General features: G+C 42.0%; 2 protein-coding genes across 2 annotated transcripts; both read left to right on the forward strand.

Annotated features, from left to right (window-relative positions):
• Positions 1–17,481: 17,481 nt before the first annotated feature.
• On the forward strand, positions 17,482–26,348 carry LOC139474307 (carbohydrate-responsive element-binding protein-like). The gene is made up of 6 exons (XM_071257263.1): positions 17,482–17,891; positions 21,373–21,585; positions 22,480–22,573; positions 23,720–23,943; positions 24,772–24,901; positions 25,961–26,348. Exons 1-6 carry the CDS (start codon positions 17,595–17,597, stop codon positions 26,080–26,082), a joined length of 1,080 nt encoding a protein of 359 aa, XP_071113364.1. The 5' UTR covers positions 17,482–17,594; the 3' UTR covers positions 26,083–26,348.
• A 4,054-nt stretch (positions 26,349–30,402) lies between these two features.
• LOC139474789 (DDB1- and CUL4-associated factor 6-like) lies at positions 30,403–60,722 on the forward strand. The gene is made up of 17 exons (XM_071257915.1): positions 30,403–30,596; positions 31,728–31,789; positions 34,695–34,787; positions 35,376–35,453; positions 36,165–36,269; positions 37,047–37,160; positions 38,365–38,500; positions 38,979–39,136; positions 40,482–40,526; positions 43,250–43,403; positions 44,030–45,682; positions 46,127–46,271; positions 46,874–47,021; positions 55,488–55,644; positions 55,800–55,888; positions 56,866–56,974; positions 59,658–60,722. Exons 1-17 carry the CDS (start codon positions 30,527–30,529, stop codon positions 59,714–59,716), a joined length of 3,375 nt encoding a protein of 1,124 aa, XP_071114016.1. The 5' UTR covers positions 30,403–30,526; the 3' UTR covers positions 59,717–60,722.
• Positions 60,723–67,051: the final 6,329 nt, after the last annotated feature.

The raw sequence follows: 67,051 nt of genomic DNA on the forward strand, positions 1-67,051 counted from the left end.
TATCGTTAAATAATATATCGTACTTTTAAAATACTAGGAAGAGTTGCTGGCGATTGGAAACTCCAAATATCTTGCAATGTATTAGAGTGTCGTATTCCCGGGTATCAAATCAATCTCATGTACGACATTAAATATCCTTGCTTTTTTTAAAGACCGATTATCAATGATAAAATGAAGGTAAATGCATACACTATTACTTGTGTGGCGTCATTATCTATGTTTGTAACTGTGAATATAGACTGACGGACAAAAGAAAGTATTCCGAGGAACTGTTGTTAAATTTGATTATGTCAATTTAAACATCGCTCATTCCTGCAACAGTTTATAAAAAGTAATCTGTGGCTGAGTAATGTTGTGTTAAAATATATTGGTTCAATGAAGACTGAGGTTAGAATTTGCAACCACGCCCCCGCCATGTTTGAAACGTTAATTTGTGCACACACAAAAAAACGCAAAAATATTAATTTTCAAAGATAATACGTGTAAGATACCCATCAGGAGTTGTGTATTATGCGCATTTTTTAAATTGCTGAAACCTTTAAATCAAATTATATTTTTAAATAAATTAACCATGTAGAAGTATCCTTTGAGTGCTGACGAGGCGGGAGTACAGTTCATGTTTTGGATATAATATCGGTAAGTTTTCAATTGAAAATCAAACATGTGATAAAATCTACTGAAGCCTATAGTATCCTTTGCCCCTCAGTTCATAAGGAGGAACTGTTAATAATGTAGTAAAACTGTACAGAGTAACCCTGACCATGTTCTTGTTCATGAATGAAACTATTTCAAACTCCTCACGTTTTCTATCAATATTTAATCACATTGACTTTCAACATTATTTTGAATTTTTATAATTACAATTGATAACAGGATCGTAAATTTAAGATGTACATACAATGTTGTGTTATTGTGTTGGTTATTTTCAATTCCATTACATATGTGGGGCACGTTTGGCGGGAACGTGTTGAAAAAAATCATTTGTTTCATAAAATACTGTAAACGTCCTTCGGCCTCAGGTTTACATTAAAAAAGAATTGTTCGCTGGAAATGCGGGATGCCCCGAAAAAATGTGCTTGTGAAAAAATATATTCGGCTCATGTCTGGGAAAACAATGTAGACACAATTTATGGATAACATCCATATTTTTACTGTTATAGCGAAGTGTCTGTATAAGGATCTACACCGAAACGTCGTTTTTACAGTAAAAATAAAGAAGCTGTACATAAATTGTGTCTACTTTTTCATCCGTCAACTACTAAGAAATGCCTATAAAACAATTCATGTTTGGGAATAGTAACCAAAATATATTCTAACTTATAGATATCCAAGTCCCACCTGTTCATGATACTGTGTAATTATTATACTTACGAAAGTCTACGTCTAACAACAAATTATTTAATAAAATGCCACATGTCGTGAATCGTATGCTGAATTAGCCATTTGCTTGGATAGAAACGGTATTTGCGAAATATTTCATATAATATGTACCACTGTTTCCAAGTATCTCCATTTAAGACTCAATAGAAGGTGTTCAAAGGGCCATTTACACAAAGATCAATATCACTAAGAGACATCACGCCGACTACAAATATGGAATCGGTACCGGACGAACAAGTCGATAGCATCAGTAATGATCGCACGGGACATGGCAACAAATCAGGTCTCCGTGACCTCTGGTGGCTCTGACGTCATACATGACGAAAAGGTACTATTGTGCACCTCAGTCCAAATGGAGGCGTCTAGAATTAAAACACGAGTCACTCATACCTACACTGCATGTATATCTGTAACCACACCCAACCCAGAAGGCGGTGGAGTGTCCGCTCATACAATACACATGGGACGACTCATTACTTTACCGGGGCACGGGTGGCCCAGTCGTCTAAGGCGCCGCGATTCGCTGTGCAGAGTTGCGTCCCTTGGGCACGCCAGAAACCTATGATTGTGGGTTCGAATCCCGGTTCACCCCGATTATGTTTCTAGGTTTGTCAGCACCATACCCGTGCTCGTGGGTTTCACCGAAGTGGTAAACGTCTAAGATCTGCATCACTTCGGGCTTTCCTCCCACATTAAGCTGACACGCCGTGATATAACTGGAATACTGTTAAAAGCGGCGTTAAACCCAACTCACTCACTCACTCACTCATTACTTTACCATAGTATATATGGCAGTCTTGATATATTAAAATCTAATGCGTTGATGTTAATATAACTTTTCAAAAAGCACAGTTTATAAAATAAAAACATTTTTAAACATGTTAATATATTGAAGAAACCGATATGAGATATGAACTGTCGGGCATAAGAAAGTAGACACTTGAAAATTGGATTTGACCAAAAACGTTACTGGTCCGAAACAGTCGCCGAAACACTGCAAACTTAAGTTTCAAAACACAACTATGATACACCTATCAAATACATCACCATCGAATAACCATTTCTTGTTGGTTTCATTTTGAGCCACCATTTTTGGCCCAGCCGTTCATATGGTTCTCGATATGCCTGTGATAGATTCTGTCCTTAAACCAAACATTCTTAGTGATGTTAACAAATCTTGAACGTGTCTGATGATAACTGACTGTGGAAGAATTAAGCTTGCTCATTTAAAACATAAAATAAATCATATCATACTTAAAATCACATGAGTACTCAAAACCCTCGTCTCCTGTACATTTAACGAGCGCTTCTAACAGAATGACCATTTTCCGCCAAAACACAGTTAGTGAGTGAATTGCTTGCCGCTCAAACAGCCATTGATTGGGTTATATGTTCGTGTTGTTGAATTATATATTTGCACGTTATGTCGCCTTAAATTTTATATACTTTATAATCTAATGGTATGCTCGTACAGACTCAGTTAGTTTTGACATCAAATATACCTTCACGATTCAAACAAAACAGCATCATGCTTAGATTTGGCCGTTTCATGGCAATAGCTTCAAGGTTGAGGTTATGTCTGTCATACAATAATTTTCTGAATTATTAGTTATGCTGATCACTGATTGTTGGGGTTAAAGTATAATATTCATTCCAATTTCAATAACTTATTCCACTGTGTATTTCATGGTTTGTTTTGTTGAGAAACATCATATTTCACTCGGCATGGAATATCCTATTTATAATATACCTTTTCAGTAGTTGTCTACCGGAAAAGTGAATTATTTCATTACAAATATAAAATCTTGAAACGTAAATTTTCCATACCTAACACACAGGACAAAGTAACCAAAAATATTTAGGGTCACGAAGATTCTGTATCTTATATATAGATATGATTATATACAAAATCAACTTTAACAAATATATATTATTGAAAACTACCGCTGTTGGAAGCGAAAGAATACACGCTAGTCAAGTAACAAACATGGCGCTTTGCGAAACGAACATTTGCAAGAAAATAACAAACGACAAGAAGCGACATTAACTCCATTACCATCTGTCGTTATGTTTCCTTGACAATGTGGAACTAACGTAAAAAGGACGTCAACAGTTTGTGATCGGGACAGACACTTGGAGGGGAGATAACTCTTGTATGACAATAGCTCCGTCAAAGTGTTCTGTCCACAACAGTGAAGTATCAACTGTTTTGTTCACTGCAATGAAAAAATCACTTTTCTCAACTTCGGAAAACTCAACCTTTTACGCTGAAGTATAAAATAAAATTAATTATTGCCCATAGGGTTAGAAATAACCCAGTTCATAAACATCCTATATGCACCAGGACAAATATCACTTCTAGCGCACCAGTGTATTGTTTCCGTCATCAGGACAGCATTGTTGATGTCACACTGAAATCGATTTTGTTTGTTTGTTGTTTAACGCCGCACTCAGCCATATTCCAGCTATATGACGGCGGTCGGTAAATAATTGAGGCTAGACGAGACAATCCAGTGATTGACATCATGAGCATCGATCCACGTAATTGGGATACGATGACCTGCATCAAGTCAGCGAGCCTGACCGCCCGATCCCGTTAGTCCAATCTTACGACAAGCATAGTCGCCTGCTGCGGCAAGCATAGGTTGTTAAAGATCTATTCTACCCCGTATCTTCACGGGTCGCCTAGAAACGACGTCAAAGCTGAATATCGTTGCGGTCATTGGACAAATTGTGGTTTTCTGGGACAGCGGTGGTTAACACTGCATTTTTCTAAAGGGGTGGTCAAAGGGATTAAGCAACAATGGGCCGTGTAAATGTAGACACTTAAATATACATTAAGAAGCATTTTACTGCTTCCAAGTGAACACGTGACTTCGGTATATGGATGTTGTCGCGTAATGGTAACGTCTTGCTCAATTACATATTTTCAATTTATTAATTATTAATTCATTTGTCCTGGAAATCTGAAACACTGTTTCATCCATACAGCTTGGACAATATTTCAATTATATCACGGTGTGTCAAATAATGTGGTCATAAGTGTTAAACACTGTGCTGAAACACAAGCTCGGAGGATTTTTAGTGCTGACAAAACAAGAAAAAATATTTCGGACGAATCTGGGATTCGAACCCACGAACAGCGGATCCGGGCATGGGTGATGAATGCAGCTCTACATAGCGAAATAGATCACTTGGCTGTTCTTGTTAATATATCCCATGATAATGGAAGCCCAGAAATCATCTTTGTTATGATACGCCTACGCCCTCAAGGGAGATAACTCTGTCTGACTTGTCTGGTCAAAAGAGATCCGTTAAACGCACTAGCTTATATATGAAAACAGAAAGTCACATTCGTGATCCGTTGTTATAACATACAAATGAAGATAGGGATATTACTTTTACATAAACTCAATTTCATTTAAAAAAAATATACTTTTTTGTCTAATTTACCACTTTCTATGGCAATTATTTATGGCAATATATTATATTTCTACCAAACACCTAGAGATTCTGGAAAAGAATAGGTCCATACTTGTGTCGCCATGTTGACTCCAAGCAGAATTGGTCCGCAGTACCCCAAACCTCTCGTAAGAGACGATAAAAATGGGTATTATGTGGTATACATTCGTAACGTGTGTATTTTGGGTAACTTTCAGAGAACGGGAAATAGCATACCTGCCTTTAAGATTAAATGATTATGGCCGAAGTTCCCGAAAGGGGAAACACGCAACACCCAAATCGATCATGAATTTATCTTAACTCATATGCTTGACAAAATAAAACAATTAATCTCAACCCGAAAAATACGAGACTAAGACATGTCTTACCTTCGAAATATCCACAGCATGAATACCCAGAGGCAGAATTGCTATAAATTAATCAGATGAGGTTGTTCCCTTAACGCTTTAGCAACAAAGCACGTTGGCTTGCCTGCAACAGTCAAGGTGAAGTTGTAAGTGCAGCAACAGGTCTACCAACAGTGTATCATGGCATGTTCTTGGCATTTCACGAGAAAAGGCGAGTTTTTAAAAGAATTATGGAAATGCCAGGTTCCATCAGTGACCTAGGAGAAATCACGTGACTCTCATCGCACGCTCTGGTCTTGGTATATAACACGACATTCACCTGACATTTAGAGGTGAACGTAGTTATGAGCGGAGCTTTTCACAGTTCAGTCAGTGTGCGTTTGGTGGGAGGTTTCTCAAAGTATGGGGGCACTTTGAAGGTTGTAATAATTTGGGGAAACTTTTGAAGAAATTAGTAGCTGCTTTTGTCCAGTACCCAATGTCTGTGGTAATAGACGATTAAAATTGGGGTGGGTGGTATCAAGGGACACCTCACTGTGCCCTCACCAATTCTTCTGGGTAGAAAAGTAGCCTGTAGGGCTGGGACGAGTCCAGATTTACTATCCGGGTACCCACCACCCTATTACCCGACCCTACCCGGGTACCGGCTGTAGATATTTTAGAGATAGGTACAGACTGTCCGATTTGGAAAAGATTGACCTTAGCCCCAGCAAAATGTATTTAGATACACGTGTAACACGATCTAGTCATACATACACTGAAGTTTACTGCATGAAGTTTTAGCTTTATTCAAATATATAAAAGTCAGAAGGAATGGGTGCATTGTCGGAAAGAAATGGGAACATTAGTTATAGTGTAACCATAGAGTTTTAGATAATTTTTGTCATTAAACAATATATCACGTGACTAACCACGGGTCCGGGTAGTCCTGTGGGTACCCGAGTACCCGAGTACCCGAGTTACCTGTCCCAGCCATAGCAGTCAGCCATGGTAAATGGGGAGACAATAGGGTGATTAACTATAGTTTGTTGCAGAATATCAGGCATACGTGTATTCTTGTATATAATACACAATAAGATACATCACAAGAAACATATTAAGATATCTATTTAATCAAAATCATTTATATGAACATGGTTATTGATTTATTTAACATATTTAATAGTTAATGTCTACATACATCTTCAAACTTACAGAATACATATTCTGGAACATACATTCTGGAAGTCAAGTACACTGCATATGAAATGGTTTGTAATGATATACATTAACAGCCATCTCCAAACACGTTTACAGGCCAACAATGTGAGTGAGTGAGTTGGGTTTAACGCCGCTTTTAACAGTATTCCAGTTGCATCACGGCGTGTCAGCTTAATGTGGGAGGAAGGCCCGAAATAATGCCGGTCTTAGACGTTTACCACTTCGGTGAAACCCACGAGCACGGGAATAGAGTTGACAAATCTAGAAACATAATCGGGGCGAACCGGGATTCGAACCCCCAATCATTGGTTTCTGGTGTGCCCAAGGGACGCAACTCTGCACAGCGAATCGCGGCGCCTTAGACGACTGGGCCATCGGTGCCCCCCAGGCCAAAAAGGAGGGGTACAGCATTGTCATACTCAGTTGGAGTTGTTCATCTGGTCATACAGAACATGTAACCATAATTAACCGATTGAAACTGGTCGCTGATATACAATAAAGAAGGAACACCGTGTATGTTTTTGGTTTGGTTTGTTGTTTACGCCGCACTCAGCAATATTCCAGCTGTATGACGGCGGACTGTAAATAATCGAGTCTGGATCAGACAATCCACGCAATTGGGATCGATGACATGCATCAACCAAGTCAGCGAGCCTGACCACCCGATCCCGTTTAGTCGCCTTTTACGACAAGCATAGTCGCCTTTTACGGCACGCATTGGTTGCTGAAGACCAATTCAGCCAATTCTACCCCGGATCTTCACGGGTCAGATCGTGTATGTGAATTGTGCCGCTCTCCTACAGTTGAAGACGAATGTCATTATCTGTTTAGATGTTAGGCTCTGTCAAAACAGACTTGTATACTTACCAATTGCTTGCGAGAATAAATGGTCTAGTTTGTTTACATTTAAGAGGTTATTGTCAAGTGAAAACGCTAGAGATCTAAGAACCTATCGAGGTTTATCGATGAAATATTTAAAGCAGAACGTAAGCACAACAAAAGATATAATATATCCATGAATGACACACTGTCATCATGTCACATATTAACACTTTATCATATGATGGGTAGGTTTCTCGGCAGGATAAAGCCAACGAATAAAAACGATATCCGTTGGGGTCATATGCGGATAGAGATGCAAATATCAAAGGTCAAGTAGGGACTACTTCAGAATTAACCATCGGGAATCTGGATAAACTACAGGGATAATTGCTATCATTATCAAAAGAACAGTCTCATATACTGATAATCAGTGTCTAACTGTGACGTAGCTAAGGCATTTTATAAGCTTTGGCAACTTTGGAGATATAAATTTCGAAACAATTTTGCGAGGGCACGAGGCCTACCCAAGCGGGATCAGTAGCCATAACTGTGCTTGTAGACCTCTGCGGCTTAAAACCTTCTCCACAAATTAAAATAGTTGGATTTAGCCGAAATATATTTGAATTGTTACCTTGTTTCGTTTTGTCGCTGTGTGTACATCTGACTACACTTCTTAACGTTATGACAGGACAGACTGACTGTCAACAACGTCTGACCGTGGCGTCTCATAGACTAGGGTTAGAGTAGCTTCCCTTTGACAAAGGGCAGTTACTCTTGCGGACAGACCGATGGATTGCCGCGAAAGGCAATTAAAAACAATTGTTGTTATGCGTTTATGTTGCTTCGCCACTGTATAAGAAATAGATTTCAGTTGGAACTATATTGACTACTGTCACTGTCCGACTGACACATCACTTACCCAGTGACGTAATAAATATTAATACGCGCATTACAGGAAAATGGTAGTGTTTGTGAGAGAGGGAAAGCGATTTTGAAGTACAGAATTAAAGAATGACATTATATGATAAAGAGGTTATCACGCTTGTGTGTTTGGGGATGGTAAATATCCTGTATTAGGGATAAACACTATGTATTTAGCTCGCCAAGGCTCGCTAAATACAATGTTTATTCCTAATGCAGGATATTTACCATCCCCAAACACGCTCGCGTGATAACCTCTATTTATGTGTATGCCTTCTTTTTAACTCTGTTGTACCCCTGCTGCTGGTTTGAAGAGGATACACCATTACTGTTATTGTTATTGGTAACAATGTGAAACTTAAGCCTTAGGCACCTGGTTTACATGGCTTGATTTGGATATTTACAAGACGCTAGAGTGTTGCTGGAACCTTGCTGGTTGCGGCGTATAACAACACTCATGCGTACTGCTATTATTTTAACCAGACAAGAAGACAAGAAGGCCTGTCTAATATTTAGGACAGGCCTGAGTATGTTTTATGTATATATTAATTACTTATCACGATATTTTTTCAAAGACAGTTTCACCCAGGCCAGCTTTCCCTGGAAGTTGGGGGCACGGGTGGCCCAGTCGTCTAAGGCGCCGCGATTCGCTGTGCAGAGTTGCGTCCCTTGGGCACGCCAGAAACCTATGATTGTGGGTTCGAATCCCGGTTCACCCCGATTATGTTTCTAGGTTTGTCAGCACCATACCCGTGCTCGTGGGTTTCACCGAAGTGGTAAACGTCTAAGACCTGCATCACTTCGGGTTTTGTTCCCACATTAAGCTGACACGCAGTGATATAACTGGAATACTGTTAAAAGCGGCGTTAAACCCAACTCACTCACTCACTCACTCACTCCCTGGAAGTTAAAATGACCCCTCCCGAACAACGTATAGATTCGTAACGTCTTGAGCACATTTTAGTTAACGGGAAATAGCATCCCTGCATTTAAGATTATACTATTGTGGCCAAATGTTCGCGAAAGCGGTTAAACACAACACTCAAATCAATCATGAATTTGTCGAAAAACACGAAACCAAGACAAGTCTTACCTTCGAAATATCCACACCGTGAATATCCTGAGACAAATTTGCTTTAAAATAAACAGAGTGAGGTTGTTACTATACAGCCTCAGCCACAAAGTATGTTGCCGTGCATGCATATAACAGTTGAGGTGAGGTTGTAAGTGCATCAACGTGTCTACCAACAGTGTATCATGACACATGTTCTTGGCATTTCACGAGAAAAATGCGAGTCTTAATGTGAGTCATGGAAACGACCAGTGACCTTGGAGAAATCACGTGACTCATTGTACTCTTGGTGTTTTTATAACACGACATTCACTTGACGTTTAGTGGTAAATGTACTTTATGAGAGGAACTTTTAACAGTTCAGTCAGTGTGCGTTTGGTGGGAGTTTTCTCCAAGTATGGGGGCGCCTTGGAAGATTGTAATAATTTGGGGACAATTTTGAAAGACATTACTAGCTGATTTTGTCCACATGCTAGGACACTACACGTTGTTACATACCGTTCATACGCGTTATGGGGGCGGTCGGGTAGTCTAGTGGTTAAAGCGCTCGCTCGTCACACCGAAGACCCGGGTTCGATTCCCGACATGGGTACAATGTGTGAAGCCCATTTCTGGTCTCCACCGCCGTAATATTGCTGGAATATTGCTAATAGCCCGATGCCTTTCATTAACTGTCTGACGAAGGCGGGCAGCTGAAAAGAACGTATGTTTAAAAGATAATGTCCTGAAAAATAGCGTTACCATAATTATAGTGAATGCATTTGCAGATCCGGGGCAGAATAGGTCTTCAGCAACACATGCTTGGTGTAAAAGGCGACTTTGTTTGTTATAAGAGGCAAATAACGGGATCGGTGGTCAGGCTCGCTGACTTGGTTGAAGCATGTCATTGTATCCTAATTGCGTAGATCAATGATCATGTTGTTATCACTGGGTTGTCTGGTCCAGACTCGACTATTATTCGAGTGCGGCGTTAACAACGAACATAAAAAACGTAACGTTCAGATTGGACAATATAAGCAATGACTGTTATACCAATTTACCTGATTGACGTTGATACTTATCTATTTAAAATGAAGCTGAGGCTTAGCATGCATGACAGATGGCATGTCGCTCGGGGTGTCAATCAACCATCCTTAATTACACATGACAAACACCGTCACAAAGGGCGGACACGACAAGATGTCTAATGGTACCTTTATTGTGTGACGTCAGTGCGCCAACTGTGCTAGACTATAAGGTTTTACGTTAATGATTTAACCTCTAACTTTGAAAATATTTATGTTTATTAAATCTGTATTAATTTTACATTTTGTAAACGTTTACCCGTAAAAGTAGCTGTATGACAATATTGACACCTGGTTAACATAAGCATGCTCATATGATACTATTAAACGAGAGAATTCATGAAGAGCATTTATGTTGATTGATTTACATTAACGAAATGTATTTTTTGTTTGGGATATACTCGGAAGCTGTCGGGAGTTTGTGTATTGCATGGTGTATTTTATCGTCCCTCCGTGTACGTATCGCGACGTTTCTCTGGGTACGTATCGCGACGTCTCTCTGGGTTCGTATAGCGACGTCTCTCTGGGTACGTATCGCGACGTTTCTCTGGGTACTTATCGCGACGTCTCTCTGGGTTCGTATCGCGACGTCTCTCAGGGTACGTATCGCGACGTCTCTCAGGGTACGTATCGCGACGTCTCTCAGGATACGTATCGTGACGTCTCAGGGTACGTTTTTGCGACGTCTCTCAGGGTACGTATCGCGACGTCTCTAGAGGTACGTATCGCGACGTCTTTCGTATGGTGCATGGCCGAGATGTTTTCAGTCACATTTCAAATTAGACCTATGGAGGGAATGTTGAAACTATTTACTTAAACGTTATTTAACTGTACAGACAAAGGCGATTTTAAAAAAAAATGCACGGATTTCTACGTAAAAAGCAATTGATTTATATATGACACTATTTATGAGTTTTATTTGACCATCACGCCGTCAGCGCGTGGCGCGTCATGGCAATTTGCTCAAAATAAATCAGGTTAAAATCTAATATTATGGTGGCCGAGAGGGGACATCGCTTTCTCGCCTTCAGTTACGGCCGCGATAGCGATAACGCGAGACGAGAAAGCGTTAACGGTAAAACAATATGTCCCCTCTTGAACATACGGATATAGGGTGGGTGGGGGTGGTATCGCATTCTCGTCTCGTGTTATCGCTTTCTCGTTTCGTGTTATCGCTTTCTCGTCTCGTGTTATAGTCATATCGCTTTCTCGCTGCCGTAATTGTGACGTATGGATTTAGTATATCTTACCACCTGTATCGTCACCACACGGGTAATAACTCAATGTCATTCGGGATACGTATCTCGACGTCGCTTGGGGTACGTATCACGACTATCTCTCCGGGTACGTATCGCAACGTCTCTCAGGTTACGTATCACGACTTTCTCTCGATGTACGTATCGTGACGTCTCTTAGGTTACATATCACGACTATCTCTCGGGGTACGTATCGCGACGTCTCTTAGGGTACGTATCACGACTATCTCTCGGGGTACGTATCGCGACGTCTCTTAGGGTACGTATCGCAACCTCTCTCGGGGTACGTATCGCAACCTCTCTCGGGTACGTATCTCGACGTCTCTCAGGGGACGTATCACGACTATCTCTCGGGGTATGTATCGCGACGTCTCTCGTTGTACGTATCACGCCTATCTCTCGTTGTACGTATCGCGACGTCTCTCGGGGTACGTATCGCGACATCTCTCGGGTTACGTATCGCGACGTCTCTTAGGGTACGTATCGCGACTATCTCTCGGGGTACGTATCGCGACGTCTCGTAGGGTACTTATCGCGACTATCTCTCGGGGTACGTATCGCGACGTCTCTTGGGTACGTATCGCAACGTCTCTTAGGGTACGTATCGCGACTATCTCTCGGGGTACGTATCGCGACGTCTCTTGGGTACGTATCGCGACTATCTCTCGGGGTACGTATCGCGACGTCTCTTGGGGTACGTATCGCGACTATCTCTCGGGGTACGTATCGCGACTATCTCTCGGGGTACGTATCTCGACGTCTCTCAGGGTACGTATCACGCCTATCTCTCGTTGTACGTATCGCGACGTCTCTCGGGGTACGTATCGCGACATCTCCCGGGTTATGTATCGCGACGTCTCTTAGGGTACGTATCGCGACTATCTCTCGGGGTACGTATCGCGACGTCTCGTAGGGTACTTATCGCGACTATCTCTCGGGGTACGTATCACGACGTCTCTTGGGTACGTATCGCAACGTCTCTTAGGGTACGTATCGCGACTATCTCTCGGGGTACGTATCGCGACGTCTCTTGGGTACGTATCGCGACTATCTCTCGGGGTACGTATCGCGACGTCTCTTGGGGTACGTATCGCGACTATCTCTCGGGGTACGTATCGCGACTATCTCTCGGGGTACGTATCTCGACGTCTCTCAGGGTACGTATCACGTCTATCTCTCAGGGTACGTATCGCGACATCTCTCGGGGTGCGACTCGCGACATCTCTCGGGGTACGTATCGCGACGTCTCTTAGGGTACGTATCTCGACTATCTCTCGGGGTACGTGTCTCGAGGCCCCATGGAGGTTAATGGGGGCGACACATTTTCTTTTTGTGTTACAGATTCGTCAGATTGGAGCTAACGTCAGAAATCAGAAAACACAATTGACTCAAATATATTCTTATTTGCACGACCGCTGCTTGCATAACTTGATAGATTTTGATTTGATTTTTTTAAAACTAAAAATATCACATTTAACCTTTACATATATTTGATTAAATGCATCGTATATAGTATCTGTTCTCTGCGAAACGTCTTCTAACGATAACAACCCGTCTCAAATGATAATATGCATGATAATTAAAGTAACTTTTTTTAAAGTATTAGCGTTTATTTTTTCACACTATACCGACAAACCCAAACAACTACATGCGAAATAATGTAAACAAATACACAACAACACCAATCCTTAGCATCCTTATTGCGACCGAGCCAAGCTATCTGGTTACCAAACCCCGTAAACCATGAAATCAAAACTGGGGTAGCCGCAATGTGGTGAGATTCCAATGCAGTAGGCCTTCAGCAGGTACAATGTACACATGTATGCACATGCCTAGCTACACATTCACAAAGTGATGTCAATAACGCTAGGATATGATATCGTCTTCACACACCTACTTGGTAAGTTTGAAATATATTTCACTCCGAATGTATTTCTTTAGAAGGTTTCAAAAGAATTAATCACGTAGGTATGCTGATGCTCTGATTATATTGTCATCTGAGATTTATAAATACATCTAGCATCTTTGAAAAGAGCACCCCGATTTTATGATCTATCTAAAGTTTGGAAAGATCTTTAATTATCAATAGTGTAAGTACTGATTGTTGTAGAAACGTTTTGCCTTTACAGTGAACGGTGATAACGAAATCAAAGGGACCACTAATTTTAGTTCGTTATAACAGTAGTTCGTTATAAGCATATATACAGCATATATACAACAATGGCTTGGACTAAAAAAATAAGTTCGTTATATCGATCAGTTCGTTATAAGCGTGTTCGTTACAAGCGTAGCTTACTGTATTACCTTCCAGGAAATTATCAAAATTATAAGTTTTACGTAACGCTCACTATACATGATGAAAATCATATATGGACGTGTAATTCTAAAAAAGAAGAATCCTCCCCCACCCTGCACCCCCACCTCTCCCTTCTTTTAAAGACTTCCTACGTGGTCTAGTGGTTGAGCGTCCGCCCGGAGAGGGGAAGGTCCGGGGTTCGATCCCCGGCCGCGTCCTACCAAAAGACGTTAGAAGATGGTACTTGTTGTTACCCTGTCTGACGCTCGGCATTAAAACAAGGGCTGGTTGGCTCGGAGTCAGTATACTGTGTCTGAGTGGGGTATTCATGTTAAACTGCGCCATGGTATCTCAGTGAGTTAGCACTATAAATCGGCATTAGTACGGACTAGTACAAGCAGCCACACAAACACATACACATACATGCACGTCGCTATATAAGTGCAATAATCTTGGTCGCGACGTTAAACCCAATTTCACCTCACCTCGACCTTCTTTTGAAAACCAAATGTAGAATGTCGTTGATAGTAAAGGTATCTGAGATAGGATTTTTATATATTGGATCCCTTCCTTTCTGAAATAATATGCTGGATCAGCCCTTGTAAGTTCAGCACGACCCGCTTGTGATAGCACACGAGTGAAGCTACACAATACCATGCTACCTCATGCATGGACCTTATCAGTATCGCGCTTCCTGTGGAGATATCGTATTGTGTATGCCAACACACGCCAATACCGCTCAGAATATAGGACGACCGGAGGTGAGGTGAAATTGGGTTTAACGTCGCGTCCAAGATTATTGCACTTACATAGCGACGTGTGTGTGCGTGTGCGTGTGCGTGTACTTGTCCGGACTGATGCCGATCTATAGTGCTAGCCAACTGAGATACCATGCCGCAGTTTAACATGATTACCCTACTCAGACACAGTATACTGACTCCTAGCCGACCAGTTCTTGTTTTAGCCCCTTATTGCCGAGCGCCAGACAGGGCAACAACAAGTACCACCTTTTAACGTCTTTTGGTATGACGCGGCCGGGGATCGAACCCCGGACCTTCCGCTCTCCAGGCGGACGCTCTACCTCTAGACCACGGAGGCGGTCAAGACGACCGGAAGGACTTGATCAGCCCAAAACAGATTGTAATTCTCTGTGGCCCATGTGAAATTATTAAGCAGGACGATATTCTGATAAATTAATTTCAGAGAAATGTATGTTTTGAAGAATTGACTCAAAACAACTGTCTGTCTCTAAATGAAGGGTTGGAAGGCAAAACAACATACGTCAGACTTTGGTTGTTTTTGCATAATTGCACAAAATGAAGTTATTTTGAATTCTCTATTCTTTGTTGTCAGTCTGGCCCATATTGTGTTGATACATTGGCTAAAAATAGCCTCTTCAAAAATGTAAAACTGTGCAAAATTGAGTTAAGTCAGATTAAGGTTGTTTTGGCGAGAAGAGTTTTGACTGGTTGGTCACCAACATTAAACTCCACAATAAGAAGGCTTAAAGGGAAACGCATAATAGCTGCACGTATATTTGTACAGGTAGAAGGTAGATATATGCATACTATATAAATATAGTATATGCTATGTATGGGCCAAGGCTCACCTGACGTGGATTAAGTCATAGATATAAACAACTGTAATTAATCAGTGACAAAGTTGCACAGCTCGTTCAGGGTGGCATGCAATCAATGTACAATACATTTGGTATTAACAATGGGGACTAACATCTTATAAATAATTGCAGTTGAGTGACTCAAGACATACATGTCATGGCTACAGGATAATTAGCCTTTGGAATTAGATGTTAATTGGTTTATCGGTTGTCCCTATCGGTGTCTTGTCAGCACATGGTTTCCTGAAGTGTGTGTTTGTATGTTTTTTAACGCCGCACTCAGGAATATTCCAGCTATGTGACGGCGGTCTCTAATAATCAAGCCTAGACCCGACAATCCATTGATTGACACCATGAACATCGATCTACGCAATTTGGATGATGAGTAATGCAACCACGAAGTGGCATAAATCTGATCGACCAGATAGAATAAAAGGCGTGTTAGAATAATGGTTGTAGCATTACCTGTTTATACACATCGACTGAATCACCCCCTGCCTGCTTACGTGACCTGTTTATACACATCGACTGAACCACTCCCTGCCGTCTTACATGACCTGTATATACACATCGACTGAACCACTCCCTATCGTCTTACATGACCTGTATATACACATCGACTGAACCACTCCCTATCGTCTTACATGACCTGTATATACACATCGACGGAACCACTCCCTGCCGTCATACATGACCTGTATATACACATCGACTGAACCACTCCCTGCCATCTCACAGGACGTATATATATATATATATTGGTGGCAATTGACATGATCCACATGTCTGCTGTTCCAAATACCCCAATATTGACGTGATCCACATGCCTGCTATCCCCAGTACCCCATATTGACGTGATCAACATGTCTGCTATCCCCAGTACCCCATATTGACGTGATACACATGTCTGTTGTCCCCAGTACCCCATATTGACGTGATACACATGTCTGCTGTCCCCAGTACCCCATATTGACATGATACACATGCCTGCTGTCCCCAGTACCCCCTATTGATGTGATACACATGTCTGCTGTCCCCAGTACCCCATATTGACGTGATACACATGTCTCCTGTCCCCAGTACCCCATATGGACGTGATACACATGTCTGCTGTCCCCAGTACCCAAAATTGACATGATACACATGTCTGCTGTCCCCAGTACCCTATATTGACGTGATACACATGTCTCCTGTCCCCAGTACCCCATATTGACATGATACACGTCTGCTGTCCCCAGTACCCCATATTGACGTGATACACATGCCTGCTGTACCTAGTACCCCATTGACGTGATACACGTCCCCTGTCCCCAGTACCCTATATTGACATGATACACTTGTCTGCTGTCCCCAGTACCCTATGCTCTGTTGACGTGATTCACATGTCTTCTGTTCCCTGTACCCGTGTGTGTGTGTGTGTGTGTGTGTGTTGATCAGCATGTTTTAAATGTGTTGTTCAATTAATTTTCCCCCAACATAAACCGGCGCTCCATCTAAAAAATATATTAATTAAATAAAACTTAAGAACTGTGTTCTTTCATCATTGTTAGATAGTCTGCAAGATGAGAGCACATGGTCTTTTTCCTACAATGACAGTCATTTGTATTATTTGGTTTTCAGTAAAACGGGGACTTGGTTTTACCGTTTCAGACATCCCTTGGTATATTATGTTTCAAAGTATCATCAAACTGTCATCGAATTCATGATTTTGCTTTAAAACAAATTACATGCCAACACGTCGTTTAACCACGGACTTGTGGTTATATAGGTCCGTGGTTTAACCTGGGACCGGTCTCCACGTGTGCTCGTGTTCGTGTGTTGCAGGACCAAAATAGACGCACAAAGGCCTTCATTGGAGAAGCGTCATGTTTAGTTATTTTTACATGGTAAACCAATCTATCATTTCAATCACACATGGAGGAGTGTAGTTTCACATGCCACCATATATAACTGTGACAATAAACTCAGTAAGTCGACCGCGGCAACCATGGGTGATTTCGCGACTTTCCATTAGTGACGAGCGCCTGCACACGTGATGTCTCAAACGTGGCTGCATGTGTGAATCAGGCTGTGAAAGAGCAGTAATAAAACCACGTCGGGATCGTCCTTCCTCTTCTTAGCCAGACTTTATCTCGAAGAGAACAGACGTTATAGCTATGGCTTTCAAAGGCGAAATCAAGATCATAGTCAAAGTGACCTCAGCTAAATTTTTGTTGCCAGCAAGATTGACTCGGGCACATAGGCCTATCGAGACTACGTTTTCTAAAACATGCCGTTCGGATGTCATCGGCGCCGGAGTCGAACGATTGAGACAGGAAGCGATAGAGGGCAAAATAAGGCCCTGTAAGCGAAGTCGAAATATCAGAGTACTGCCAAAAAGGGTTGGCAGTCATAAGCGGGACCCTAGGAAAATATGGTTGCAAAGACATCGTGGTGAATTATCAAACGAGAAGGTAAGGGGACAATTGCTTCTCCGTGTTCCGATGGGATATCACGTGATATGCTCACAAGTCATGTGACCTAGCATCAGTGATAGCATTCGTGTTGTGGTGTGGTGTGGCAAATTACGTTTTCTGTATTGAATGAATGCATCGCTTTATGTCAAGCCCACGCAGTTGCATGTTTCACAAGAATATAACATAAACTAATTTTGTGCACACGTGTGAACACGTAAGAATTACAAATAGACAGATAGTATGTTGACTAAATGTTTTAAATATTGTATTTTGTCAGAGGAAAGTATTTCGTGGGTGAAGCTAAGAGATATCACGCGGAATATATTACTCGAACATATTCAATGGTCGTTAGTAATATTCAAACGTGTATAATCGCGACCAATTCCGTTGTTTAAAAATAATAAAACATAAAAGAAATATTTTCCTATGGTCAGCGTGTGACGTCACATAACACCCGGTGGTTGAGATGACGCTGCCACGTGAAAAATGACGTCACTCTCTGATCTTTTGTTGGTGAATAAATAAATATATTGAACTCTGATATACGTCCTTATGATGTAAATGAACGTTGTCCCAGTACAATATAAGATGGTTTGGCTCTGTTCCTTTTTATATTGCACATACAGACACCGACACACGTGCTAATGAACACTGCATGGAAGCGATATAATATGCATGTTGATATTTTTATGAGTTGATATTTTACGTCACGTCAGCATTTTTCAGCTATAGTGCATGAGTGAGTTTCCGTCACCGTTGTTTGTATTGCAGATATACAGTGAGTGAGTGAGTTTGGTTTTACGCCGCTTTTAGCAATATTCCAGCAATATCACGGCGGGGGACACCAGAAATGGGCTTCACACATTGTACCCATGTCGGGAATCGAACCCGGATCTTCGGCGTGACGAGCGAACGCTTTAACCACTAGGCTACCCGACCGCCCCGCAGATATACAGTAGAGTGGCCAGTTAGCCTTGTAGAATAGCATGAACTAAATAGCTTTCACCGTTTAGGGAATTGAACCTTTGCTTTCTATGTAATCAGGTTATCAATGAAGCTACCCGATCGCTTCCTGAGAGGGTAGAAATACATGGAAACGGAGGGTATACATTGATAATTAAGCCTAGATAACATTACGACATACGCTCCCTGGTTGGTTGGTTGGTTTGTTGTTAACGCCGCACTCAGCAATATTCCAGCTATGTGACGGCGGTCTGTAAATAATCGAGTTTGGACCAGACAATCCAGTGACTGACGTCATGAGCATCGATCCACGCAATTGGGATCGATGACATGTATCAACCAAGTCAGCGAGCCTGACCATCCGATCCCGTTAGTCGCCTCTTATACGACAAGCATAGTCACCATGGTCACTTTTTACGGCAAGCATGAGTTGCTGTTTTACCCCCGATCTTCACGGGCCTGGAGCATGCTGTGTATATACATGCACGAGTAATGTTAGCGGGAAACATAATATGGAATATATCCGGGTTTGAGAGGAAAGGAGGGGACACTGGAATAGGAAGAATACAGTTATAGCGAACGAGAGAATTGGGGAAGAGACGAAAATATTAATGTGTTGTGTTTTCATACATTTTTTATATACTTCTAAAGCATGATACAGATGTTAGGAATTATTACAAGAAATTTGGTGATTAGTGTTGAAATACTAATGGCCAAGTCATAAGATATTATCAACAAACATAAAAAATATCAAGCCACTATTTTTATAAAATATTATGTTTATAATCCGAATCTAAAAGTATATCATGGAAACAAAGTTGTCAATAGCAATTAACCGTGACGTTCATTTTGCGATCATGTGACAGTGACAGAGGTACTAAAATTAGATAAGTATTATTTATGCTTCCAGACTTTCATTATAGCGTTTTGAATCATTTTTTTTTTATTTGAATATATTATTTTGAATTAAAAAAATTTAATTAAAAGCGGTTTGTTGAAAAATATTTTAAGCAAATTTGCACTCGCGAATATGTTAAGAAAATAAATGTATTTTATTACAAATTACTTTCATTTGGTGAAATCTGGCCGGCTAGTTTTAATAAAAACCTTGATTTTTCGGATTTTCGAAGGCAAAATGACAAAATATATAATTCAAAACTGTTTTCAAGATTGGTTAGAGGTATAAAAGTTCTAATTCCTCTTGTAAAAAATACAGTCTTTATATTTACTCATTTATTTATTTTTACTTTTGGTAATCCGTAAAAGATGAATAAGGTTTCTTAGGATAAAATTCTTCTCAGTGAAGCATATCGACAGTTTTCGAAAAAAGTGGTGCATTGTGGGATATGATATAAGGCGCCCACACAAGTGAACGCAACTCCCTCTACCATTACAAGCAAAGCATTGGAGCAGAATGTCGAGTGATCAGTACAACACTGATTTTCTGTTGCTTTCGCTGGAGGACGAATACCTCAGTTTTGGTGACGAGTTTATAGGAAAGTTACAGGTATTTCTTTTTGAATTCATCACCTATTAATTTCCGAAATATTTTTTATGAATAATATTTTTGTGATGATTTATTTTCTTTTGTTTTCTTAAACTGTGGCATTATTATCAATGTAGATGATTATGTTATGATGATTTGCTATTTGCAAATTAGTGTTAATCATGGTTGGATTTTATACGAAATTTATTATCGAATGGCGTTCTTATTATGTTATCCGTGAACCGCGGCATGTTGTATTGATTTCGTGCCCTTTGAGCTAACCAATGATTGAAAGGGAAACACAACTGCCAGCCAATCGGATTGCACACTGGTGGGGGCGTGGGATGTGTAGTGAAGCGACATAAAACACGTGGTAGATTCCCCGTTGCATCTAGTGAAGCACACTTTCCAGTGTGATATAAACAACTGCGAGACGTTATCTCTTTGTAGAGTGACGGATGCAATGAGACTCGTTTGTAACTACCTACAACTTCCTAGACAGGTTTTTAAACCTTTCAATGTACATATACATATACCTGTTCTTCTAAAACTTATTTAGACAAGGGTTGTATAAGAATGTTTATGTTACGGTTTTTTATGAGTTGTTTTAAAACTTGTTAGTATCCTTTATATTATCGTTCACTGATCTAAGAATCACGAACATAAAGCTTATTAAATTGTTTGATAGGCATTCCTTAGAAGTTGACGGATGACAAAGTAGACGACTTGCTTGACAACGATATAAGGATCTATACCGAAATGTCGCCTTTACAGTAATTAAAGTAGTTGGTATCCATAAATTGTGTCTACTTTGTCATAAACCTTATTGATCTTTAGTTTCAAAAGATGAATTTGCATTTAATTTTCAATCTGTTCTAAATCAAAATTCATACCGAGACTTCTTTTTTTAAAACAAATATTAAAGGACTTTTCTTTCATCCAGTAAATCCGGCGATACATTTTTCACAGACAAATTCTAAAATTGATGATACTTGAATTTAATCAAAAATTATTTTTTTCATATTACAGTTACAACCAGAATCAACCACCGCACAATCGTTGTTCTCCGTCCCACAGTTACCGGATTGTCCCGCCGTTTCCTGCCCCTCTCCGACGTCGCCTGCCCCCTCCCTCTCCCCCGTGTCACCGAATCCCCGGGGTGGGAGACCAGTCAATCCGCTCCCTCGCCACAAGAGATCCTCTCACATTAACGCCGAGCATCGAAGGAGAAATAAAATACAGGTACATTCAGTGATAGGATTTGCAGGATTTTCCCACTGTAAAATGTATGGTCAACATTTTTTTCAGTTTACTATGTTCATGGGTATCATTTATACGACTTGCAAATGTACATTAACCTGTGTTTTGTTTACTTGTTATTTTGTGCAAAACAATTTATTTTTGTTTAACAGAACTTGTTCAACATGTTACATAATTACCCCCGCCACGAAGTAGCGTCCGTCCGTCCCTCCTGTTCTCAAAGGGGACAATGTTTTTCAAAAAAACATTTAAGTCGGAGAAATGAAATTTTGCATCCACCCTGGTGTTACTGGCCATGACTTTACATGAGTTCGAAAAATGATGTCGTAATTCAATTTTTATTGTTATGGCCCTTGCTCCGTGATTTTCAACTTAGTGCTTACCACGTGAAATGGGGACAAGTTTCTCAGAAACTACTGAAGTTAAATGAATGAAACTTTGCATGCTTATCTAAGAGATACTTGTCAAGACAGTTGGAACATTGGTCCCGTCAGTTAATTGTCTACAGAGTCGATCCATGTTATTTGTCACAAAGGTAACACGTTTTCTCAGAAACAACTGAAGTTAACTTATCAAAGAGTAAGATATACTTATCTAGACTGAGTTATTTTTTTCCTTTTTTTGTGCATTAATTCCACTTTATGGGGCTCTTATTTATAGTTTATGTTCACTACTATATGAACAAACAAAATAACATGCGTGATGGCGGGGGATAGTGATAAGGCTGTTTTCTTGTTGAGACTAAACCGCTTTGTTGTTCAGTCATTGTGAAGGCTCACTTGCTGGGCAACATTACAGTGAGTTCAGAGTTACCTGCCCTTGTTTACAAAATGTTTGGTTCAAATGAAAGATTGCATTATCTTATTTATATTTCAGACGGGATTTGAAACCCTAAAAGAACTCGTGCCAGCTCTCGCAGAGGAAAAAAACATTTCAACCAAAGAAAGTAAATCCGCAAAATTACACAAAGGTATTAATTCAAAACTCTATTTATGCAGATGAGTGCACAGGTTCGTGTGATTGATAGGCTCCCTGAAACAAACTCGCAAAAAACTCGTCTGCGAGTTTGTTTGTTATTGATTATTCAAGTGTATTCATGTACATTCATGTGACGAACGCCAACGTTCTCCCTCTAGGCAACCCCAGCTTGACAAGGGCCAACCGATCTCCATGAACTCTCTTTGAGAGCATACAATCAAAGCTACTATATGTTCATGGAGTGCTAGGTTCAGAGTTACATAACCATCTCATTCTACCGGGTATCCATTCTCTGCTGCTCAACAGAGGTGTACTTCGAACAAAGCCACTTGCCTAAACATACACAAAAGGTCATCCATCTACACATCTTCCCGAGGCAAGGGAGTTAACTGACTTTAAAAGTCAAGTTTCCACCCTTGACGAACAAGCCTGGAAATTTATTCGTAATGCCGACAGTGGCGAGTGATATCCCTTCTTTGTACCCCCTTTTGACCAATCAGGATTCAGCCTTTCATGTGAAGTGCATTTGCTTCAAGCAAAATGTGGACGCCCAGACAATCTGACAGATAAACAAGATCTGTAAAGTAATAAAACAGGCCTTTCCTCGCGAAGTGCATCAAAACACCTTGATTAAAAACAGAAAAGGTTTGGAAAATAGCTGTTGGCGCCGATTTAACGGTACACCAGCTTTGCAAATCCTGCAATTGACCGAAATCTGCACGGCAGTTAACGAACTGGATTTCGATTTCGTTACACGATTTTGAATGGACTATGTATAGACTCATTAGTCCAGCCAAAATATAACTCCACAACTCCAGCCAAGTTCGGCAGGGGGGAAAACTGGACTTTAATGTCAGTTAACTCCCTTGTCTCGGAAAGATGCCATCTACACTCTGCGACCAAAGTTGCTTTATGATAATACCACTGAAAAGAAGTTAAAAAACGGCCGATTTTTCCCCAATGATTATAAGTCATGGCAAGACAGAATAACTGAAGTCATATGACAAAAAAATCGGATCTTCTTTTACTTCTTTTGAGTAGAATATGTGATCTGTGCGCTGTACCACGTGTGACCTGCCACCATATTGATCACCATACTATAGGAGTTACAGTAATTAATCATTATCTTTCGTTACAGCTGCGGAACATGTTCGTGGGCTGAAGTTTGATCTGAAGAGTCAGCAAGACGAACTGCAAGCACTCAGACAGGAAGTAGCAGACTTGAACGCACAAATCATGACGTTTCATCAACAACTTCCGGCCACTGGCATTGCCGTTGTGGAGAAGCCAGCCTGCCACCTGGAGACGATGTACAGAGACTATCTCAAGTCAAGAACACAAGAAAACTGGAAGTTCTGGATCGTATCCTTTCACTGAAACGTATAGCCCAAACGCAACTTTTCGCCATGGGTAAATAGGTGAATAGGAAAGAGTTATGTACTAATTTCAACCACAATATTTCAAAATGAGGTGAAATGGGGTTTAACTTCGCGTCAAGATTATCCACTTTCATATATAGCGATACACATTCGTGTGGCTGTTTGTAATAGTACCGACTAATGGGAGTTTTATAGCGCTAGCCAACCATGATACCTGCAGCGGTTTTAGCATTGATACCCCACTCAGACACAGTATCTGACTCCGAGGATCCTGAGGTCACTTTTTTTTTAATTTTATGTTTCACGATTTATTCCAGCTTTTCCACACAAGGTAAAAATAAATAGCTCTGTCAATCATTTAATTATTTATATGACCGTCATTCTGTCATGGAGTTAAAACTGCAGCTGGCTTCTTGAATCACTGTCGTGATGGAATAAATTTTAATTTTCATGTGAGAGTCTACATTACTAGCGGGGGACTTAATCAAAATAAATATATTTATGTTTCATGTATTTCTTTTCCTGTTGCTTTACATTAGGAGCAGCGGTCCCGTGAAACGAAAAATAAAAAATGTGTGACTAAACTGAAGTTAGCAAGCGAATTGTGTTCACATTGCGGTTATATACTGCAAATCAAGTCTGCAGCTTGTGCGCACCAGCCCCGGGGTACCAGTTTAGCTAAATGTCTCAAAGCTTCTTATTATTTTTGTCATCTCTTCCCACAAGCAAGGGAAATTGGGTTGTAGTTCACCCGAATTCTCTACATGGGTATTTTATCAAATGGAAGCAGTTTGTTCCTTGACTCCGCCAGTTCAGTGTGATACTGCGTCCACTGTTCGAATCCTACAGCCGCGTAGTGACCAGCGTCACAACCACCTCCTTCCTCCAAACCGTGCGGGACTGGGCGCACGAACACCTAACTCTCGTCAATCTCAGGCCATGTGAGTACCTGCTTAACAGTTTCTTGTCTTCTATTTCTGCCGAAAGCCCTAATTACGGCTGCATCCTCGATAACCCCTAGTCTCCATTTAATTATGATAACTCCTTGGACCCAATTGCTTCGCAATGCTTAGACGTTACTTTACCATCCAAAACTGGCTCCCACAGGAGATATCGCTTGGGTGAGATCAAGCGATATCTGCACTGTAGATATCGCTGCAATGAAATTGCATCACAATGCTTTGCAGACCATTGTGACGTCATTGTTACATGACGTCACAATCAAATGACATCACTAATGGCTCTGCTACTGAAGCTGTTAGCAGTACTTTTTACACTTAAGACACTGCTTATTACTGTCTACAAACTGAAAAAGTTGGAAGAATGATGTTGGATGATAAATAAAATCTCACCCTTGTGTCTTTTGATATCAAATCTATCAACACTTGTTGATAAAAGTGGAAAAAATCCTCGGCAAGCCTCGGAGTTTTCCCACTTTTATCAACTCGTGTTGATATATTTGATATCAAAAGACACTCGGGTGAGATTCTCTATGTCACCGTTTCTTGCATCAGTGACTTCTCAAAGAATTTGTGTCCTGTAATTTGATTGATACAACAAACTAGATAATCACTATTTCACTTTTTTAATTCACTTTCTCACTCACGCTGCAGTATAAAAAGATTGTGTACTTAACTCTTCAAATATTTGCCACTCGTGTTTGTTGTTTAACGCCGCTCTCAGCAATATTCTAGCTATATGACGGCGGTCTGTAAATAATCGAGTCTGGGCGAAACAATTCAGTGATTGACATCATGAACATCGATCTACGCAAATGGGATACGATGACATGCATCAACCAAGTGAGCGAGCCTGAGCACCCGATCCCGTTTGTTGCCTCTTACGACAAGCATAGTCGCCTCTTACGACACGCATGGGTACCTGAGCACCTATTCTAAAGAGGATCTTCACGGGGTTTTGCCTCTCGTAAAGAGCTTTGACATTAATTGTTTTAGTTGTCTTTTTCTGACTGAATTCTATAAAAATGCGTCTCATTTCAGGTGTTTTATCAGCACTGCGGCATATAAGCCTCAACTCAAGCATTCTCACAGAACCCGAAAAACTCCCCGAAGAAGCACCGAGGAGAGTTATCGAAATGCTATGCGACAAATCCGTTAAGTAGTGCCACAAGAGTTGTCTCCCCGTGTCCTTAATCCATCCACAAGTCTTTCAATGGGAATCAAAACTTGACTTAGGCAGGCTACGGCCCAGTCGAACATTACATTACCAATGTTCTTGGTATTGAGACATTTAACTGACTGTTAGTAGACAATTGGTAAATGCATGGGAATAAATTACACAAGGAATTCAATTCAGTTGGTCAAGAACGGAGATTGGCAAGGCTACTACACATATACATTGTGCGCTCTTCAGGACAACCAGTCGTAGCAATAAGGACATTCCATGTAAACGGCATAAGGCCTTAAGACGGTATCCATCATATACCAGACTGGCCTTACAGACAGCCATGTCTTCATGTGGAACTGAGCATAGCTAACACACAGCTGGGACCAATGTCGTCTGATCTCAAAGACATTATCACCCTCCTTGTTCCTGGTCAAAACGTCAATACATCACAAAACTGGACGGCGCTAGAGAGTCTTTAAAAAAACATTGATTTTGTTATATTTTAATGTCCTCAGCTTTTCATCCATTTTGTCAGAGACCATATACCGATATATGGTCTCTGATTTTGTTTTGCTAAATATGTCTCAGACTTACGCATGCGCATGAACGTACAGTTTGAACCAGAAATCCGCAGGTTTTTAGTTCGAATATTATTCTCGACTTGACTTGCTCGCCCTGGGTCCATCAATGTCACCATACATCCATATTTACGACCCCCACAATTAGCTGGCACGTGGTGTAACCGAATTATTGTTCCAAAGAGCGTTGAGCCCAACCACACACTCGCTCTCTCGTGAAGACATTACTGGGCCCACTTGCACAAAGCGATCTTAGCGCTAAGACTATCGTAAGCCTATGTTAAAGTATGGGAGTTGCGGTCATCTTAGCACTAAGATCGTTTTGGGCAAGTGGGCAGGTCGCTATAAATGGCACAAATAGTTCCGATGTGACGTTGAATAATTATTCTTGCTCACGCCAATTATTTACGGAAACAAACCAGGTGGTGATATGATTCGTATCATACCACTTATGCTGATTGTGATATTTTTTTACATTGACTCTGATGATAATGATTATGTAACTAGGAAACGAAAAACAACGCAGTGATCCTCGGCATCAAGTGCAGGACACTGAGTAGATGACGTTATGTTGCGATGGTGTGGTGATGATGATAATTTGAAGATGTCATCACTAATTGTCATACATGTGTCCATAACACTTCATTTCCATCACAGCTCACCTGTTGTGCCATACATTATGTATGTTGTTTGTTGTTGATGAAACATAATAAATCGATGTGAAACTTCCTACTAGTTGTCCTGAACAGACCACAAACATAAAGGTGGCATTCGTCACTACTCGGTCTTTTTCGTTACACGATGAACGACTTCCGGAATGACACGAGGGGTCACATGTTACAAAGATGAGCATGATTATGCATGAGAAGCTTTTATTTTTGTTATTTATTTGTTAGTTGTTTAACGCCGCTCTCAGCAATATTCCAGCTATATGACGGTGGTCTGTAAATAATCGAGTCTGGGCCAGACAATCCGGTGATTGACATCATGAGCATCGATCCACGCAATTGGGATGCGATGAAATGCATCAACCAAGTCAGCGAGCCTGACCACCCGATCGTCATTGACATGAAGAAAATCTGAGCTCCGTTAGCAAAGAACGAAGTAAGCCGTCACATAAAGATAATCCATAATCCCTCTACTTTGCACGGGGACAAATCATTTGAGAGGGGCTGTATTTCTATAGGTTGTTGTGTTCCTGAGATCTTCCCAGTTGCGTGAATTGATACTCATGGTGTCAAAGCCTGGAATGTCAGGTCCAGACTCGATTATTTACAGACCGCCGCCATATAACTGGAATATTGAGTGCGGCGTTAAACAACATGCAAACTAAACAAACAAATCTTGTGAATATAGCGGTAACATTTGCTATTTATGAAATTTTGTATTGGTGCTTGAGCGTCAGTAAGTACAAAGTGTCATTCTTCATGAAGTCAGGTGGTGAAGGGATCAGGTGCATGGTCAGACTCGCTGGCTTGGTTGGCGCATGTCATCGTATCCCAACTGCGTGGTTCGATGCTCATGATGTCAATCACTGGAGTGTCTGCTCCAGACTCGATTATATACAGACCGCCGCCATATGGCTGGAATATTGAGTGCGGCGTTAAACAACAAACAATTACAAACAAATAAACATGCATGAATTCTCTTGTGAACCATGGCTTAAACGGGTAATATGAAGGCAATGTTATACCCCTTGATTCAGTGATCCGACGACCCTCATAATCAGGAATGATGGATAAAAGGATTTTTTTATAATTACCACCAAGCCTAATAATGTTAAGAAAAATACTTCAATACTTCCCTCAGACAAGTGATTAATGTTTGGACCCGCAAAGGTCAAAGCGCGAGATAAATAATATTCACAGCTTCACTGGTGTTTCTCTGCATAAATGCTAATAAATGGTCAGTCCCATTTCTCAAAAATGCCAGTGTTAAATATAGATTTACTGACTTGGTTGATACATGTCATCGTATCCAAATTGCGTGGACCGATGCTGATGATGTCAATCACTGAATTGTCTGATGCGATATAACCCGTCTAGAGGTTAAGACAACCGCGAGTGATAGCCGAGCCCTTAGCTGCGACGGGTCAACGAGGCTTCGTAGATAACAACACGACATGAATAAAAATACAACTCAGTGGATAAATAACAAGCCTAAACAATATAATTATTAACATTACCATACTTTTGGGACGATTTTTTTCAGATGACCAAACATTCTGGCAAAAGCGGCACACTCAACTCAGTCTGATATTGATACGTAGCATTAAACCTAATGGACAACGGTTAATCTGAATGACCCAGATGACCTATAGCTAAAACCGGTTGCTACCCTCTCATACATACGTTATGGTTGTACACATATATACAGACCGCCTCCGTGATCTAGTGGTAGAGTGTCCGCCCGGAGAGCGGAATGTCCGGGGTTCGATTCCCGGCCGCGTCATACCAAAAGTCGTTAAAAGATGGTTCTTGTTGTTACCCTGTCTGGCGCTCGACATTAAGGGGCTAAAACAAGGACTGGTCAGCTCGGAGTCAGTATACTGTGTATTCATGTTAAACTGCGGTATGGTATCTCAGTGAGCTAGTACTATAAATCGGTATCAGTCCGGACTAGTACAAGCAGTCACACAAACACACACACGTACATGCACGTCGCTATATAAGTGCAATAATCTTGGACGCGTTGTTTAAAAACTAATTTCTTTGTCTGCTCACTGAAATTTCATCATGAAAAGTTTACAACAGTTTTACACAAGGCATTTACTGCTAAGTTTAGATCTATGCTAAACATGGGCAATCCGACTGTGGAGCCTGTCTTTCACCCAACGCACTCATTCGCTTAGGGTGGTGGTGTAGCCTTGCTGTTAAAGCGTTCGCTCGTCACGCCGAGGCGACTAACGGGATCGTGTGGTCAGACTCGCTGACTTGGTTGATGCATGTCATCGATCGAAATTACGTGGATCGATGCTCTTGGCGTCTATCACTGGATTGTCTGATCCAGACTCGATTATTTACAGACCGCCGTCATATAGTTGGAATATTGCTGAGTGCGGCGTTTAACAACAACAAACAACAGACAAACACAATTGTAGGTTCATTTATCGATGACTATATTAGACAGTGACCGCTGTGAATTGTCATCCTTCTTTATGATCATTTAATCATGATCCTTTAATTGTGAAAACTAAAATAATATTGAAAGGGTTTCCTTCACTAAGAAGTTACTGAACACGAAAAATGAATATGACATGCATTTGTTTGCCTTCAAATCGAGACTACTCCACGTACGATCGTTATTTCAATGCTACATGCTATGGAATTATAGAAGGTACATTGTCGCGTTGTCGTGCTTGGTTAATTTCACACTTTTTGGTTCTTTTTTGAGGGCGACAACACGATAATGCCCCTCCTAGGATTCCATGTAGCATTGGGCAAATTACTGGATCAAGGGAAGGCATCCATTGAATTCTGTCCGCGCTTACATTAATAAAGCGTCTTAAAATCTAAGCTATACCACTTGAATTATTATTCTTAGAATATATGTCACATTTCTGGTTGGCCGTGAAAATTAAATGTGCGTTCGGCGAAAGATTATCAGATACAAAAATATAAGCTTAGTCGGTCAGAAAGTAAATTTGGATTTACATTTCTTGTCTGAAGATGTTTGGTAAAATTGCTCACAGTGGAACGAGGAGTCTGGTTTTGACAGAGTTACCCGCCCTTGATAATTTCCTCAAAATGGCTGCCGCAATGTTTTCATTTGGAATCTTTGGCTAACAAAAGAACGTGACCTTTAACTGCTGAGTTAGGAGAGATAGGGGTATCGAATCAACTTTTGATAATTTCGGTTGGAATGTTTCCATCACTGCAGAGAAGACCATATGGATTTGAACCAAGAGCAAAACTCTACGACGTTGCAAGAGGTTTGGCAAAATTGACATTTCCTCCAAATAGGGCATCTGCGCATTCGATCAGCTGATCGTTGCAATTTTTCATTTTCAAGTTGGTAGTAATGATATAAAGTTGATATCAACTACTATTTACAATAATTTAACATTATTTAAGCTGTGTGAATTTTCACAAATCTACAAGCAATATGAGAATGTGTTAGAATATGTTCCCAGTTTGATGTTTGACATTTGTTTATCTTTGGTGGTGCCTACTGCCGATAGGATAAATGTTGGAGGTTGCCAGTGGGGTGTTTTCTTATTGTCCCCTGAAATGCCAAATCGCCATATTCCTGCCCAACTTGAGAATTGTGTGTACAATATTTCCATCTGTGTGTACATGAGAAAGTAAAATGGATATTAGTTTTCGAAGATTTATAATCTAGATGTTGATTAACACTTTAAACAGATTATAATTAATAAATCCACAATTATGATTAATGATAGTTATGGGGAGCTCATTTCAAATGGAGGTATTTGGGTAACTCATGAGACAATCAACAGGTATTTTCACTGGCTACCTTGAAATAACTATCATTTTGCCAATATATATATATTATTTCTTGTTTCTTTTGATGCATCAGTAGGTCTGTGGATGTTGCATGAAACTTGTCGAAGTGTTACTAAAATATGTCACATACAAATTGACTACTCAATGGTGTCCGCCTGTCTGTAGAGTATTGTGAGATATGTAGTTCAGTGGTAGAAACTAACAATGATCCGACAAAAGATTATTACAGTCTCAGTGACTGTAGTGTTTGGCAACATTCACTCCATGCTCAGTGACTTATCGGGGCGGTCGGGTAGCCTAGTGGTAAAAACGTTCGCTCGTCACGCCGAAGACCCGGGTTCGATTCCCAACATGGGTACAATGTGTGAAGCTCATTTCTGGTGTTCCCTGCTGTGATATTGCTGGAATATTGCTGAAAGTGGGGTAAAATCAATCTCACTCACTCAGTGACTTATTTTACCCAAACTGGTTAACATTGGCATGATCTGGAATTTAGAATATGAAGGGGTTATTTTTAAAAATTATAGTCCCTAATTTATCTTCATCATGTTCATAGGATACAATTTTTGTTTCTATTGTGTTTGTTATTTGTACAGGGAGTCGGGAATTCCTCCAGAGGTTGAAGTTGGACAGAAGACTGGAAGTACACAGTGGTTGTGTAAGTAGCGGGATGTTACGCCACGCACAAATGTGTGACAAGTACACACAAGTATACATCATGGATGCAGAAAAAGAATACACTGCATCACGAGGGATGCACAGATATATATTCATTGTGCCTACAGCTCATCAAGAGCAGTTATAGGTGCCTGTCATTTCATCCTTCAATCATGACCACTGTCCATGATCATTGATTCATTCCAGGCTCTAAAGTAATTATCTAAACATACAGTACACTTCACAGTTTCAATACTTTACAGTATCCTCATATTGCCTGCAAGGACCTTTAAAATGAATTATTTAGGGTCCCTTGGACCCCCACTTTTGTAAGACAAGGTAAAACCCTGAAGTAGTCATGTAAACTGACTGATTCAGAATAGCTGATATGATGAGAAAACGCTGCCCCTCCCAAATGTCTATCATATCTGATTGTCTCGCTGCTTGGATAAATTATATGAACCATATAATGATGCTTGGTACCCCAAGGTTGTACAGCTGACCTCCACTGCCCCACAAGCTACAGGTGATAGGCAGGTGTTTATATGGTTTCGGTTGATATAACATTGCATATGATGAGTGGAGAAGGGTTTTAGCATGTTTAGCCGAGTTAGCCATTATTAGCAAGATTGTGGCCAAATCACAACAGGGAACGCCCAGAATAGCTCCACACATTGGTCCCATGCAGAGAATGGAGCCAGGTGTTGAGAACACACACATGTGACATCCACATGCTTGAGCCATATAGCTATCCAATATCCTGGTATGATAAAGGCAAACTGCAACAAAGTTTCTTTGAACATGTTGAAATGCTTGTGGGGAGTCCAGGCTGGAATAGTCCTACAGCAACCTATACTGGTCTGAGAGGCGAAATGGATCAGATGGTCAGGCTAGGTGACCTGGTATTGGTCGTGTCTTTCATACCCAGATGGCATGGATTGTTGTTCACAATATCAATCAGTGGATTGTCTGGTCCAGACTCAATTATTTCCAGGCTGCAGTGATATAGGTGGTGTATTCTGAGTGGGGTGTTATACAACAAACAAACAAATGTCTATTAAATAAAATATAATGATTCTTGTCTTATTTTTCAAATAATAAGTATGTTTCTGCTGCTTTTACCTTGATTACGGAAAAGAAATTAACTGTAATCCCCACACGACTGGTCATTGCTGATTGACAGTTTGTCTCGCCTCCCTTGCCTGCTTACACTCATGAACCATCCATTATATTTGGAAGTGTTTCTTGTGAAATGATGACCAACAGAAGGCTGAAGGGCATAAATGCTGGACACATTGTCAGGCAAATTTTTGGCCATTTGGTTGTTCATGTTGTGAAAAGACTTTGTTAAGATTGTCACACATGTAAGTCAATGGATAGGCCCCTACCGTATTCAACGTAATAAGAGCCCCACTCTAATAAGCGCCCATGGTGATTTTTGCTAATGTATTGGCTAGTGAACATCCCAATTAGCACCCCTTTCGATTGAGCAATGTACACTTATTTATTTGTGTATAATATGCACTCGTGTGTTATATGCACCCTTAATTATGGGCAGTTAATTTCTGGAAAATATATCTGTCGTATATAATATTTACATATCTTTCTTTTGTATCATTTCAGGCTGTCAGCATAAACCACGAAATTTACGATCTTTCAACTCTGTTTTTTTGCACCAAAATTATATTCTATTAAGAGCCGCCTTTTTCCAATTTTGAGAGCGCCCTGTTTCTAGGTCTCTCAGCATGCCTTGCTCATGGATTTCACCAAGTGGTAAATGTCTGAGACCTGCATTACTTCAGGCTCTCATCTCATATTAAGCCGACCCGTTGTAATACAACTGGAATACTGTTAAAAGCGGTGTTAAACCCAACTCACTCACTCACTTGTAAATAGTAATAACCAGTGTCTTGAGTGTAAAAGTGCAGGTAACCAGCTTCAGTGGCAGGGAGATTATTGATGTTATTTGTCAGTGATGTCATGCTATCTGATCATGTTGATGATGTCACAATGGTCTGTAAAGCATTGTGACGCAATTTCACTGAAGTGATATCTCCTTTTAGTTATCTATTGATCTCTCTCAAACTATGTCTGCTGTGGAAGATAATACATATTAATAACCTCTATGCCTGTGTGCAATCATGCCTTGAAAGATTGTTCTTTGTGTTATCACATGGTGGCACATGGTTCTGTGCACAGCGCACAGATCACAAATCGGGTGAAGTTAAGCAACGTCGGTCTCGGAGAGTAGTTGGATGGGTGACCACGTTCAGCAGCTTGACTCCTGAGAGTTTCTAGGGCTTCGGTCTGCCCCACACTGAAGCAAATGTACCACATGTGGTGTCTCCTTAGGCAAGTCACTTTGTTCGAAATGTGCCTCTGTTCACCCAGCAGTGAATGGGTACCCGGTAGGATGACACACTGTTAACCTTCTAGCGCCTCAGTCAGCTTGGGTTGTATACTCACCAGGGAGCTGAGAATGAAAATCAAGTGCTCACTGATCCATTGACCGGGGTAATAATAGTGTAGCGCTATGAGCATCCACTTGGGGAATGGAATCTGGCGCACTATAAATGCACTTATTATTATCAACCAGTGATAGAAACTAACAGTTTTATCCACTAGTCCTTATACTTTTAATGATGACATATAGCAAAACCCTAAAAAAGATACCTTATGATACTTTAGCTATTGAGCAGTTTGGCAAGGACTGCAGGACCAGTGACAATTTCTAATGCTGTCAACTACAGGTGTACCTGACTCAGATCCTATCATGACAGTTCACTGTGAATATTGCTGACTCCAACATAACACAAAATGCACACATTCATGCAAAGTTCACCTATCTGAAATGTTTTTGATTTTCTTCTTGTTTGTGTTTTCATTATTTGACTGATTTGTTTCAGGTAAACACCATCTGCTGGAATGACCAGGGTCAATATCTCCTGTCTGGGTCCGATGACCAGCACCTTGTCATCACCAACCCCTTCACGCAGAGGGTGAGATAACTGGTGTACTTTACGCTATCTTACTAATACGTCTGTCGTAAAACTATGTCAAAGTATAGGAGTTACGATCATCGTAGTGTCAACATGGCTTTGTGCAAGTGGACCCAGGGCCCTGTTCCACAAAGCGATCATAGCGCTACGACTGTCGTAAGCCTATGCTAAAGAATGGGAGTTACGATCATCTTAGCGCTTAGATCGTTTTGTGCAAGTGGGCCCCGGACTGTAACCGGACACTTGACAGTCTTGGCCCTGTTCCACAAAGCGATTTTAGCGCTAAGGTGATTGTAACTCCCACAGTTTAACATAGACTCTATTACTTACGGACGTCCGTCATATAGCTGGAATATTGCTGGGTGCAACGTTAAACAACAAACAAACAAAAAAGATGTAGACACGACAGAAAAATATTTGTTTTGGAATATAAACAACAAGAAATAGGGATAACATGGAAAATGAAAATTTCTGTTTGAGGTCAAGTTACAACAGACACTTAAGCCATAAAGAGATTTCTCTATTGCTAAGACTGCTTTTATTGAGATATGTGTTTGCTCGGTATAGTCATGGCTGTTTGTATTTCAGACGGTGGTATCTATACGGTCAGGACACAGATCGAACATTTTCAGTGCCAAATTCCTGCCCAACTCCAGAGACAGACATGTGAGGATTGCTTGTAGCCTTTATCCTTACTAGCAGAATCTGGAGGGCAGAATACCGGTGGTTTGATTCCCCAGTCTTGTCATACCACAGGATGTTAAATGATTGTACTTGTTGTACCCTGTCAGGGTTGTGATTAACCTGCGAAAAGAAAGAATATCAATTTATGAAATAAACGTTTTATCGCGCCCATACTGTCGGGATATTTATCTTATCACGACCCCACCATTTTGCTACACTTCTAGTCATCTAGCTGATTGTGCCATTGTGACCACGACACCATTGATTATAGCTCTGGTGTGCCTAGATATGATTGATATGATTGTTTACAGGCAGCTGTGAAGTAGCTGGAATACTGCTGAGTAAAAACATTCACTCACGAGGACACGGTAACATGACAACGTAAGATTCATACTTAGGACAAAGTCTAGTGGAAACTTAACCAGTTAACATGTTTAATATCTTCTTTCAGTGGCATTTAGAAGTTGGGATGAAGAAAGACAAGTCCTATGAATGAACAACTTTATTACAATTAGTGCGACATTTCGGTGTAGATCCTAACACCTTTATCAAGCAAATGATAAAGGTGTAAGGATCTACACCGAAACGTCGCACTAATTGTAATAAAGAAGTTGTTCATACATAGCACTTGTTTTTGTTTAATATCTGTTTGGATTTGCCCAAGAATGAAATGATGCATGTGTCTGTCCCCAGGTGGTGTCCTGCTCGGGGGTGGGGAGAGTGTTCTTCACCGAGGTGGACCGGGAGGACACATACGGCAAGAACCGCTTCGACTGCCACAATGGAACCACATACGAGGTCAGCTGAATGAATATTACAGAACTTGATGTCAGAAGCTCAGCTTTGATTTGCAATGATTAAGGTCAAAAGATCAGTGATAGAAATATACTCTAGTTTTAGGGGGGTGGGGTCAAAAGTGTATTTCTATGTTTCAGTGTATTACATTAGTAAGACTGAAAAGAAGATACACAATGTTTTAAATGTTGCACCCCATCTTTATCTCTGACTGCTTTTGTGGGATTGCACAAAGCCCAAGAAATCTTTGTTTTATTTCAGTGGTAGAAATTCACCTTAAATTCTACTAGCCCCCAAGATATCTTTATTCATACAGGAAGTGATTCTGCCTAGCACTATAATTAGCACTGGGTAAAATGCATCAGGTCATGGTCAAGGGGAGATAATCTGAGATCTTGACAAAATGAAATATGAGTTGACCTATACTTGCACACAAACAGAGACTAAAGTTCTTGTAAAGTTTGTTAACCCAGTTGTTTTGGGTCTTTTTTGGTTTAGATATAAATGAAGTGTGACTTTCAATGTTGTTTCTGATATGCTGTTGGTTTTCAAAGATTTCACTATGTCATGCTGTATGAATCAATAAACATTTCCATAAACCATGCTCTGGCAATTTCCATTTTGCTCTTCTTGAATAAAGAAGGATCTGGTTATCACTCATGTTATACAGAAAGACTTTAGTAATCTAAATTTTAGTTTTGAGAAGTACCCCATGAACACGCACACGCACCGCACCGCACCGCACTAAAGTGACAACCCGAGATGTTTTGTTTTCTCCAGGTGATGGTGGTGCCGAACGAGGCTGCGACCTTCCTGACGTGTGGTGAAGATGGCACCGTGCGGTGGTTCGATCTCCGCATGAAGACAAGCTGCAGCAAGGAAAGCTGTAAAGATGTGGGTTCCATTTCATTTCTGTTGCCAAAACTAATAGGGCTTGTTTTGTAATATATTTAGGCTAGTCAAATTTTCCTAGTTTGTGATTGGTCGTTAAATGGGATTTAAGTCATAGTGACTTTTCACTGCATATGAATTCTTGTCTTGATGTGAAGGGTCATTAGAGGTCGAAAGCACAGCTTAGCAACATGACTATCAAATTCATTATGAACTTGGCTTTTGTTGTTTTTTCTCTCCACAGAGCTCCAGATAACTGCAATTGAGTTTTTACTCCAGGGTTTCTATTTTTATTGGGTTATTGCATTTTTCATTTGGTAACCAATATTTTTTCACTCAGCTATTCATCACTCTATTGGGTTTTTCCCCAAATTTTTGTGAACATTTTAAGGTTTAAAAAAATGAAATAATGTTTTCAATGTATATATAACTGTAATTGTGTTTCGGAAATTAGCTCCTTTGTATGCATGCTGGAAAAGTTTAATTGGGTATTTACGTGTGCTGTTTTTATACATTTGAGTTTTTCATTTAATGCATGCGTTTCTGTACGCAAGTTAATTGAAAGTAATTGGCTTTTGAATATTTTTTGGGGGTATTTTACGCAAATACGCTGCTTATCTGTAGCTCGGTCTCCATTCTTGCAACCGGGTGGTTCGGTTGTCATCAAAGCATATGATGCTGTCCATTGTTTGTCATAAAAGTCCATACTATGGAAGTACTATGGAATCTTACCACTTTGCTGATAACATTATGTATTTACCAGGTGATAAAGTTATGTATTTGCCAGTTGATAAGCATGATGTTTTCTGATTTATCATGTTTATGGGATAGTTATGAGTATTTGACAAGTAAATCTTGACAAATGTTGTTCAAATGCAGTAGGTTTTAATCGAAATTTCCGACCTTCTAATACCTAGTTGCACCTGCAAATCTGAAAACAAATAATGTTTATCTGCTTAATACTAATTTTCTTCCTCATATTGTTATATCACACACTACTCCACACATGCGCAAGTATGTATTAACACATGACATATTGTCCTATTAATGTGTATTCAGGTATTATGCTTCCTGGGAAGTATACCTGTACAATGTGTCAAGATGAGGGAGGAGAACAATTGCAGCTGTCAATTCCTTTTGAACCAATCAGATTACTCCTTACATATGTTTAACAAAGAGCTGACCAACCACATGCTCTTTGTTGCAGGACATCCTCATCAACTGTAAGCAGGCAGTTACCTCCCTTGCCGTGGACCCCGTGATTCCGTACCACCTGGCCGTGGCGTGTTCCGATAGTTCTGTCCGAGTGTTTGATAGGAGGATGATGGGAACAAGAGCGTCTGGTAAGTGAAAATGGGGGGTATGGAGGGGGGTAATGGGAATGTGTGCTGTCCGTGCATCTGTCCGTCCTTCCGTCTGTATGTCATGAGAGATATCTTAGTGAGTGAGAATGGTTTTACGCCGCTTTTAGCAATATTTCAGCAATATCACGGCGAGGTACACCAGAAATGGGCTTTACACATTGTACCCATGTCGGGAATCGAACCCAGGTTTTCGTCATGAAGAGGGAATGCTTTTACCACTGGGCTGCCAGACCGCCTGAGAGATATATCTTAACCATACTTGGCACATAGATAAGACTAGTTGTGAACTGGTGCCTTTTGATAGTTTAAAAGTTTTGAAAAATTTATTTTCCAGTTTCCATGGCCACGACTTTGACAGACTGAAAATGCTGGTAATAGTGGGAGATATGAGTATTTCATGCTTGTTCATCTGGTTAGCTGGAACAGCAGTTGAATGTATGTGTGTGTTCTATTTCAGGCAACTACACTGGTCGAGGCATAACCGGGATGATCTGTCGGTTCATGGCCCCGCTAGAACACAAGGCGTACCGCATCACGTCACTCAACTACAGCCCCGCCGGCCACGACATCCTCGTCAGCTACTCCTCCGAGAACATCTACCTGTTCAGCACTCAGGTAGGCACGATGCAGATGAAGATGCATTTGAAAAAAACCTTTTTGATTTGTGAAAAAGACAATTCGCAATTCTTGTGTGATTTTTTTGTTCTTTTATCAAGCATATAACATCTATGTTTGCTTGTGTTGGAAATTTAATGCCATTTAGATGTCTCTACTTAATAGTAGGCTGTATTAAGATCAAGATACTAAGCCCATAATGATTTAGTTGCTAGATTATCATCCCCGCCCAACGCACGACTATACCCCCGGACAAATTAATTTTATTTGCCCGATTGAAATGTTTAGAGCACTGTAATGAAATCAGCTGTCAAACGGCCATTTCATGTTTACGACATGTCATAAACTGGTCTACAACCGACTCTCGGTGTGTGCCTGCCTATCGTCTGCTTGATGTCAGCTGTCAAGATGGTGTTCGCTGTTTGGAAAATCCGGGGGAAGTGCAAACCATTACAGGCTGGTCTGCCTGTCCTTTGCCAGAGTCTTTGACTCTTATTGAATTCTTCAACAAGTCGTCTTGTGGGGAACTTGACAAGTAAACATGGTAAACGTCAGTTTAGGACAAATTCATATACACATGTTGGGGCAGGGAAAACAAAAAAAGGTATGACACAGATACATCCAACTTCTACCTTTGAAAACAATGTTTATTTATTATCTTTGTTATTTCTGTCATCTACTGTTCATACCAAGGTGTCAAGTCTTCAACTTCAAAATAAAAAGCCTCCCTCCCAAACTTTTTTTTTTAAAAAGTGGATGATAATCTAGCAATTAATTTATTATGGCCTAACTTGTCCTTTGATTCTGTGCTAACATTTTGCCACATTGATTTGTTATTTAACAAATATGTATGATTATTATAATCCAAGCAACAGACAATATTTGGGGCCTGGTCAAGGGGAGATAATTATATGAACTGCTTAAACATTGTTAAACATACAGCAGATATCAAAACAAAAAGAACTATAATTCAGGCCTCAAGAACCTATAACATTGTGATGAAGACAGTTATGATGATTATGATGGCCCACTGACCAATAATATTTTGTTTGAAATTTCTGAGTTTGAATCCAGGTTATCTCTTTGTTAGTAGATGTGGATGCTGTTTTCTGTTCTTTGTTGTGATATAATCAACCTGATACAAATGTACCATGCGTTTTCTGTAGTGGTCATTAATACTGAATATGCTACTTCACTTTTGATAGGGATATTTTCATTGTTCCATGATCTGACGATACACAAAACTGATTGTCATAATATGTCAAGTGTATATTTAAATAGAATGACATATCTGTTTACCCCTATCACAAGGGCAGTAGTGTAATTGTATGAATGTACTCCCCAGGATGAGAGGAGGAGACAGGAGCTGTCCAAGCTGGCTTCTGCTCAGGTACGACTTGATAACACACTGCTTCCACTTCGTTTCAGGACTAGAACCAGAATTCAACTAGAATCTGGTTGTTGGAGACGAATATTATCAATGGATAGGGTGGTCGGATGACTTGGTTGATTGCCTGTCATGATACCCAGTCAATCTCATTAAAGTCAGATCTTTGTTCTTGCTGCAGCTCAACAAAGATCTGAGTCAGAATGATCTTTAGCAAACTTAGACCGACCAATGAAATGACTTACAAGAAGTTGACATTAGCCAATCAGAAAGCACCTTTCTCAACCTTTACAGCCTTTTTTTGAAACTGGTGACTTCCATTCCTGGAAAGCGTAATAGATGGCTGATATTGTACGGCAGTACTTCCCGTGGGCAATGGAAAGTCTCTTCTGTTTCAAATTTGTATCCCCTTGCCCCTGTCGTTCAGAATACCCAGTGTTAATTCTTTTCGAGGTTGCATGACAAGAAAACACATTCCGGTTGTCACTTTCCCTATCTGGTAAGCAACGCTCTGATTGGTCAGATGGGATGTCCTCAGATCTTTGTTTAGCTGTTGCGAGAACTAAGATCTGAATTTAAATGAGATTAAATATCCTGCTGGCGTGGATGACCGATATACACTGAAGCTATATTTTATCCATCTAGGTATCCTGTAATTAAATGAGTCTGTACCAAATATGCTCCTATGATCCTTATATGTGACCTCTTAAACAAGCAAAGGGTGAAAAACAACTACTCGGGAGTAGTGCACTTTACCGGGCGCACTTTTTCAGATCCAATTAGCGGGGGGGGCTCGAACGCGCTTCGCCGGCTCACCGGCTCTGCTAATTAATGCGTTAATTAGCCGACGCTCTACCACTGGACCACAGGCGCTATCACATGTAATCAGTGCTCGTTTAACAGGTCATTAGAATCACCATTGACGTGCATGCGTAATTCAGTAAACAATGAATTGCGCATGCGTGTGACGTCACTGCCCGCTCTCCCATTCATCTTTTCTTGAAACCACACCCGCAATTGTTTATGTCAACATGACCGACCAATGGGATTAACTGGATTAACGCTTGAAAAGGTAAGAATTTATGGCTAACCCTTGCCCAAAGCCAGCTGACCCTAATGACCGAAAAACGGGTGTTGGATCGTAAAGTTGTGTAAGTTTCCCTAAGACCTAGAACGGGTTTTGGATCGTAAAGTTGTGTAAGTTTCCCTAAGACCGAGAACGGGTGTTTGATTGTAAAGATGTGTAAGTTTCCCTAAAACCTAGAACGGGTTTTGGATCGTGAAGCGAGAGTCACCAGAGCGTGAGGTACGGTAACGGTATAACAAGACAGCGGTGGCACTATAGCGCGGTAATTGAGCAGATGGTAGAGCTCGGGCTGCGCCCGGTAAACTGCATTGTTGCCTTGAGATGGGATGTCCTCAGATCTTTGTTTAGCTGTTGCGAGAACTAAGATCTGAATTTAAATGAGATTAAATATCCTGTTGGCGTGGATGACCGATATACACTGAAGCTATATTTTATCCATCTAGGTATCCTGTAATTAAATGAGTCTGTACCAAATATGCTCCTATGATCCTTATATGTGACCTCTTAAACAAGCAAAGGGTGAAAAACAACTACTCTAACATGTGTGCGTGTGAGTGTCAGTTATTTACCCAGGGCCAAGGTCCACAAAGCAGTCTCAGTGTTGTGACCAGACCGCCTCCGTGGTCTAGTGGTAGAGCGTCCGCCCGAAGAGCAGAAGGTCCTGGGTTCGATCCCTGGCCACGTCATACCAAAAGACGTTAAAAGATGGTACTTGTTGTTACCCTGTCTGACGATCGGCATTAAGGGGCTGAAACAAGGACTGGTCGGCTCGGAGTCAGTATACTGTGTCTGAGTGGGGTATTCATGTTAAACTGCGCCATGGTATCTCAGTGGGCTAGCACTATAAATCGGCATCAGTCCGGACTAGTACAAGCAGCCACACACAAACGTGCATGCACGTCGCTATATAAGTGCAATAATCTTGGACGCGACGTTAAACCCAATTTCACCACACCTCACCTGTTGTGACCTGTGTCAGATCTGTTATAAAGAATGCAAGTTGTGAATGTCATAGTGCTTAAATCACCTTGTAGGATGGAGCTTGAGAAGACAAGTGCCGCTTGGGAAGACAAGTGGTGCTTGCTTTAATATTTTTAGTTTTGACGTGTGATAGTTGTTAGCTATTGAGGCTGAGCTCACAGATAGCAATCTTCAATACTTCACAGGCTTTGTACCTACTACATCTCTCCATCATCTGTGAATACATACAGCTATCTTGCTGTGTAATTGATAATAAATCCAGTTGCATCAGCCTCTGCATAAGAGGCGACAAATGGGGTCGGGTGGTCGGGTTTGCTGACTTGGTTGATGCTTGTCCTTGTGTCCTACTTGCGTGGATTGATGCACATGATTTCAATCACTGCAGTGTCTGCATATTACTGGAATATTGTGAGTACAGTGTTAAACAACAAACGAACAAACAACAACGGTTTGCACAAAGTTCAAGCACAAAGTAGAGCTTATTTGACTTCCATGAGGTTTTAAATGTCTCATTTAATTAGCTTACTAAAAATAGACATGTCACTACAATGTCGTGTGTACAGAACTGCGAAGTAATGGCGACAATAGACGGCAGTCCTGCTGCCATCATCACTACATATCAGATCTTAATTAACCAGTCTACGTTCTGTCTTGTCAGGGGGATTCTTCTGCCTCTGGGGGTATGTCGGAGTCCACTTCCAGTGACACAACGAGCCGCCAGCCTCCCATTAAGAGACTGAGACTGAGGGGAGACTGGTCGGACACGGGGCCCAACGCTCGGCCGGAGAGGGAGCGGATACAGGATGAGACAGGTACACTGTTTTATCACCTTGGGTCTTCCCTGAATGCAAGGTTCCATATATTATCATAAGACACCTATCATGAAGTTGCACATTATCATCATAATGGCTTTTCAGTGTTAGAAATTGGCACCAGTCCTGTAGACCTTGCCAAACTGCAAAATAGTGAAGGTATCATTAGGACAAATAGAATTTTGCCATTTTAAAGGGGGTTTACTATATGCTATCGTTATAAGGACTAGTAGACAAAAAACGCTGCTTCATTGTTTAAAACTGAATTGTTGGATATTTCCCTTTTCAATCTTTTATATGGGACCAAGTTTCACATAGAACTGATGTACGTGATTCACTGCTGTTCTCCTGTAAAGTTTTTGTGTTAGATTTGGTCTTCAGCATCCCATGTTTGCCGTAAGAGGCAAGTAATAGCATCAGGTGGTTAGGCTCAATGACTTGATTGATGCATGTCATTATATCGCAATTTGGTAGATTGATGCGCATGATGTCAATCATTGGATTGTCTGGTCCAGACTCGATTATATACAGACCGGCATCATATAGCTGGAATATTGCTGAGTGTGGCATGTAACAACAAACTGACAATGAAACAAAACAAAATTGACTGTTGTTGTTGTTTACAGGTCGCCAAAGTCCACATGCCACTCTGATGCAGAGGATGTCTGAGATGCTGACACGGTGGCTGGATGGAACATTGCGGAACAGTGACGATGATCAGGCAGAAGGGGGACAGGAAGCAGGTCAAGGTCCACCGTTAGAAGGTCAAGGTCAGCCAGGAACATCAAGGTCACAACAAGGTGAAGGACAGGCAGCTGAATCAACTGTGTCAGGGGCACAAGAAAATAGTGATGGCGAATCTTTGTCTGTGTCCCAGGCAGCAGAAAGTGAACAAGTTTCCTCGCAGAGTATGTCATCATCAGGGCCGTTCGAAGTCAATACGTCTTCTTCAAAGACTAATTCAGGTGTGGAGGGAGCCTCTGGGGGTGAGAGCGAGGACCTGGGTTTAAGAAAACCATCTTCTAGTCAAGAAAGCTGCCCTAGTATCCCAGATCTCATAGACTCTTCTATAAAAGTGAGGCCAAAACGTTTAAACAGTGTTGAGGAGTCGAGCACGACCAGCATGTACTCTAGTCCCAGCACTGACGAACCTATGTCCACTCCTTCAGAGAGGTCCTCTTCCACAACAGATACCCTTTCTTCTTCTGTCAGGTCTGGATCTTCAGCAGGGATTGAACCAGACAGGTCATCAGGAGGGGCGGACATTGATTGTAAAATAGTTCGGAGAAGCTCAGACTGTGATCCTACGTCTCTGTCTTCCAAGTCTGACTCGATGACAGCTGAGTTGAAGGAACAAGCAGAAGAAGAAGCAAACCCCCCAGCAGTGAGGTGTGACGCCTCCAGTGTTGTTTCAGACTGTTCAAGCAAACAAACAGACCTCACATCTCAGTCACATGCCACTACCAGGCAGCAAACACTAAGTGCAATACCCACCAATAGTCTTTCATCGACAAGGCAATCTGACAGTGATCACATTTCGGGGTCTGGGATTCCCCCATCCGTCCAGACTCTCCTTGAGCCTGTCATAAGCCTTCAGTATTCTAGCCAGGGAATGGCAGCCAGTACCATTCGGGTGGGATTTGCCCCATTTGATAGGCTGAGCACTGGCGAGTCGGCCATTACTCGACAAACAGGGGGAGACAACTATGGGAGCTCACCAGCAGAATCAGGGGCTGATAACTCTCAAGATTCTATAGATGCTACAGTATTAGAAGTTACCTCAACAATTCGTGATGAATTCAAAACCTCTTCAGATGCAGAATCCAGAATAGATCTTGATGACTCCAGTTCTTCATCCTTAGACAAACAAGTAGAAGCAATGGAAATTGACCCTTCTTCCAGGAATACCAGATCTGATATTACAGAAGTATCTCATGGGGATGACATCTCAAACTCCCAGTCTCTGCTCCCGGAACTTGACCGCAAGTCCGTGGAGAGACAACACCTGGCTGAAGCAGCTGTATCCCCAGAGTTGCCCACCGAGACAGCAGCAGGTGGGGCGTGTGCTAGGGTGGTCATGGACAGAGCTGACTCCCGGGGCAAAGCTGGGAGGAAGTCGGGGTCAGAGGATAAAGAGGAGAGCAGTGGTAACCAGGACGACGGGGTGGACTGTGGAGGGAGTGAGGAGATGGTCACCTACACAGAGAGTGAGAGTGGCGAGGACCGGCAGGGATCTGACAGGGCGGAGCATATTGAATCTACAGGCAGGCAGCCAGCAGGTGAGGATGAGGATGATAGGCTAGTAGGGGTGTCAGGCTAGTGGGGGTGTCGGGCTAGTAGGGGTGTCAGGCTAGTGGGGGTGTTGGGTTAGTAGGGGTGTTAGGCTAGTAGGGGTGTCAGGCTAGTGGGGGTGTTGGGTTAGTAGGGATGTCGGGCTAGTGGGGATGTCGGGCTAGTAGGGGTGTCGGGCTAGTAGGGGTGTTGGTCTAGTAGGGGTGTAGTAGGGGTGTCCGGCTGGTAGGGGTATTGGGCTAGTAGGGGTGTCGGGCTAGTAGAGGTGTCAGGCTAGTAGGAGTTCTATTCTGGTATGTGTGGTAGAGTACTGTGGGTGGTAGACAGGTAGGAAAGTTAGTCTGCATGTAAAATATGGGTGAAACCTTTTATGATAAGAAACAATGCAGTAGTAAGGCTAGTATCCAGTATCAATGGTTCTGTTTTGTCAGTTGGTCGTGGTGGTTCAACATCTGGCCGAGGTCAACAGAGAAGCGGGTCCCGCGAGGATGACTGGCTTCACCTGGACAGCAGCAGCGAGGAGGACGACATCAACCCCCGGCCCTTCCCCAGCAGGAGCCGGACCCGGCTGCTCAGGTACACTGCTCACTGCACAAGGCAGGGCAATGTTAACATGCAGTGTGGACAAAGCCGGGATAGAGAGATGAAAGTTGAGATAGATTAAGTTGAGTTGGCACGATTAAAGTTGAAGTAGCGAGATTAAAGTTGAAATAGAGTTGAGACAAAGCCAGCGTAGAGTTGAGGTGTAGATGTGGACATATTCTAAGGGCGTCTGGTTTTGTGTGTTTAACACTGCTTTGTCACTTGGGTGAAATAAACAGTCACTGGTATGGTGCTGATAAACCTAGAGACATTATCAGTGCAAATCTAGGATTAGAACCCTCATAGGGCATGACTAATGGACGCAACTTTGCACTAAAAATTAGGGCATCTTGGACAATTGGGCCTCATGATCCCTAAATCACATGTACTTGGTATACATAATGGACGCAACTTTGCACTACGATTGCAGCCTTTTGGACAGAATGACCTCCTGTGGCCCCCTTATACACATGATACAATCCAGATAGAAAAGGGCTCCTATAAGTTGCTTTGTGGAGCTGGGGCGAGCAGTGGCCTATCCGTGTTCTCCACCAGCTGACTGATGGAGAGGTGCTCACAGATTCTGTGTGTTGCAGAGATGATGATGAGCGTCACTTCGCGGCGCTGCGGCTGCAGACAGCGTACCGGAAGAGGCAGGAGGAGAAGGAGCAGCAGGAGATGAAGCACGTCTTCCAGCCCAAGACCAAGATCAAGTTCCGTGGACACAGAAACGCCAGAACAATGGTACCACTTTCACTGATCTTTTACACTCCCTCTTTGATTGCTTGGAATTGCTAGAAATTTAGCGTCATTGGTTAAAATCAAAATAGTTTTGGTTTATGTGTTCTCACCATTGAGTGGAAATTAATAGATTAAAAATCAAAGTTCTTATAGTTGTACCTTCCCTATATTGACAACGAATATAAACTTGTTATTTATGTTTATTTATCACCCGCCACGAAGTGGAAGGGGATACAGGAATTGGTGCTGCCTGTCCATCCGTCCTTCCATCCGTCCGTCACATTTCGTTTCCGGAGCAGAACTCAAAAGCCATGAGAGATATCTTAACCAAACTTGGCACGTAGATAGATCTAGTGGTGAACTGGTGCCTTTTGATAGTTTTCGACTTTCCATAGCAACAAACTTGACTTGGACTGAAAATGGCTGTAGTGCTCATTTCATGTCATATTGGCAGGGGATAATGAGTATTTCATGCTTTTAATTATTGAAAACCAAACAGTATGTTAATTCTCTGCTGTCCGCCCATCTGTCATTAACATTTGCTTTATCAAGATCTCCTCTGAAACTACAAGGCCTATGGAACTGAAAATGTGCAAAAATGATCCCAGCTTTGGTGTCTCTAAAATGTGCACACAGAATTCTATTTTAACCATGGCAGCCTTATTGAAAATGTCACTTTTGATCATTACTCAGCCATTTCTGCATGTATCCTAATGAAATTTGATATGCAGCAAGCATGCTTTTGCTTTTCTGTATAACATACAATATTAGTAAAATCTAAATATTTTTTACATTTGTATACTTATCCTGCATTACTCCGTATTGCATTTACTGCTGTCTTTGACAGAGTGACGAACTGTGTGAGATCCAGCTGCTGAAGAAAGTTGTCCCAACCAGCTCAGGAGGCAGCGCCCTCTCACAGTCGGCACGTGACCCGGAAGTCATGACGTCACACAAAAACACATAACTGCTTTAAACATAACATCTGAAACTTCGTGGGGAGGTAGCGTAGCGAAAGGGAGGGCACTTAGACTTCGTAATGCAGGATAAGTATACAAATGTAAAAAATATTTAGATTTTACTAAATTTTTTAACTTATCCTGCATTACTCCGTATTGCATCTTTATCAGACGGCATGGCCGGTGGGCATACCTGCAGATGTGAACCATATTAAACCCTCGTCAAGGTCCGATGAATCCGCACCGCATACAAGTGATGACCGGAACATCTACGACCATTCCTGTCTTCAGGAAACAAGAGTCGATGCAAAAACGAAACGCCCGAATAGGTAACCGAAATACAATGAGGCGTGTTGCCAAAATATATAACTTACCGAAGAGCGAAAGCGAAACGCAGTAGAGCCCTCTAATCTGAGGCGATAAACACCAGAGAGTTCGACGGGCCCCGCTCGGGGAATCGAAGAATCAGCGGCGTCGGCGGCAAAATCTACGACCAATCCCAAGAGCGAATGCGAAACGCAGGATAGCCCTCTAGGCTGGAGGCAAGGAACACCGGTGAGGTCGACGGGCACCGCTCAGGTATCAGAGAAGCAGCGGCGTTGGCGTCGGCGCCGGTGTCCACATCTACTACCATTCCTGTCGTCAGGAAACGAGAGTTGATGCAAAAAGTAAAACCCGGATAGGTGACAGCAATAGAATGAGTCGGGTAACCCAAAACTAAAACTGACCTAAGAGCGAATGCGGAACGCAAGAGATCCGTCTCGTCTGGGGTGATAAACACCAGAGAGGTCGACGGGCCCCGCTCAGGGTATCGGAGAATCAGTGGCGTCGGAGATAGATGACCTGTTGGGCTACAACCAGGGACCAAAACTGTGAACGCCGGCGACAACTTTCAAGGCTACATCACGGAAGTAGTGGTTGGTGAAGGCGGTGTCCGATCGCCACGAACAGGCTTCCCTGAACGACTGGATGGAACAGTATACCGTGAAGAACCAGTGTAAATACGATCGCCCTGATCTCATTTTATTTCAGGTGATAGCCTTTGGGGGGAGGGTCCAATCCGGCGGCTCATAAGCTTTAAGGATGACCGTCCGGAGCCACAGGGAAAAGTATTCCGGCTGACCAACGACTGCGACGAAGGGGAGACCGGCAGAAAAAGGTGTTTCCTAGACTTGCGGCAGTCTTTAGATCGTAGAATAACCTTCAGTGCCCTTACTGGGCATAATGACGCTCATCCTCATCCTCGGCACCCACACTGGACGAGGGGGGAGGGGACAAGGAATGATCTATCAGGCTGTCCTGGGAGTTGAGTCTTTACGCTGACGTCCCAGTACGGTCCATGATGAACGGCGCCCTGGGTACCGCATTCGAACCGGGCACGGGAGACGTCGAGGGCGTGCTGTACATGGACTCGAGCGGCAGTAGTCAAAACCAGTAGAAACACCCGTCTTCTACTTAAGGTCGTAGAAGGAAGACGAGGGGAGTGGTTCGAAGGGCGTTGAAGACCACATTCAGATCCAACGCAGGCGGTCCGAACTTGGCCTTCAGGTCTTCAAGACTGAACGAGCGCAGCCAGGCCCGTAGGTCGGGAATTTTCGTCTTTCTCCGATCGTCCGGGATGGCCAGAACGGAGTAGATGGCGACCAGGTGTGTGGGGGTGGTAAGCCCTTCAACCGACGGGTGCTACGCAAGTACAGAAGGAACTGATCCAGGATCTGCGGTGACGCTGTCATCGGATCCTGGTGTTTGTCAGAACAAAATGCCTGGAACAAGCATCATTTATCAGCATACAGTCCCCCTGTAGATGGACGGTGGGCTGAAGCAATAGCCTTGGTCGCTCAAGCCGAATAGCCCTTGGCTTTCTGCAGGTGTGTCAGGCGTGCAGACGATAACATGCGGGTATGAGGGTGTGGCAACAGACCGTGTGGATGGAGCAGAAGGTTGGACCACACCGGAAGTTCCAGGGGTTGTCTCTGGGTATGTTTCGGAGGTCGATAACCCAACTTCTGGCTGACCAATAAGGCGAGACCAAAGTCAATGGCAGGGGTCGAGTGGCCTGGATCTCTGAAGAACCATGGGAGGGAGAACCGGAGTCGGAAAAGCGTACACGCGTAATCCTTCTCAGGAACGATGGAAGGCTTCGACTGCCACAGCGGTCGTATCCGGCACAGGTGGAATGGAAGACGACAGCTGGCCACATTCAGATATGAGGCAAACAGATCTAGGGTTGGGGTGTCGACCGTTTGACATATTCTGGCCCGAGGCGCCGGAGAGCGTGAGGCGTCGGAGAGCTTGAGGCGCCTGGAACGCCGAAGATGGTGATTCTCGGGGGCGCCGGTCGAGTTTGTAGCGCCGGGAGAGGGGCGAGTACTCTGGGTCCGCAAACACCACACTACGGTGACGTCGTCAGTGGACACGATCAACAGGGCGTGACCGAGAAAGCACTGTCAGCAAGCGACGTCCTGGATAAGCCTTTATCTCGAGGCTGTTGCTGTGCCAATGGTGTTGATCTCTGGATCACAGGTGGTCACAATGTGGGCTGGTGTGGGCCACTAGCCACTGACAAGGTGGCAGGGGTGGTAGTCAGCAACAGGGGTCTGCGATTGCGTACCGTCGGTACGATTCGGAAAAAGGTGTGATCGCCTGCGAGCCAACCTCAAGTAGACGAAGTAAACCAGCTTCACAATCGACCGCCGGGGCATCGACGTAACCGGGTAGTAGGAAGTCGAGGCAATATGGCCATTGCACGAAGTAATGAGATCGTTTTCATCCCTGAAGCGGCGTATAAGTACTCCTGTTCTTATATCGAGGTGACGATGGAGGACGACAACACGATACGAGGCAGGTATGCAACAGGGGTCAGTGGGACGGCCGAGGGACTTTAAGTATCAAATCGACACTGTGTCCGGTAGTCAAAAAGATCAAACCGGACGAAGGAAGGCGATCTTTTCCATCCCTTGAACGCCTATAGGCGCTATCGTTCTTACAGCGAAGGGTTGATGAAACAAGGTTCCTCGTGACAGCCGTGTTGGTAGAGGAGGTCTATTGTTTCCAACATCCGTGCATGGATGGACTGCGACAGGCGCCTGGTTGAGTGGTAGCACCAAGCGTACAGGTAGACATGGAAACCAATCTGTAGAAATACATGGCACCCCTTGCCATGGTAAGTTGACCTAATTCCGGTCGGAGTTGTTGACAGTCCGAGTACTTGACACGTGACATGTAAATCACACTGCGCAGTAGCCGAGAAAACCGCCTTGGAGTCGGAACTGAGGTGCAAACTCCACACACAGACAATCCTCAATGAACTGCGTGAGAGACGATCAAGTGGTGTACCCGAGTTTTGCGATAAAACACGGAACCCCATGGGCGTCGTGGAAAACCCGGTGAGTGCCGAGGAAGAGTCTCTTTCAGGAACGCTGGCGCTAGGGTAGGGTAGAACAGCGTTGGTGTCGGCGATGTCGACGAAGTAAACTCTTTGTAAGTGGATGTCGTCGTCGAATCTGATACAGACGCTGTTCACATGACGCTCTGTTTCGATGGAAACCCGCAGGTCATCTCTCCGGAATCATAGCGCTTTAAACGACGGGATTATGGATAACGTCTCAGTGGGCAAGTTGAATCAGACCAACTGTCTATTGGTTGAAAAGATTCCACCCAGGAAGTAGAACGATAGTCACGATCCCGAAGACCGACGGGAGAGTAGCGACAGGAGCGGCGACAGTTGTTTCACAATGCTTCTCCGTGTGACGAGTTATGAGACGGCAGCAAGAGAAGAGGGCAGGGGCGCCGGGGAGGCGATTGCCGATGGTGCCCCTTAAGCCGCAGTAGAAGATCGGATAGTCGGCTCGTTGATCTGAGCTTGATAAAGCTTGTTGATCTGGGCGCCGGAGGTCATCTTAGGCGCCGGATATATCATAGGCGCTTCTTCCGTAACTCTTGAGGCGCCGGAGTAGTCAGAGGCGCCAGAGACATTAGAGGCGTCGAAGATCATGAGATCAAAGACCTTAGAGGCGCCGGGAGCGCCGAAGACATCAGAGGATGCGGAGGCGCCGGAGCGCGGAGACATCAGAGGCGCCGGGAATGCACGAGGCGCCGAGACATCAGAGGCGCCGGGAGCGCCGGGACATCAGAGGCGCCGGGAGCGCACGAGGCGCCGAGACATCAGAGGCGCCGGGAGCTCGGAGGCGCCGGAGGGAGTGCCGGGAGCGCCGGGACATCGGAGGCGCCGGAAGGAGCGCCGGGAGCGCCGGAGGCGCCGGGAGCGCACGAGGCGCCGAGACATCAGAGGCGCCGGGAGCGCCGGGACATCAGAGGCGCCGGAGGCGCCGGGACATCGGAGGCGCCGGGAGCGCACGAGGCGCCGAGACATCAGAGGCGCCGGGAGCTCGGAGGCGCCGGGAGCGCACGAGGCGCCGAGACATCAGAGGCGCCGGGAGCGCCGGGAGCTCGGAGGCGCTGGGAGCGCACGAGGCGCCGAGACATCAGAGGCGCCGGAGGCGCCGGGAGCGCCGGGACATCGGGGGCGCCGGAGGGAGCGCCGGGAGCGCACGAGGCGCCGGGAGCGCCGGGACATCGGAGGCGCCGGAGGCGCCGGGAGGCGCCGGGAGCGCAGGGACATCAGAGGCGCCGGGGGCGCCGGAGACATCAGCGTTGATGTGGTGGTGTTGGAGACCGTGAACGGTCGTATGTCGTGCCAGGGGAGGCAGACTCTACGTTGGGAGCGCTGGAGCCGCCGGTGGAGTAGGAGACCGTGAACGGTCGTATGTCGTGCCATGGGAGGCAGACTCTACGTTGGGAGCCGCCGTTGGTGCTGGGAGCACTTGCGAAGCTCCGCTGAGCGCTGCTGCCGTCAACGTAGGTGGGGGTCGACGAGCACGTTGAGCGAGGTGTGTCCTGGATACTCGCATGAGCTGAAGGATCACAGCGACGAATGACTGCAACATCGGCACTGCCTTGTGAAAGTACAGGGCGTCGTACAATCACGGCAGAAAGGGGCGGCCCCGACCAGATTTGTTCCCGCGGCAACAAGTGCAGCGAGGCAGAAAATCTGGAATTTAAGCAAAACATAACTATGTGGCAAAGCCACAAAGTGCGGGAAGCATAATGTGTATTCAGAAACTTTGTATTTCAATGAAGTTTATGAGATCAAACAATGACGCTAAAAGGTAGCGAAAAAGCATAGCTTTAAGCAAACACATAACCATGTGGCCAATCACAAAGTATGGGAAGCATAATGTGATTCAGAAACTTTGTATTTCAATGAAGTTTATGAGATCAAACAATGACGCTAAAAGGTAGCGAAAAAGCATAGCTTTAAGCAAACACATAACCATGTGCAAACACGTAACCATGTGGCAAAACCACAGAGTACGGGAGACATAATGTAACTCAAAAACTTCGTATTATATTGAAGTTTATGAGAAGAAACAATTACGCTGAGAGGTAGCGAAAAGGCAAGGCTTTAAGCACACCAAAACAACATACATAAATGTAATGTATTACCCAAGCCAAAGAGAGAATTCAAAACGCAGAACACGACATTTCGTGGCCACGTGGTGAATGGCCAAAATGGCGGGAAAGAAAACAAAATGGCGGGAACAACATTGCGCCCGTAAATTACTGTGACGTGAGCCACAGACGAGCGATAAACGTTACAATTTACGAATGGGAAGACCCTAAGGTCACGGCCCATAACAGGTAACAATGTAGCAGCATATAATGAATGTAGAAACACGCAAAATATAAAAAACAAATAATAAGCTTTAATTTCCACAAGGGATACACAGTACGTCCGTCCGTGGAGGTGACAAAGCAGTTATGTGTTTTTGTGTGACGTCATGACTTCCGGGTCACGTGCCGACTGTGAGAGGGCGCTGCCTCCTGAGCTGGTTGGGACAACTTTCTTCAGCAGCTGGATCTCACACAGTTCGTCACTCTGTCAAAGACAGCAGTAAATGCAATACGGAGTAATGCAGGATAAGTTAAAAAATTTTGGCTTCACATATCCTTTCTTTTACTAGTGTTGCTTATCCGAATCTCTGAAACTCCAAGACAGGCTAGGAAACTGAAACTTGCATAATTGATCTTAGAAATGGCATCCCTAAAGATGCTCACTGGTTGCCATGGTTTCCAATCTTGACTCCATAAAGAATTGGTTGAGCAAGAGAGTGTGTCTGTAGGATGGTCCAGGGAGTTCACTGTCCTGCACCTTTTGCTAAAGGAGAAATAGTAAAACATGCCCAAACTGTCCATGGATGACCATCTTCCCGAGGCAAGTCAGTTAACTGACCATAAAAGTCCAGTTTCCACCCTTGCCGAACTATGCTGGAATTCCTGGGCTCGATCGTAGCGCCACCACCAATGCCTATTACGAGTTATGTCCCTTCAATGCCTCTCCTACAGACCAATCAGATTCCACCTCTCTTATTATTTGCATTTGCTTCAAACAAAATGGCGGCGCCCAGTCAAGATAATCTGATCAATAATCAAGATCTATATTGTGATAAAACGTGTCTTACATCGCGAAGTGCCTGACCTTTGCCCTTTCAGCATGCTCTTAAATAGCTTTGATAGGGCTAATTGTTGAAGCTGAAATTTGATGTGCAGGTTCCTTCTATAGAACACACCTTATCTTGTTCAAGTTCATGTGATTTGATTGTTTGTTGTTTGTATTTTTTTTAGAAATAGAAATATATAATTTTACCAAAAGTTTTAAAATCTTATTCTCATGAACAACAGGACACATGGCTTAAACTTTGTATGAATGTAGTGTAATGATCCAAGTTAGCTCAAGGCATCACTATTTGACCGCAACATCACTGCAAACATATTTTTTTTCACATTTTCCTAGAATCTATTGCACCAGTTTGGCTTTATCTCTATAGATACACACACCAGTATGATGTTGAAGTGTCATACAGTTATGTCTTTATAAGGCAGGTGAGCTACAGAGCCTTGTGACTCAATTTTTTTTTTTTATGGTTTAGATATCTCTTCTAAATAATTATCTTGCGTCAGTAGAAATTGAAATAAATTTGACTCGGTATGTTCACTATATTTTTGCATGAAGTTGTTTGGGTCTGTCAGTTTAATGGGACAATACAAATGCAAACTCTTAAAGTGTAAGATGTTTTGTGTTTTTATATATATTTATATATCTGATATATTGGGGGTATTTAATTTGTGATGACCTTGTTTTCTTTGTGACATGTGGACAGTGACCCGAGACTATATTCTGTGCATTTGAATAAATGTTGAAAAAAAGTTCACGTCCCTTTAATTTGGTACATGTTGTATAAGTTTTGTGATTGTATCTATATTTTTGTCTGATCTTAATAACGGTGAAGCGATAGGGGAAATAAATTTTTATCTTTTTTGTCTTTTCTTCTGATTATGGACTTCAGTTGGTCGAATCTGTGAGCGAAAATCCAACCGTGTCACCTTGAGAACTGTACAGAAGACTCAAGGGTTGAATTTTGATCTGATTGGTTTCTTTCCTCGGTTGCAGATCAAGGAAGCCAACTTCTGGGGCGAGGACTTCGTGATGAGTGGGTCTGACTGTGGACACATCTTTGTGTGGGACCGACACACATCCGCCCTCGTGATGCTCCTGGAGGCAGATCGCCATGTGGTCAACTGCTTGCAGCCTCATCCATTTGATCCAAGTACGTTGCAACATTGTGTCTGATTTGGAGGGGATATTTTAAAAAAGTTGATGAATATAACAGAAAAATTCTCACCAACTTGAATGTACCAAATTATGAGTCATTCTGACAATGATGCACTGTGGGTAATATTTGATTGTTCTGTTTGTCCCCAGTTCTGGCATCAAGTGGAATAGACTATGACGTGAAGGTTTGGTCTCCGATGGAAACGGAGCCAGCATTTGATGAGGAAAAGGCTCATGAGGTAGGGAATTGTCCTTGAAGCCAATGTCACTCTCTGCTAAGCTTATATATGTTCTCTTGGCTTACAGATTTGTAAAATCTGGGAGTGAGTTCTCCTATCATGAGTGAGTGAGTTGGGTTTAACGCCGCTTTTAACAGTATTCCAGTCATATCGCGGCGTGTCAGCTTAATGTGGGGGGAAAGCCCGAAGTGATGCAGGTCTCATACATTTACCACTTCGGTGAAACCCAGGAGCACGGGTATGGTGCTGACATACCTAGAAACATAAGCGGGGCGAACCGGGATTCGAACCCACAATCATAGGTTTCTGGCGTGCCAAGGGACGCAACTCTGCACAGCGAATCGCGGCGCCTTAGACGACTGGGCCACCCCTGCCCCCTCTCTCCTATCATGAGAGTTTCTAGGGCTTCGGTCCTGCCCCACACTGAAGCACGTGTAACACATGTGGTGTCTCCTTGGGCAAGTGACTTTGTTCAAAATGTACCTCTGTTCAAGCAGCAGTTAATGGGTACCTGGTAGGATGAGATGGTAATGTGGTTGTTAACCTTCCAGTGCCTGACAGGCAACTTGGATTGTGTACTCCCCAGGGAGCTGAGAATGAAATCAAGTGTACATTGATCCATTGACCACGGTAATATTAATGTAGTGCCATGAGCAATTAGGGAATGGAATTTGGTGTATTATAAATGGACTATATTATACAGAGGTCTAAACCATTCTTAACTATTATATACATAGATTTCCTAGTTCAATTTGGGCGGTCGGGTAGCCTAGTGGTTAAAGCGTTCGCTCGTCACGCCGAAGACCCAGGTTCGATTCCTGACATGGGTACAATGTGTGTGAAGCCCATTTCTTGTGTCCCCCGCAGTGATATTGGTGGAATATTGCTAAAAGCGGCGTAAAACCATACTCACTCACTCACTCATAGTTCAATTGATGTGTATCTACGGATGATGAAAATATGTTTTCTTACGACAGATCCAGAGACGCAATGAGATCATGCTGGAGGAGACGCGAGACACCATCACTGTTCCTGCGGCCTTCATGCTCCGTGTTCTAGCGTCTCTCAACCAGATCCGAGCAGGAGGTCGGTACTCAGCGTACACTTATGACATAATCTCATAATCTCATAATAATTTGAACAGACAGGCTCTCTTTCATCTGCTTCATCTTTCGACACTACTTCATCCTGCAGTAAAGTAGTTTTTGAGTTACGTCATAATGGACTGCCACTATCATGCTGTTCGAAGCACCTCCCTGTGAACCGTTATCAAGCGTCCACATGATTTAACTTAGGGCAAAACTAAACTATTAAACTACATATTGGAGTAGAGCAAACATTATTTCTTAAATATAGTTTTATATAAATTTCAGTAATTTGTTTACAAGATTTGAACGGATAATTCAAGAATTCAGGAAATGTGTCCAAGCATTCAGTGTTTATACATGGCAGTGTAGGAATTCATAATTCAGACTATTGTAGATTGATTTTGGGTCTGTAGACTTTTTATCCCCCTGGTTTGAAAAACAGGTAGATATAGCGATCAGCATGTCTGTCCGTGTCTCTGTCTGTCTGTCTGTCTGTCTGTCTGTCTGTCTGTCTGTCCTTCAATTTTTCAAAATTGCCATCCTTGCCCCTGCCACATCAAACCTACTTTTCTTGTCTCGATAGTGGTGCCACCTTGTGTACATCACGAGTTGTGCCCCTTGTAATGAAAACGCGATATCCAATCAGATCACTGTTCTTAGCTCATAAAGATGGCAACTACCATTGGCAGCGACCTGGTCGATCAGATAATGAAAACATCCCCGATTTCTTCCCTGACAGACAAACAATAGCAACTTTTGAGGGGGTTAAATGATGGAAAAGAAATATTTGTGTCAACATAGACAGGCAGGTAAATCACTGTGTACCAATCGTGTATAATGGCTGTTAACATCATTCTACTGTTTACAAGCATAGTACTTGGGTGAATTGATTCAAACTTGAAAAGACCTTGATAATACTTGTCTTCACTTAATTGTTTAAAGCACTTTAGTGCAAATTTGACACTCTGTATGGCAGCGGACACGTTTTCGGAACCCGTTTGTTGACTTTATAAAACATTGTCTGATTGGACTATCCATTCGTGCTATAGTCCAATCATATTTAGTACAGGAAAGTGGGCTTGCTGTGGCAAGGGTGGAAACTAGACTTTGACAAATATGCTTGTGGGTTCTCCTGCCTCGGGAAGATGCAGACCGGACGTGTATGTGAGTGAGTGAGTGAGTTGGATTTAACGCCGCCTGCAACAGTTTTCCAGTTATATCACGGCGTGTCAGCTTAATGTGGGCGGAAAGCCCGAAGTGATGCAGGTTTCAGACATTTACCACTTTGGTGAAACCCACGAGCACGGGTATGGTGCTGACAAACCTAGAAACATAATCAGGGCGAACCAGGATTCGAACCCACAATCATTGGTTTCTGGCGTGCCCAAGGGACACAACTCTGCACAGCGAATCGCGGCGCCTTAGACGACTGGGCCATCCGTGCCCCCCGGACATGTATGTCATCTCCGTAGAGGGGAATGTCTAAGTAACTCTCCATTGCTTAAAAATAATGGAGCAGAGGCCCATTCTCGGCCCATTATATTTAAGGAATAGAGAGTTACGAGGATATTCCCCTACTTAAAACTCATCCCTACTTTTACACTTTGACAAAATATTCTGTTGTGGAAAATATTTGAAAAATAAATCAAATCTGTATTTATGTAAGTCTTAAGTCTGTATTTATGTATTTATACTGCATGAGTTGCCCTTGTGTGATGCCGCAGTTGCACGTGCCCCAAGCTCCGTCGCGAGCTGACATTTACAATGCATGGTACACGGCTCTTCGTAATTTCATTGGGTCCCAAATTAGTATTTATCAATCGCCTGCACATTGATAATACATGCTGACAGGAATAATAGGAAATATAGAGCCTTGAACAAGGATGTATATATATATATATATTACCTGATATGTTTTTTCTCGTCAATGGTTTATCTAACTGCTATAAATACGAACATCGTTGTAGGTAACCTGCTCTAACACAAATTATATACATAGTATTTTGAGCTTTTAAGCATTATGCCAAATTATGAAAATGTTTTATAGTTAATTTCACTCCATACCTTCATGTGCCGCCATAGCTGAGGTTGACAGTTGCACGTTCTCAAGTCAAACGATGCGTGTTCGAATCCCGCTGGCGACATGTTTTTCGGGGGGAAAAAAATGAAATTATTCACTTGTCAATAAATGTAAAAAATAGTTCCGTCTATTCCAAGTGGAAATTAATTGAAATGTTGGTTCAAGATAATGTATAGTTGACAAACAACTCTCCATTCCTGAGAAATAATCGACTGTTCTAACAGATGTGTTTTAATGATGCCTCATGTAATCACGAATAACAGAGAATGTAGGACTCATGGAATTTAAGTATGTTGATACCCCAGTATTCTAACATAAAGGAACAGCTATTCATGTTTTGAAAGTATGATTTGTTTATTTGTTTGTTGTTTAACGCTAAACGAAGAAGGGCGGTCGGGTAGCCTAGTGGTTAAAGCGTTCGCTCGTCACGCCGAAGACCCGAGTTCGATTCCCGACATGGGTACAATGTGTGAAGCCCATTTCTGGTGTCCCCCGTGATATTGCTTGAATATTGCTAAAAGCAGCGTAAAACCGTACTCACCAACTCACTCACCAAACGAAGAAATACATTCATTCTTAGATTAAATTTGTTTGGTTGCAGGAAACAGGGGAGGTAACCGTGATGCTGCTAACAGAGAGAGTTCGAGTGACAGTGATTAATGACGACTAGAGCTGCCTCGATAATTCAGCAACAAGACCAGTTTTGATACGAATATTCCTGATATTCTATTTCTTTTTTATCATGTTTTTTCCATTAGATATTTATTTCTTCCTGTGAAAACTTCTTCCAGAGTAGCATGGCCGCCATTTTGATAGGCGGTCAGTATGTTACATTTCATCATTTTCATTCTAATTTTATATGAATATGTTTGAGAATTAAGACACCTCATACATCAGTCAGTAAGTCCAGTCATCAACTGGTTGTCATTTTTTGGGTAGACACATGGTAAACACATGATAAACACATGGTTAACACATGGTAAACACATGGTAAACACATGGTTAACACATGGTAAACACATGGTTAACACATGGTAGAGGCAACATTCATTCAAAGGCACAATAAAGCTTGAAAAATTAGGGCCTTCCTACTAGGGCTGGGATGGGTTACTCGGATCAGGTGGGTACTGAGTAGGACCCGGGTACCGACAGGACTACCCGGACCCGTGGTTAGTCACGTGATATATTGTTTATTGACAAAAAATATCTAAAACTCTATGGTTACACAAGTCACTATTGTTCGCATTTCTTTCTGACTATGGACCCATTCCTTCTGACCTTTATATGTTTGAATAAAGATAAAACTTCAGTCAACTTCAGTGTATGCATGACCAGATCGTTTTATACGTGTGTCTAAATACATTTTACCATGGCTACGGTCGAACCATTCCCAATCAGACTTTTTACATCCAAGTCTTGAGACATATAGCGGGTATCCGGGTAGGGTCGGGTAATAGCGTGGTGGGTACCCGGGTAGTAAATTTGGACTCGTCCCAGCCCTACTACCTACATAAACAAGCATACAAACTCCTATTGCCGCCATGACCATAACACAACGTGCAGTAAAGCAATGCGCATGTAAAGGGAAGTAACTGCGTGCCATATTGGATCGCATTGTTTTTATTAAATACTTAAAGTATTAGGATTATTTTTTTTCAATTTTGAAAACGGATTAGGATTCCTGCATTAGGAATAAACATTGTATTTAGCGAGCCTTGGCGAGCCTAAATACATAGTGTTTATTCCTAATACAGGATATTTACCATCCCCAATCACACAAGCGTGATAACCTCTTTATCATATAATGTCATTCTTTAATTCTGTGCTTCAAAATCGCTTTCCCTCTCTCACTTACATTACCGAAACATTGCGAGTTTTCCTGGAATGTGCGCATTAATATTTATTACGTCACAGGGTAAGTGATGTGTCAGTCGGACAGTGACAGTAGCCAATATAGTTCCAACCGAAATCTGTTTCTTATACACTGTCGAAGCAACATATACGCAAAACAACAATAGTTTTTATTTGCCTTTCGCGGCAATCCATCGGTCTGTCCGCTAGAGTAACTGGCCTTTGTCAAAGGGAAGCTACTCTAACCCTAGTCCATGAGACGTCACGGCCATGGCCAGACGTTGTTGACAGTCGGTCTGTCCTGTCATAATGTTAAGAAGTGTAGTCAGATGTACACACAGCGACAAAACGAAACAAGGTAACAATTCAAAAATATTTTGGCCAAATCCAACTATTTTAATTTGTGGAGGAGGTTTCAAGACGCAGAGGTTTACAAGCACAGATATGGCTACTGATCCCGATTGGCTAGGCCTCGTGCCCTCGCAAAATTGTTTCGAAATTTATATCTCCAAAGTTGCCAAAACTTATAAAATGCCTTAGCTACGTCACAGTTAGACACTGATGTTCAGTATATTAGACTGTTCTTTTGATTATGATAGCAATTATCCCTGTAGTTAAACCAGATTCCCGATGGTTAATTCTGACTCGATCGCCGGATGTCGAGGGCGACGCCATGTTTGTTTATAATTTAGTGAAAGTAGTCCCTTCTTGACCTTTGATATTTGCATCTCTATCCGCATATGACCCCAACGGATATCGTTTTTATCCGTTGGCTTTATCCTGCCGAGAAACCTACCCATTAAATGATAAAACGAAATATGTGGCAGACTATAAGATCATGTGGCAGTACCTGAGAACCAAGACTATTATGTTGTTTAACCGAAGGGTGATCATGTGAATTTATTAACACCTAAAGTCAATGATGATATGATCGACTAAATGTTTTAACTGCCAGATCAATCGTCACAACAAATTTCTCTCACGACAAGCTGGAATAGCTGATGTCATATTACATGTATTTGTAATGCGGTCATTCCCTTTCAAAGTGCTGAAAACCAAACTGTTGGACCAAAACATTGGTCCGGTTTGGAGAGTGTCTGGATTACAGCTCTTGATGGCAAATGAACAGTATATTTGGTGCCATAAGTTTATTTCAGTACTGTCAGAGATTCAGATAGGTCAGAGTTTGTTTTTGACAGATTCTTCTTTACATTTCTAATAGGGATTGAAGTTAACCAATCATAGCTTGTGTCATTGACCAGAAACTTTTAATTGGATGCATAATTTTGAATTTACTGTTACATTTGTTTAAATTTTAATTATGAAAATAGATAGCTTCAGCAAGCCTGTGGCATCTTTAGCCAAAATAAATTCTAGGACTGTTTAAGTCTTTGGAAAAAGATGCCTTTTGATTTAGCTGCTTCTAAATATTTTCCTGATTTGCTGATAAGAACCTGATGACGTTTACTTTGAGTATATGACAGGGATGCCGTGATGTGGAAGACTTTGATACGATACATACCTCGATACACTGGTCATGATACAATACATACCTCGATACACTGGTCATGATACAATACATACCTCGATACACTGGTCATGATACAATACATACCTCGATACACTGGTCATGATACAATACATATCTATAAGCGCTGGTCATGATACAATATGTATCTCGATACACAGAATAAGAACACATAGGCCATAAACTGAATTATGTTTTTTTAATTTTAAAATAAAGTCACTTGACCGGTACATGTCATTCGCTTCTGCCGTCACTGATGATAACAACTGACGAAGATTTTTCAATTCCTTCTCTAGGACGTTGTGTTTATATACAGAACACATCTTGCGTCGTGTTTTTATACAGAACACAGCTTGGGTAGCAAGATATTCTTTCTTTGAAGTAAAGTTGCATGTCATATCGTTATGTATGCTGGTACAGGTCCTTTGTATCATGTATCGTATCCAAGGCTACGTATCGTCGGGCATCTGTTTCATTGAATCGTTTCATATATTTGGTAATACCGTATTCGACATAATAAGCGCCCAGGGCGCTCTCAAAATTAGAAATAGGGGGCTCTTATTAGAATGTTATTATAAAAACAGATTTGAAAGATAAATTTTGTGGTTTATGCTGACAGCCTGAAATGTTTATATACGACAGATATATTTTTCCAGAATTTAATTGCCCATAATTAAGGGTGCATATAACACACGAGTGCATATTATATGCGAATAAATAAGTATTGTGTACATTGATCAATCGGAAAGGGTGCTAATTGGGATTGTTTATGAGCCCAAATATTAGCAAATATCGCCGTGGGCGCTTATTAGAGCGGGGCGCTTATTACGTTGAATACGGTACTTCTTGAATCTGCTGGATATGTATAACTACTTGTTTCTAGGTCTTATAATGTTAATAATGTATAACGTTATTCAAAGACTTTCTAACCAGGCCAAAACAAAAGCATTTTCAGAAACAAAATATGGACTTGTACTAAAGTCTGGAAATTGATGCTGTTTTTGAACAGTAAGAGATGTAGATATGTTTGAAAATTAAGTTAAACTTACGGATGTAAATCAGATTATTTATGTTTTAAATATTTAAAATGGAAGACACTTCCATTTCATATTTCTCTTAATGCTTTAAACTATGAAGTCATATTAGACTTTGTACTTGTAACTTGATTTTATGTTTTCCGTGATACGCAATATTGTTGTAAAGCAAATAATGACTGAAACATACGATCTCCGTGAGTTGTGCAATAGAGAATTCATAGAAGTTCATAAACCCATTTCCTGTGCATGTAGCGTGGTGGCTGTTATTATCAAAGTCTGTTTCTTTACCCAGTTTAGTCTGTATATGAGCATTAGGAGGACATATTGTTATTGTTCTGCAGTTATTTTAAACTTTGTTATGATTTTCATTTGAGAACAAATCCTTACAAAGAGGAATTCAATACTGTGTTAGTCACGAAACTTGTGGGTAATACTATTGTTAGAGAATGTGTTGTGGGTATCTCCTCATCCTACTGAACCATACCATGTACAGCCTATATTGACTAGTATTATATAATGCAAAGATGTCTGCCATATTTATTGGCTGAGTAGCGATCATATGTTATTCGACAGATATGCTTATTGACTAAGTCAGGTCTGATAATTCATGGCATGACTTGAATTACTAAAAATAGAATTGGAATTACCTGGAAGTGGTACATTCCAAACCTAAGCCAATCAGATGTCTCCGTTTGTTGCAACCTTCTAACGTTGTTGTAGCTAATAGAGTAAATAAACTGCGGTTGATAAACGTTCTGAAAAAGCAGGGCCAAAAACGAGAATGCACATCAAAAGACATAAGAGGTTACTAAACTCAGGATTTTTATTTATTTTTGGAAGCAGGGGTGGTCTCAAAACTTGAATTAAGTTTTTTTCAGACATAGAACCTTTGAACAGTTCCTTCATAAAGGTTTCAGGTGGGACCAGTCTACTTGTGTATTAAACAGAGTCTCTTACTGCGCCAAGACATTCCTATCTCAGTTGTTCCCTTGTAGTGGGCTGGTTCAGTGGAGTTACGGGGAGTCCATGGGAGTCGTGTGGGAGGTCATAGTTCTCTGGGACTTCCGAGTCTTAGAAGGCTTCATCACCACGACTACAACTGACGAAAGTTGGTTTGAGTCCAGGAACTGACAGTGAGTCACAGAAGGAGCAATCACAGACAGGCAAGGCCTGGTTCTGTTAGGCCTCGTGGATGCTGTATGAATGTACAAGACTCAGGCCACACCTATTTTATCCTATGGTTTACAGATGTTTGCTGACCTGTCAAAATAGAAATGAAACAGTTGTATGCCTAAAGATATTTGTGGGTGTATCTCTCTTTTCATTGTGGAGATGAGCAATCAAAAAATTTAGGTAATTTTGATGTACCGTATTCGACGTAAGAAGCGTCCCAGGGCGCTCTCAAAATTAGAAATAGGGGGCTCTTATTAGAATATAATTTTGGTGAGAAAAAACATCGTGAAAGATCGTAAATTTTGTGGTTAATGCTAACAGCCAGAAATGAAACAAAAGAAAAGTCTGTGTGTATTATACACGACATATATTTTCCTGAATTTAATTGCCCATAATTAAGGATGCATATAACACATGAGTGCGTATTATACACGAATGAATAAGTCTTGTGTACATTGATCAATCAGAAGGGGTGCTAATTGGGATTATTCACTAGCCAATATATATTAGCAAATATTGCCATGGGCGCTTATTAGAGCGGGGCGCTTATTACGTCGAATACGGTAATGTTTTTCTTGAAGATGAAATAGACACCAAGGCATTCAATGAATGGCCACACTCTGTACATTGTGCTGTGTTGGAGTACATATGTAAAACAGTTATCAATTCAGTGAACATTCTTAGGAAATAGACAAGGTGTTGTCGTGTGGAATAATATTTGCATATATCATTATATTAATACTGCATGTTTAGGTTAGCTGTATAATCATGATAATATTGGTGCAGTATCAAGTGTTATACACGGTAAGGTTTACGACAGAATTGGAATGTTATTTTCAAATAGGGAATTATATTGGATATACACCTTGAAGTTATCATTACCAGTAGTTAATGAAATGACTAAAGCTTTCCAGAGTCCCAAGCCCTTTTGAGGTTCAATGAAAGGTGCTGAAAATAAGGCCAAAAAATAGAATGTTTCTCATCAGAATCTTTTTCTATATCTCTGATGGTTTTGTGCTTATATCACCTCATAAGGTAGTATCGCAGAAAATGTGACAAGGAAAGATAACTCTTTGGTTAAGATCAGTACTATTTTGACGTTTACAATAATATTGGAACCAGATTTATTTTGATTGCCTTAGAAAGTAGTTGTTCAGAAGCATACTTTAAATGTCCTGATAAGGAAAACATTTTTTCTATTTTTGTTTGTTTAAGAGATGGATTGTTGACATGACATATTACAATCGGAAACGTAATCCGTCATCGGGATCAGCATCCGTTTATGATGTATTATTGTTATTTATGTTTCTGCAGTGTGATATTAATTTTTTATAGGTATGACAACGGAATCAATTGCCAAACATGAGTTTTTTAGTTACATTGTTGTAGGTGTGATCATATCTTCCTTGTAATAAGATTAGTGATGAAGTTACATCTCACAGCACGCTGCAACTTGGTAATGGGTTAGGAACTCTGGGTGGGACTTAACTCACTCTCTATCTCATTAAAATCAGATCTTTAACTCCGATATGATAGCTGTCTGAGTGAAAGGCTGAGTACACTTCCACCGGAGGTCGTGTCAGGTCAACTTTCCAATTAGCATCAAGGCTGAATTCTTGTGAGGAGGGTGTGAACCATTCAGATCAGCATATCTGATTTCTGTATCTTGAAAATGAACTGAATTGACAAGTTCCTTATGTAGTAACAGGGCTGTGCCATAGATTTGTGGTGGATATTTTAAACACCTTGTGGGTGGATGGGTGGCCCAGTCGTCTAAGGCGCCGCGATTCGCTGTGCAGAGTTGCGTCCCTTGGGCACGCCAGAAACCTATGATTGTGGGTTCGAATCCCGGTTCGCCCCAATTATGCGTCTAGGTTTGTCAGCACCATACCCGTGCTTGTGGGTTTCACCGAAGTGGTAAATGTCTAAGACCTGTATCACTTCGGGCATTCCTCCCACATTAAGCTGACACGCTGTGATATAACTGGAATACTGTTAAAAGCGGCGTTAAACCAAACACACTCACTCACTCACTCCTCAAACATCTTGTTGTTTCTGAGCGCCATAGCCTCCACACCCCAGAGGGAGTACCATAAAAGGAATGTTTGTTCTGTGCGGGTTTTCATTAATTTTCTACAAAAAAAGAAATGAAGCTGAATCGTTTAGGAAACTGTGCATCCTTCTTTTAAATTGGGCAGTCAAAGATTACCTGTCAAAACCTCCTATGCAGGTGTCCTCCGATCACCACAAGATAGTAAATAGCGGAGTTAAGATCCATTTAAAAAAAGTCTATATCTTATAAATATGCTGAAGTTCTAGTTACCAAATGCATTTGGGATCACGGTTTGATCCATAAGGTTTTTTATTCAAATCACCACTCATCATAGTTCATAGTCCATTTTCATA

This window comes from Haliotis cracherodii, unplaced genomic scaffold (assembly GCF_022045235.1).
Source record: "Haliotis cracherodii isolate W230 unplaced genomic scaffold, xgHalCrac1.p SCAF_3, whole genome shotgun sequence".
Taxonomy (NCBI): domain Eukaryota; kingdom Metazoa; phylum Mollusca; class Gastropoda; order Lepetellida; family Haliotidae; genus Haliotis; species Haliotis cracherodii.

Bases quoted from the DNA above. Each gene is read 5' to 3' on its own strand.
- LOC139474307 (XM_071257263.1), top strand. From the start codon at position 17,595: ATGGCTTTCAAAGGCGAAATCAAGATCATAGTCAAAGTGACCTCAGCT. The intron at 22,574-23,719 runs GTATTAATTCAA...CTTTCGTTACAG, and splicing joins ATCCGCAAAATTACACAAAG to CTGCGGAACATGTTCGTGGG. The intron at 24,902-25,960 runs GTGAGTACCTGC...GTCTCATTTCAG, and splicing joins TCTCGTCAATCTCAGGCCAT to GTGTTTTATCAGCACTGCGG.
- LOC139474789 (XM_071257915.1), top strand. From the start codon at position 30,527: ATGTTTCCATCACTGCAGAGAAGACCATATGGATTTGAACCAAGAGCA. The intron at 37,161-38,364 runs GTGGGTTCCATT...TCTTTGTTGCAG, and splicing joins GCAAGGAAAGCTGTAAAGAT to GACATCCTCATCAACTGTAA. The intron at 55,645-55,799 runs GTACGTTGCAAC...GTTTGTCCCCAG, and splicing joins GCCTCATCCATTTGATCCAA to TTCTGGCATCAAGTGGAATA.